The following is a 72,089-nucleotide window of genomic DNA, read 5'->3' as shown; positions in this document are numbered from 1 at the left end:
ATGTCCATCAGCTCCACTGGCAATGACATGCAAGCCTAATTTTTAGTATCATGTTTTAGAGGAACCATTAAGCAACGAGGTTCCTACTTCAGACTTGCAATAGTTTCAACGTAAATGTAGCACATTTTGCCTCGCATTCCTTTTCGGTAAATTTACCTAATTGAATTTCACGCCAGCCGCTGTGGCCGAGCTATTCTAGCCGCTTCAGTCCCGAACAGCGGTGCTGCTACGGTCGCAGGTTCTAATCCTATCTCGGGCTTGGATGTGTGTGATGTCCTTAAGTTAGTTAGGTTTAAATAGTTTTCAGTCTAGGGGACTGATGACCTCAGATGTTGTCCATAGTGCTGAGAGCCATTTGAACCATTTTTTTTTTTTTTTGAGAATTTCACGTAAACAACTCCGTCCTTCTGCCAAACACTCCGGTTTGAATTCCACAACCACCTCTGTTACTTCTGCGTATGCTCAGTCCTAGCACTCCTTCTGATTTTGCTCCATACCCGCTGTCATGCCGACTTGACCAGGTCTCCAGGTGCAGCAGCAGAAGTCTACATCTACATCTGTATGGATACTCTGCAAATCCCATTTAAGTGCCTGTCAGAGGGTTCATGGAACTACCTTCACAATTCTCTGTTACTTCAACCAAGTATAGCGCGTGGAAAAAAACAGCGCTTATATATTTCCGTGCGACCTCTGATTTCCCTTATTTTTTTATGGTGATCGTTTCTTCATATGTAGGTCGGCGTACACTGCTTGAACATACACATTCAGGTTCAGTTTCTTCCTGTCGTTCAATATCAGCATAGCTATACATTGAAACGTCGTGTATTTCTGTATCATCTGCATTAAATTCGTGAATTGTAACGTTATAAATGATGACTAACTGACAACCTCAGCTGCTGACAGGTGTTGTTGTTATACCTCGATGTGGACAGCTGAAAATGTGTGCCCCGACCGGGACTCGAACCCGGGATCTCCTGCTTACATGGCAGACGCTCTATCCATCTGAGCCACCGAGGACACAGATGAATAGCGCGACTGCAGGGACTTATCCCTTGCACGCCTCCCGTGAGACTCACATTCCCAACTGTCCACAATTCTACATATGTATTGTACCTTATAGACATTTGCCCACCCACTCATTACTCGCGCACGCGCTGGCGATTCCCGTAAGAGTTTGGGCAACCTGTGCGCATTCGCACAGACAAAGGTCAATGGCTAGGTAGCCTTTAACTATATATACAAAGACAGTAACTTGTTCTCGAAAGAACAGTTATTGTTGATGACCGTGCAGCTTTTCCCTGAAATAAATGATGACTAACTGACAACCTCAGTCGCGCTATTCATCTGTGTCCTCGGTGGCTCAGATGGATAGAGCGTCTGCCATGTAAGCAGGAGATCCCGGGTTCGAGTCCCGGTCGGGGCACACATTTTCAGCTGTCCACATCGAGGTATAACAACAACACCTGTCAGCAGCTGAGGTTGTCAGTCATCATTTATTTCAGGGAAAAGCTGCACGGTCATCAACAATAACTGTTCTTTCGAGAACAAGTTACTGTCTTTGTATATGTAACGTTATACACTGAAGAACCAAAGAGACTGGTACACAGGCCTAATATCGTGTAGTGTCCCCGTGAGCTCGCAGAAGTGCCGCAAAACGACTAATGTCTGAAAGAGTTCTGGGGGAAATAACACAATGAATCGTCCAGTGCTGTCCATAAATCCGTAATAGTACGAGGGGCTGGCGATCTCTTCTGAACAACACGTTGAAAGGCATACCAGATATGCTCAATAATGTTCATGTCTGGGAGTTTGGGGGCGAGTGGAAGTGTTTAAACTCAGAAGAGTGTTCCTAGAGCCACTCTGTAGCAATTGTGGACGTGTGGGGTGTCGCATTGTCCTGCTGGAATTTCCCAAGTTCGTCAGAATGCACAATGGACATGAATGGATGCAGGTGACCAGACAGGATGCTTACATACATGTCACCTCTCAGAGTCGTATCTCGACGTATCAGAGGTCCCATATCACTCCAACTGCACATGCCGCACACCATTACAGAGCATCCATCATCTTGAGCAGTCCCCTGCTGATATGCAGAGTCCATGGATTCATGAGGTTGTGTCCGTCCATCCACTCGATACAACTCTTACTTTTCATTTTCGTTGGTTGATAATATTAAGTTTATGACACTAGATAAGTCATTAGGAGCGAGTACTGCTAAATCAACGTTGTCCCGAAATAACGGAAGTTTTTAGCAACATACTGGCTGAAACAAAATATCTGTACAACGAAAAACCAGCCACTGTGGGATATTTCACTTTTTTATTCACTTGATAGCTAGTTTCAGGCCAGGACCCATTTTCTTCCTTTTACAAGTTACCACCCGCTCAAGGAAGATGCGTTGCTTATAGCGATTACGAGGCAATAGAGCGACTGCTGTCAGGTACGTAGGTTGTTCTTGAACATTAGCCAGATTCTCTGAAAAACAATTTGAACCAGAGGCTCTGTCTTGCAATTCTGATCGGCACACATGAGAGGAGTCAGGCATCACATCTGGATAAAGAGAGAGGACATCCTGGCCACCAGTCGGCTTAATGGGAGTAACAGGAGAAAGTCGGTAAGAGGTCGTAGGAAAGGGTGACTTAAACGGAACAGACTAATTTAGAGGCGTCTCAGTTTTTCTGTTCTTTAAGCATTGCAACACCAGAAATCCCAATGACTTCTCCACACCTGTATGTTTCTGGAAGATGCTAGGACACACACCAGCTATCTCAGCTTCCTTTTTCGCACCATCGATCCCACCAGTAGAGTAGGGGTCAGCACTACAGTATATAACAACCAACAGACTCACTTCAGGGAGCGCTGTGCGAGGAGTAGATGTACCCAACTCCTCTCTGTCCTGTATACGGCATCTCTTGTGTTGCACTGCAGACACAGCCAGTCTGTTAATAACAGTTTCACGACCCTGCAACGAAGTTAAAACTGAAAAGTCAGGAGCGGGTAGATGCGCATTCATCTGTTACTCCATTGCACCTGGCCAAGACGTGGAAACAGTCTCGTGAGCAGTAGAAACGAGATCAGCTAACGCCAATTTCGACGCTGTTCCAAGGAGGACTTCAACACAAATATCCTCCACTAGCAATTAGATCAGAGGTGGCCACTTTAGCTGATGAGAAAGCACGTCGCTATTTCCTCATTATATGTTGTATGAATGCGGTTCACACAAAACTGTAGATGGGGAGGAGTGTTGTATTTTACTACTATCTCCACTGAACGGATCCTACTGTAACTCTGTGAAGGGTATTGAGTGGACTAGCGTTCACATCGTATACCCATCACATCACTCTAAGAGACCAAAGTAAACTCTTGTTAGCTTCTGGCCACGACGATGTGTTACACACGAAGCCACGAAAACACCGAGGGAAAGCTGTCCAGGTATGCGCGTAGTGTGTTGAGGCAGTAAACTGGCGACCCTCCCACCCGGCGCTCGATGCGGAACTACCCCTGGACCACGGATGCAGAAATATCATAGAAGAATCTATAACTTATGACGTCGTATTTGCAAATCAGAATTCTCTGGTCACTGTGTTGCATTGGAACTGTTCACGATTTCCTGAGAAATTCTTGTCTATAGAATGCGGGAGACGAATGCTTTGGCAACAAATTTCTGTGAACATTATTCGACAGATACTTACTTTGTGCGCATTTGTGTGCGTGTTCCACGTGATGTGTACAACTGGAGTGCCTGACATCCCCACGCTGTGGCCGCACAGGGAACGCCAACAGAAACCAAAAATGTATAGGAAAAGCCGTGGTACAGTCGGCGCCGTATTTACGAGAGGTGACGATCAAATCACGGTCCATCTTCCCAGATTTAGGTTTTTTGTGGTTTCGCCAAACCACTGCAGGAAACAGTGCGGCCTTCCCTTAAATACGGGTACTGTTGATTTCTGCCCTCATTCTTCTGTAGTGAGAGGCCATGTCGCTACTCGAATGGTCTCGACGTCAAGAGGAGTTGAAACTTTAAACATTCCTCCTTTTCTTCGAGAGCAGAACTCACCGCCTCCTTCGAAAACTTGCATGTTCAGTACGGTTTTGCTGAAAAAGCAACAGACAGTGATCTGTATATCAGTTAAGGCTCGTGCAGAGACTAAATTCACAAAACCCTAGGTTATGTATAAGCATATGCAGACACATGTAGGCTGATGCTAACGAAGATCTCATTTTCGTTAAAATGTATTGGTGTGCAACAACGTTCACCTCGGTCTTAATCGTTAATTTACGTCTGATGCATTCTATAGTAATTCGCTACTCGCCTGTTCTCTGTCAATATCACGAAAATGTAGTTGCAGTGGGTTGGAGCCTCGTCTTACAGCGCTAGGCAATCGACAGTAGTCATTCATTTGATGTCCACAGGGGGCGTCATAGAACATACCAGCGACACTCCAGGCTCTGGAAAATGAGACAATTCCCAGGTTTGAAGTTGTGGAGTACAGTAGAAGGATGCAATTCTCATGTTTGATCAGTAAGTAGATACAGAAGTATTCTTCTGCTGTTCACTTTCCTTGTAAGGTCTGGATGTGCAGCTTTCACGTTTGTGTACAGTCTAGAGTTAGTCTTGTGTATTTTAATAAGATAGCAAATTGGATAGGATGGTTTCTTAAGGCTGTAGTTACGAGTTTGAAAAGCGGTTGTTTGTTTTATACAATTGCGTGGGTCTTGGAATGGCTAGAGTCAAAGTGTGTCTGTTTGCGCATGATTGAGGTGGGATGGTCAACACATTGGAGGGAATGGACAGGATGTCTGAACCCGGCTGCATCTAATGTTTCCATAACCAGTACATCTTCTTGTCAATAAGAGTGGGGTTCACTTGGGACTTCTCCTTCATCGACTATGTTCTGCAACTTATCCACTACCTCAATAACAACAAATTTGTCATCTTTGCAGCTCTTAACCTTCTGACTATGTGTGTGTGTGAGTGTGTGTATGTACAGGTGGCCGAGCGGTTCTAGGCGCTACAGTCTGGAACCGCGCGATCGCTACGGTTCGCAGGTTCGAATCCTGCCTCGGGCATGGATGCGTGTGATGTCCTTAGGTTAGTTAGGTTTAAGTAGTTCTACGTTCTAGGGGAGTAATGACCTTAGAAGTTAAGTCCCATAGTGCTCAGAGCCATTTCATTTGGAGACATGTTAACTGACAGTCGCTTGCCCGGTGTCGGCGGATAAATGCGATGCTGAAGTGCCTGTGTTGTTCAGAAATACGATGCAATGTTTCTTCGGACATGCAAGCGTGCATATAACCATGCATGTCCGAAAGAACATTGCACTATACTTCTGAAGAACACAGGTAGAAGAGTAGGGGACTGACCGAAGAAAATCTCTGTCCCGAAACAAAACTTTGACCATAATTTTAGTAATACTCTTTGCACAGTCGTTCGTAATCTACACGAGTGGATATCATGAGCAATGTGTCTCAAATTGCCCTGCGAATCAGTATTAAACCTATGGATGCTAATATCTGTAAGTAATGTTTTCAATTGTAGCTAATGACGTAAAGAATTCCTGATACCTCCAACCATTCACTGCTTAGCTTCTTTGCTTTTTCTGTACTACCGCACACTTTGTTCCATTACCTGACTAACGATTCCTCGATACTTGAAGACGTTTGCTGTCAGTCGATTCCTTCTATATGTTTCATCCATTCGATTATGTAACTTTTCGTTAAGAACTGAATTTACCCATCATACCTTCAGCATTATTCTGTATAGGCTGCTGCCCCTCTACGGGAACCATATGTTGGTCTGGCTCCTGCATAGACGCCCCTTCCACGTTGTTGGATCTGCAGTGCGGCTGTGTGCATCACTGAGGCACGCACGCCACCCCACGGCGGCGAGGGTCTTTCCGCCAAACAGTGTAGGTGGAGGAGGGATTGGAGTAATTTAGTGTACATTGCCGAATATTTTACTTCGTACATAAACGACATGAGGGTACCACAGATTCTCTGTATCCTCTGTTGCACTGATAATCAACAGGTAAGATTTGCTACTCTGATATCTATATGTCTACTTAATCGATTTAATCTTCTCCTAATACTCTTATATAAAATTTATAAATTAGTTATTTATATCTTTAAAACTTAATGAAGCGGTTCCCAATGGGTGTAGCTATTCGGAACGGACGAAATTTATTTTTAATTCTTTGTAGGTATTTGGCATGAAGCCATGGTGAGGCTCGCATCATGTAAGAGACAAAGGGTGTCAGGCCATACATTTAGGTTCAAAATTGCTCTGAGCACTATGGGACTTAACATCTGAGGTCATCAGTCCCTTAGAACTACTTAAAGCTAACTAACCTAAGGACATCACACACATCCAAGCCCAAGGCAGGATTCGAACCTGCAACCGTAGCAGTCGCGCGGTTCCAGACTGAAGCGCCTAGAACCGGTCGGCCACACCGGCCGGCCATAGTTTAGGTCTAGATGGCAGAGAGCGCAGTGGCGGCATGGCAAGGACGACGGATTCAACGTTTTGGAAGGTGCCGATTCAAAGGTGTGCAGCACCTTCAAACTCACTGTTCCTGCTCAACGATGGAAATTCTGAATTTTATTTTTCGTTTTCTGTACTGCATATAGACCTACCGGCAAGAGTCACCTGCAGTAACGTGTCACCACTGCAGTGAGTTTGGGTTTGTCTATGCGCTGCACCCCCTACTGTGTGGACTCGGCCCGTGTCGCTCGCTGGCCTCCCTCGCCCTGTGTTGCTGTGACGCCCGCAGCCGGGCTGGCGGAAGCGCGAAGCGGCTCAGACCGCAAACGGGATGTTAGCTGCCGCTGACCGCTAACTGCATGCTGTCACAGCGAGGACGTGACGCACTTCCCACACACACACACACACACACACACACACACACGTAAAAGCGTGTATTCCTGGCGCACATCCGCAAAGCTGCACTTACGCAAATACGACTTGGAGGCGAGAAATCGCGATCCTGCGATAGTAGCTTCCCACTAATGGACAGATTTACACCAAACATGTTAGTGAGACGCGGCTGTATTCTCCCTTGGCACACAAAACAGCCGCTGTTGAAGAAGAAACGAGAGAAATGACTTAAAAAAAAAGCGCAGTATCACCAAGATCGGCGATGTTTTAGTGAAAGTCAAAATTTTGCCGGACTTCAATGCGGTATGCTTTTAACAGTTTCCACAACAAAAGTTTGTCTTCACATCTGGCATAAAACCCGCCAGTGTAAACATGTCGCCCACACATGTCGCGCGATCGCATTGACGGGGCTTGTAACCGGCAGGGTCAAAAACGTACTAATAGACGTCTACCATTTAACAGTAAATATAATGGAGCTGTGTTATAAGCAAAAAATGCTCAACACATTGTAGAACAACTTTTATTCTCAAAAGAACGAATAACTTGGAGCAGTGAAAGTTGTATTGTGTCAGAAATGATCAAATCAGTCATCCACACCGTACTCGTACATCCAGCAAACGTGTCTGTAACTGAATAGCTTACAAATACTGGCCTTGTCAAGAAATCACAGTGGGCACCTGCTATTCTTTGTTTCAACTGATACAGGGTCAGTGATTTAACAAGCAGCCGTGTTCACTATACTCCAGCATAGTCTGTGTAACGCGCTATGGTAGGTATTAGTTTCCATCAAAGAAAACTTCTAGCGAGCGTAGTACCGTATTACGTTCACCAGTAGGATCAGAGACACAAGTTTACGGAACAATCAGGTGAACAAATCGACAACGCGGATGTAGCATTTCGGCGTACACCGCCTGTGGCATTCGCGTCACTCCGGTTTGCACACGCGAATAACCCAACACTGACGCCAGTGTACAGAGCTCTAGAGGCCGCCGTTCGACGTGGGACTGCTCCGGCTACAGTGCTGAGGCAGGTGGGGGCGGCCGCAGCGCCTCACCAGCTGCAGCGCCGGCCTCTGCTGCCGCCGTGCGAGGGCGGAGCGACGGCCCGGCGCCGACCGCTCTGCCACTGGGAGACCGCAGCAGCTGGCACTGGGACACCTCAGCTCCTTCACTAATACAGTAGGGATATGAGGTGAAAGTAACACTGCATTCACCTATAAACCCACTATTGAGACTAAATATCTGAACAGCTATCACTTCTTTCCTTCTGGAAGATAGTATCAGTCATACTTAAATGCCGTTCCGCCGCGTCTTTTAAACTTTGCAATACTGTATCGACGCTGTTCACCTGATGAAAGTTACTGAACACCGAATTCAGTACCTATGAAAGACGGAAAAGTCAAACTAATGCTCTTCAAGAAATCAAAACCAATATTTTCATTACAATGTTCATACGACAAATCAGGGTCAGATATTTTCGTCATGGAGTCCAAATGTTTCCTCTAGAGTCAGCCATGAATCTAACTAGTCAGCTAGATAATTTCTGCCTGACTGTCTGTTGACAATCTCTTGCTTTTTACCAGACCAGGATGTTTCGTAATATCAACCAACCAAAAGTCTTATATTCTTTTCACAAAACTCAATTTATCCCTGATCATATTCGTAACCATTTCATATATTCGTACATCTGGAAGGGGTCAAATTGTCGTCCTTTTACAGAACTGCCGCATAAGCTGCACGTGCTGCGCCACTCTGTGCGGCTGTCAGTGGTCACGTGATCACTCTCGCACTCGCAGACGAGCTCCTGCACGTCCACGCAGCCCTGACGCCCGCCAGAATCGTCTTATTCCAGGGGCAGCGGCGACAGGGCGTACAGCTACCACAGCACAGGTAACACAGCTCGTGAGACCAGACACAAACTGTTGCGAACCACCTATTAGCAATGACACTATGGGCACCCACACTTCTAACTCCTCTCCACAGCATCGACTGGTGCCGCCAGGGCTTCCTTCACCTGGAAGAAGGAATGGCGCGCCCTGGTCTTCAGCGACGGCAGCAGATACTGCCTGCATCCAAATGACGGTCGTTTGTGCATACGACGGAGAACTGGCGAGTGCTACCTCAATGAGTGTACTCTTCCGAAACACACTGGCCTTACTGTGCCGTTCCTGGAGAGGACATGCAGAATGTTGTTAAACCTGCTCTTTTGCTTTTCTTGTAACAGGAAGATGGTGTGTTGTTCCAAGAGGATAATGCTCGCCCACGTACTGCTCATCGAGCTCAATGTGCCCTGCAAGACGTGTGGCAACTTCCCTGGCTGGCAAGATCTCTGTACTCCTCTGCAGTCCAGCAGGTGTGGGGTATGATGGGACGACAAGTGACAGGTGCGACGTGTCAAGCGAGGACTCTTACACAACGACGTGACGTCACGTATCCCAGGGCTGTATTCGCCACCCATACTATCGACTCGATGACAGAGTCAGCGCCTGTGTTGCCGCCCGTGGTGGCTACGCCACGTGCTAGTATGGATGTCTCAGGTTGGGTCGATGCCTGGTTCGTCGAACCGTGTGTGCTAATCGTCTGTATGTGTTACCACTTCATGTACTCCATATGCAGTGTTGCAACAATAAATCTTGAGTGACCTATTAACCTCCAAAAGCTCCAATTTTTTTTCTGGCAGTGTATTAGCAACCATGAGTCGCAACATTTGCAGACAATAATCCTATACTATGAGATCATCAGCGTCCATCTTCCACCTCTAGTCCACGCTCGCCATAGACATTAAATCACGAGTAACTTGTAGTTACAATAGATAACTTTACACAGAAATGTCCGTGGAAGCCCTGTAGGCTTGTTCTAGCTCTACTACCGATGTGGCGACAATGGCTTGCAACTCATACAGGGTGTGGGGTTACAAGCTCAGACGTCTAGTTTATAATTAATATGTATTAAGGAAGAATATTTAGAACATGGCAGTTCAAATTTGCCGAAACTAGTCATCACTGTACGATCAATTGTGATTTCCGCAAATAAAGTTTTCTAATCAGAACACTTCATCATTTAAAGCTACAAGACTCTCTCTGTGCCAGGTAATCCAATGGATGTGACTTTAATTATAATGAATGTAATCCAAATAGAGATGTACAGGGCGAATCAAAAAGGAATTTGCAACTTTAGAATGATATAGAAATGTATTGAGATAACTTATAGAATCGGTAGGTGTATGATTATGCAGCAAACAACCATCAGTACCCCATTCCACCACCAGGAACGCCAGCGTTTGCACAGTTAGGATGGCTGCTTTCACTGGTGTGGAGCGTGCCCGCTGTGTGTCCTGGTACCACGAAACTAACTCTGCGATAACTGTTCGGCGGTTCCATTAAAGACCGCGCGTATGTTCCTCCCGTAGCAAACAATTCGGCCGACCTGAAAAATTTAATCTACGCTGCCGTTGCTGAAGTTTCGCCCGATTTGCCGCAATGTGGGAAGGGGAAGTCGACTACCAGTGGGACGTGTCCCGCATCATAGATGGTAGTAACATCGAAACGAAATGACACTTTTATACGAAACTTCAGCTTCTTTGCTACAAAATAACACATCAACCGACTCTGTAAGACATTTCAATATATTTCTGTATCATTCCAAAGCTACAAAGTCCTTTTTGACACACTCTTTCTTTTTAGCAATTTTCTAGAATGCTACTGTTGACCAAAGATAAGCTCCGTCCAAACGGTAAATCCTTGAACAGCCTTAACCACACTCTTTGGTTTGTTTACACCCTGTGGAACAAGTGGGAGTTTTTGGCTGTGGAAAGTTTGTTTAGTGCTGTGTGATCAATTCAAATGGAAAACATGAACTACGTTCTCCAATGTTGCTTGTGAGCAATGGGTAAATTGGTGGATGGTAATTACCATCAAGCTGACCTTGCACAGTAAGTAATTCTGGATACCTCGCCACATTCTGTGCTTCTTTCTATCGTCTTTTCTATCTTCTCAGGACTACATTTAGACATTAGAACAGCTATGCCAGAGATGACTGGTCCCGTGACATTCGAGGCGTGAAATATCTCATGTGGTAAACTAATAATGGGAGGCGCCGCCCAGGGAGATCGGGCTCGAGGACACGATCTGAGACCGCGTTCCTCAGCAGCGTTGTTGAGGCCACAACTACCAATCATTCCCACTTTGCTTTTTTTTTCTTCTCAAAAGTTAAAAATTTTGTAATTTTCGATTTGGAAATTTCATGTATTGTAATTTCGAGAAGTGATTACAGCTGTATGTTACACAAAAAATTACAAGAGACCTCCAGGCGGCAGTGCACGGGCAGCGCTGCCCGTGACGTCAGCTGCGCAGCCAGACGCCGCGGTGAGGCGGGGGCCGAGTGCACCGAGTGGAGGGAGCACCGAGGTCCGCAGAAAGTTATCAGACGGCGGACCCTGGCTGTGCAAATGCAGGCTCGGAATAGAGAGAAAATGCAGCCTTTGCTGCAGTCACTGATAGCTCGGTTAACTCGCGCCGGTCTTCCAGGACGCTTAGCACGATGCCGCAGCCGTGGCGGCTACCTCGGCAGTGAGCGCTCAGCCCCCACTGCCTCAGAGGACAGCGCCGGCCGCCACCGTCAGCTGCCGTCAGCCTCCGAGGCACACACTCGGCCGCCCACTACGTGTTTTCGCGCGGCTGCACAGACAAGTTGTTGTACTGCATTTGCGGCACTCTTAGTGGCCTTCCCTGCACGGAAAGCGAGCTGCCAGTAGCTCGTACCGCTCAGAAGCCGGTGAGACGACTTCTGGCGCCAACCAGCTTTTCAAAGGCTTTTTACAGAACAGCCAGCAACCAACTAGATCTATCGGTCTTCCTTCATTATAACTACCTCAGCAATTTTCCATGGCCTATTTCTAGACACAGATTACAAACGAGACATTACCTCTGGCGCCAAAAGTTATGTAATTTCTTCTGATAATCCGTTAGGACATTGCGCTGTGCCTCAAACAAGACTATTTAAGGGTACGGAGACAACCTCATGAATACATGTCAGCAGGGGACCGACCGTTCGAGGGGCTGGAGGCTCGGGAATGGTGTGGAGCGTTTTCGGTTGCAGTGACATGGGACTCCTGGTATATCTATATACAATTCTGATAGCTGACACGTACATAAGCATCCTGTTTCATCATCTGCATCCATTCGTGTCCATTGTAAAGTCCGACTGATTCGGGCAATTCCAGCGCGGGGCAATGCGGCAACCCACATGTCCAGAATTATTACAGAGTGACTCCAGGAAGTTTCTTCTGAATTTAAAAACTTCTGCTAGCCACCAAACTCCCCAGACGTGAGCATTATTGAGCATATCTTGGACGCCTTGCAACGTGTTTTTCAGAAGAGATGTCCACCCTCTGGTTCTCTTACGGATTTACGGACAGTCCTGCCGGATTGAAGGTGTCAGCTCCCTCCAGCACTACTTCAGACATTAGTCAAGTCTGTGGCACATGAACCAATTTCTTTTACTCTTCAGTGCCTACATGTGTGCACGTGTATATGTACGGTTCTTTTTTCACCTACCCATATTATGTACAGGCAAAAACGAATTAGAAACGAAAAAGTGGTTGACTGGCAAAACAGAGTGCTTATTATTAGTTTTCAATTTGTACATGGAATTAAATGCAAATATGGCACATAATTAAACGGAAAAAGCAGATAGTTTATTAATTTAAAAATGTATATGGAATTAAATGTGAAATTATATATGTGATTAAATGGTATAAATGGTTCAAATCGCTCTGAGCACTATGGGACTTAACATCTGTGGTCATCAGTCCCCTAGAACTTAGAACTACCTAAACCTAACTAACCTAAGGACATCACACACATCCATGCCCGAGGCAGGACTCGAACCTGCGACCATAGCGGTCGCGCGGTTTCAGACTGAAGCGCCAGAACCGTTCGGCCACACCGGCTGGCTTAAATGGTATAGAAATTGAATATAGTAAAAAATACACATCGATCTTTTTTTTTACAAAAAAAGATTCTTAACAATATCATTGTTATTTCATAGAAAAGAACCTAACCACTACAAATGCCTAGCCAGAAGTAAATGATGAAAAAGAAGGATTTCCTTAAATGAATATTGTAAGATGTGGCTAGTTATTTACAGTGTGCTGCATTACACATGTCTTTTCTTCAAAAATAGACACCTTACATATCAGCACAAAGTAAACTTCAAGGTAAAACAATAGGAACTAAAAAAATTATGTACAGTCACAGCAGCTTCGCAAAACATTACCCCTGAGTTACAGTAGCTATATATAATTCAGTATTAACATTAAAGTGCTGACTGGTGCCGGCCACACGCTGTGGCGTGCCACCCCCCTGGCCGCCCTCACCAGCTGCGGCGCCAGCACTGCTGTGGAGGCCGTGGCTGGCTGGGTGGGGAGCTGGCTGCTGGCTGCGGCCCCGCCTCTGCAGGTCTCCTCTGGCGGCTCCCCATCCAGCCAGCCAGTGGCCACGTGGGGCCCGCGGCGGCAGCTGCCACAGCACTGCCCGGCCGACACGTGCGCCGCTGCGCCACAGAGGCGTCTCGCGCACACTGCTGGAGACCCGAGTAAGCACTGGCTCATGGCACGTTTATTTGCAGTACAATGGTACGGACTGGGATGCGGTGGGACAGAGAGAACAATTTATTTTGTATTTTCTCTATTTACATTTATACATTCTATACTCGTTGTGTTGAGCATTGTTTTCCGGGAAATTGCTTTATATTAGCGTTAAATTCAGCTTGTACAGTGTTCAGTCCAGAAAGTAGCACATATATGAGTAGATATACCATCCCTAAATTCTGCTTCAATGGACTTGATACTAATGGCCTCTCCTGGCACAGGGAGAATACATGAAGTTATAACCTGCTCCTCCCACATTCAGATACCAGCATGTTAGCCCGTCTGTAGCAGTCGCTAACACGTATTATAAAGCACCCAAATTCTCCACACCCAAATGTTTTATTTAAATTCGCATATCCCCTGAATTCAATCATAGCTTCCTATTATATATCCACTATTAAAACTCTCCTCCCATACATTTCAATGTCGGTTGGTGATTTAAATGCACCACACTCTGTTGTCATCTACTTCTTTGAATACTCCCTCATGCTACACAGATAGTCCTTTCGTGCCAAAAACACTTCGAAAGTTTTCTACTTCTACAGCTATCCCAAAGTCACTGCCGGGTTCTGGATCTACGTTCACGGGTTTAGATAGACTAACACTCAAATTATATGTGTTGGTGAAAAGCGATACACTTCTACAACTTAACCGAGACCTGGTGAGTTGAGGAAGCTCTGATATCTGAGTATAATAATAGAAAGACTGCCGGCCGCTGTGGCCGAGCGGTTCTAGCTAATAGTCTTAGGCATAGTATAGGAGATGTTAAAAACAAGATGCTTCCTAAATCAGGAATTTATAAATTGACTTGTAAAGACTGTAGCAAAATTTACATCGGGCAAACAGGGAGAAGTTTTAATACCACATTTAAAGAACATACTACTGGAACAGCACGTAATAAATCACTCTTTGGACAGCATTTAGATATGGAAAAACATGCAGAAATCAATATAAGGGATAATCTGAAGGTACTGCATGTAACTCGAAAAGGTCCTATGAAGGATATTCTAGAGAGCCTGGAAATTTTTATACATAATAAACGGAATCCGGCAGCGATGCTGAAAGAAAAAATAGAGCCACGATAGAAAAAATTTCGAGCTATTCGAGAATAGTATTTGTACACAATGATGCTACTTTTCCTTTTATTATTTCAATAATTTAATTCCTTTGATGGGTACTACAAACGTGCCATAAACTTTTACCCTATCTTTAGATTTTTTAGGTTATCCTTGATTGTCGATAGATATTTCCATAATCTCAAATAGGTGACAACTTCTCTGTGAATGAAGAGCCATGACATACCTCTACCACGGCAACGGACGCCGTGACCAGGGCGAAGATAACACCATATATGCACACCCGCTCCTACCATGACGACGGCGCCCTCGCTGCACAGATTAGAGGGCGCCTGATATACGCTTTGTAATCCATGGCAACGGCGTCCTCACCACAACGAGTAGAGGGCGTTGTAGTCCATCCGTATTGGCCGTTTTAGTAATTGACTCAAATGTTTTCTACGCACATCTACGAATAGATGTATTATAATACAAGACGACACCAGTTTTTGTGTGTCACAAATTGTTTTACTTTATATTATGGCACATAATGTAATATACTTTCACGAATTTTACGAGTTGACTACTAAACATATGTTATTATTTTATGATTAACAGTATAATTGTAACTCTTTTTAAATGGAATGGTTCGTTTTCTGTTATTTACTGTCACTTAAATTTATGTTAAACCGAGGTGATTAGTATTTACATATAATAAACTGTATTAAATGCAGTTGGTGCTACCATCTATTCACGTCATCTCAGCACGCTATTTAAGCCCATACGAAGGGTTAGTCTTGCATAGTTTCCTCAGTTATGTAGACAGGAGTGACACCACCAGCAGTCGACCAATGGGTAACATGTTTAAAATTTACGTAATTTCAGCTGTTGTATAATGGAGTCTTTCTGACGGACATCTATAATTTCACGGTGTAGACGCCCAGAGGATGACCCCTACGTCGGCTTGAAACCGGTTTGGCGTTATAATAATGATAAATGCGATTAAGACTGTTTTTGAATAATTGCTTCAGTCTGGTATCGCGCGACCGCTACGGTCGCAGGTTCGAATCCTGCCTCGGGCATGGATGTTTGTGATCTCCTTAGGTTAGTTAGGTTTCACTAATCTTAAGTTCTAGGGGACTGATGACTCAGATGTTAAGTCCCATAGTACCCAGAGCCATTTGAACCATTTTGAATAGAAAGACTGCAGGTCTCATAAATCTGGAAGGTAGTCTGTGGCCTGCTGACACATTTCAGCTGGAGTTTCTTACCCTGCTGAAGAAAGACATAGGTATAATCGAATATATTTGGTTTTTGGCCCATCCCTGATGATAGCTTTTCACTACTGTATACAGACCTGAAACGATCCTTAATGGGGCGAGAGCAGTGTGGCGTTGGGGAATGGAGGGGGATTGGGGTGGGGAGGGAAGGGTGAGCGCACGTCTGCTGTAATACGACACCGGAAGAAAACTACTGACAGATCCTGAGGCAGCGATTTGGCTCGCAGTCCACAGTGATTAAGTGCTATGGTGGCTCAGTACAGTCTGTTAACGAATGGACGAGCGTATACAATAGGTTTCTAGATATGTGAGTGGTAGAAAAATTTCTTAATAAGAGAACCTTATACATTGCACTCGAGACAGCTTGGCGTGCTGCAGAACATAATCTGACAGACAGGATGAACTGATGATGCTGTGGTGTACGGGGAGACGTAATTCTTGAGTGACTGTGGGACGGTACAAGTTGACTTACACAAAATTTCTAGATGGTGAGATGAATGGTAGTTGGATCTAAACGTAGAAATACTGGAATACAGCATTAGCAGTCACATCGATGAAATATCTCTGTGTAAGGGTGCAAAGCGATATGAAATGGAATGAGCATTTAAGAATGGAGCAGAGAAGGTGAATGCACGACTTCGAGTGGGAGAATTTTAGGAACGTAGGGTTAATCTGTAGAAGACAGAATATAGGACAATAGTACAACCCATTCTTGAGTGCTGTTTGAGTGTTTTGGATCCGCACCAGGTCCTATTAAAGAAAGACATCGAAGTAATTGAGAGGTGTGCAGCTAGATTTGTTACCTGTAGATTCGAACATGTTGTAGAGATGGTTTGTGAACCCAAATAGGGACCCCTGTAAGGAAGACAATGTTATTTTCGAGGAACATTGCAGAAAAAATTTAGAGAACCGATATTCGTAGCTGACTGCAGAATGATTTCACGGGCATCAACGTCCATTTGGCGCAAGAAGCACTAAAACAGAGAAATTAGGGTGTCCGTGTGGCAAATATACAGTCGTTTTTCCCTTGCCGTATTTAAGAGCGCAACAGGAGAGGAAATGGCTAGTAGTGGTGGAAGGCAGCTTCCGCCATGCACCATATTGTGACTTATTGCGAGTATAGGGAGATGTTCATGTATATCTACAACAATGCTCAGCATGCCAAAAAGCGGTGTGTGACGGAGCGTGCTTCTAGCACCCCTAGCTGACAGTCTCTTTAGTGGACTTGTTGCATATTCTAGGTGTCCTGCAAACAAAACACAGAGGCTCGTCTTCCACTCAAGATTTTCTGCTTGATCGTTCCTATTTAAGTTGGCCCTAATTCTAATCCCTTGGCATTATCTGAAATGGCTCCCTTTGAATTTGTGTGACTCATCGAGCAAAAGAAATATAACGGAGTCCTTCTAGTTCGTATGTGGGTGACACAAGACTTTTCATTGTTTAGAATCAGCTGCCACTGCCGCGCGGGGTTGCTGCACGGTCTGTGGCATCTTGTCACGGTTCGCGCGGCTCCCCCTGTCGGACGTTCGAGTCCTCCCTCGGGCATTGGTGTGTGTGTTGTCCTTATCATAAGTTGGTTTAAGTTGGGTTAAGTAGTTTGTAAACTTAGGGACCGATGACGTCAGCAGTTTGATCGCACAAGCTCTTACCACAAATTTAATTTAAAAAAATTAATGTTCAACTGCCTCTTTGCGTACCTCACCGATAAATTCTCTAAATCATTTTGCTATTGCTTTAATCTTCTGATGACTTTACTAGATGGTAAAAGAGAGCATCATCTGCAAACAATGGCTGCTCAGATTGCCTCCTAAATCGTTTTTATAGATTAGGAACAGCAGAATTCCTTCAACACTTCTTTTGGGAAGGGCAGATACCACTTTTGTTTTACTCGACGACTTTTGCGAACTCTCACCAGGCAAACAGGAACACGGCGGTCATCCGGATGAGAGGCGTCACGCCACGCTTCCCGTGCTTTGGCCGTCCTGCGGCAGACTTCCGCTGCGCCCGCCCTCATATGGAGCGCGCGCTCCCTGCGACGCGCACTGCTTCTGTTTGCTCCCCAGTGTCGACAGCGGACAATGCAGCCGGCGGCCGTAATTGCCACAATGGCAGCTCTGCTTGTAGCAAACGGGACCTACTCGGTGCTGGATAGCCTCTGCTGGCACCTCAACAACGTTACTGAGTCTGGGAGAATCGATAAATTCAGGCGCGTTGAAGATTTGGTGCGATGGAACTACTGTGTTGATGAAGGTAAGTGCTTTTTCGTGCAGTACAGACTGACAAGACGTTATGCACAGTGCAGTTTTCACTCACGCACAGGCGCCTTGGCTTTCATATGCTCTTATCAAAGGTTATACGTTTTCTCCCTGACAGTGAAGGACCGCCTTGGGGACAAATTGCACTTCATTTTCACCCTTTTCGGTCAATGTACTTTGCAATAACCTTTTGCATGTGAAAAATATCGTAAAGTACGATTTGGAAAGACGGTAAATTAAGCATCTATATTTGCGAATTGAGCCCAAAACGTTTTTAATATGTGTGAGAATAGATAGAAGTAAGATGTTGCGAAATACAACGAGTAGATTCTTTAAAACCAAAGCACCTTCTTGCATAATTTCTGCTGTACCTCGTCATAATAGCACCCTTTACGTATTTTCCATAGTTCTGTATTCTACATAATCGTGGACATTGATATTACAATAAAAAAACAATTCACAATGAATATAGTGATGTCAAACGGATCTTAACTACTTAACGTACAGCGATACATCGATAAGAAAGAAAATGAAATACAAACTAAGTACAAAATTTCGATCGTTGCTAAGCACAATGAGGAGTGGAAAGTTCCGAGTGATAAGAGAAAACGGTGGGCTGCATTCTGCGCTTCAGAAATTAACATTCGCCGTTGTGTCATCGCGGTGCAGAGGACGTATCCTTAGCGGTACAGCACAGACATCGGTGGCTGATGCCTCAAGTGGCTGCGACGGAGTTCACTTCCTTCACTGTACTGTTTAATTTCCTAAATTAAGTAAAATATTTTTGTAATTCTAAAATTACCTTACAATGAGCCTGACAACGTTCGTAGGGTTGAATCGCCTGTAGACGTATAGAAAAAGACCATCCTCCTTTCCTTTTTCGTGATGGATCTATGACTCTGTCGTTGAAATTTGGAAACCTGTGAATCGTTTTCTTTGCAATAGATAGCATGGCAAGATGAGACAGCCTGTCTCCATCTCTGGTACTTCTAAGAAACTGTTTGATCCGCGACAACGTGCGGAAACACGTCTCTGCTTCACAGCTTCTCATGGGACAGCAGCCGCTGATTTCAGCAGATTCCTGACGTCGCCAAAAGGTTCTTGCAGATTATTTTCAATGACAAACTTTATAAGGGCTCCTGCGTTTTTTTTTTTCTTGAAACCTATTTCGAGAATAGATGGTCTGTAGCTCTGTTTTTAACTCAGCTTTACTTAAAAAATTGATAGGACTGCGTAACAGCAGATGGCACATTTTCAGGCCACTAATTTTTCAATGAAAGAAAGAAGCGCTGTTTGAGTAAATTAGAGGGCAACAAGTGGCTGCAGAATTCAAACCTCTGTTTCTTCTGTGATATCATTAACATTGTCTCTAATTTTAAAAATTTCGTTTCGGAATGATGCTGCTGCTTGCTTTATTGAGACGCGACCAGTGGGATATTTTTGAAATTGGCTGTACTACATGTTCACGTAGGGCATACATACATATTATAAAAATGGATATATGTATGTGTGTGTGTGTGTGTGTGTGTGTGTGTGTGTGTGTGTGTGTGTGTGTGTGTGTGGTTTGCACATGTACCACATCCCCTCCTGAACCGATTTCAACCACACTTCCTACACACATCTCTTACCGCCAAAAATGAATTGCTGTGGGGGTAATAACTACTCATCTGTCATAGTTCAGGGCACATAACGTCGTAAACAGTGAGATGTACGACAGATTGCCTCATAGTGCATGACGTCTAAATGACTGCTTCTTCCCTACCACCTCTGTTCGCAGCACATTCTGCACACAGTACCGTCATACACCAGCGAATGTACCTGAAAAGTCGTGTCATTGTATGACGCAAGGATCAGGAGATGTGGCGTCATGTATGAATTTTTAATACATTTATTCGTTAGAGCTGAGACACACATAGAGTCGAGTCCACTTAAGAGAAATCCTCGATACCTGGCAGAGCTTTCAACATCTTTCAGCTGCGAAGCGCAAACGGCTGTAGGCGAAAACATTAGCCACCTGTAGGGCTGTGAAGAGTCTGTGCAGACGTTTACAGAATCGCGGTCCAGACATGAAAATAAGCTGTGCTTACACTTCTGGAAATTATGCATATTTCGTTTCGTAATTTTAAGTGTTTTCATGAATACATATAAATGAATTTTTTTCGATATTACAGAAAAACGCAGTTCAATTTTTGTTTTCATTTCTCATGGAAAATTGCCAAATGAATAGCTGTACATTGCTGGGTTTGTCAGCTAGTTATTTATATAAGATATCCCTAACCGAAAGGAAATTTTTGTGTTATAGAGTTTTATCCTTAGACGACATGTTTGATTTACATTTGTTGTCTGGCTGCTGGTATCTTCAATGTGTTTAAGACATTCTGGAGTGTCCTCTCTATTCACATTAACTGTGAGCACTTTTCACGATTTAAAGTTCCATGTAATGGCTGATCCATGTGGGATTCTTTGTTTCACAACTGCATCTGGAACAGCCACTTTTCGAGGTGAATGACAGAAAAGTATTGCTACCTCCGCAGTAGTTCTGAAAAACGGTTTCATTTTTTTGTTTCGACTTGTCGCTTGGGCAAAAATTAAGTTCAGTGAGTGTTCATAACAATGTACGTAATACACGAAATTATGCCCTTATATTACAGTTGATTGGATTTCTGTATGACGGTCACGCATGACGCTGGCGCCATCACAAATTTGAGATATTAGGTTTTCTTTCGTTTCTTGGACAATATGGGCGAGTACATCTTTGATTGAATCAGCCAAGGAGGTAGCACTGACAAGCGATTGATTTGAAAACATGCAAAATCTTTCAACCGGCTCTTCAGCAGATAACAGAAAACGAAATACTACCAGTAACTGAAATTTAGAAGCTACATCAGATGTTTCATCTGCTAACAGAGACACAAAAACTGTCTTCGTCCAGACACACATGTAACGTACAGTCCAATAAATTCTTCTGCATACCACTGGGTGCACCTAAAAGACAGCAGACTTGTTCACGTGCTCTTTCACATCCGCAGCTGACGCGGAAGTGAGGTTTACCCGTTCCCTAAGTATTCTAGGACTGTTAGATTGTACTGTTTCATCATGTACACGTAGCGCAAGTTCAGACCCACTGCAGAACTTTATGTTGGAAAGAACATAGCGAGTTTGTCTTATATCGCCGTTCTGTCTTTCTGTATTTTGCCTGAAAGCTAAGATGTTGCATAATTTGTGTTTTTCCAACGACTGATAATGCTAAAAAAAGCATTCTTATGTCCAATAGATTCCCCACGCTTCTTAAACTTCTCTGTTAGATGACTTACAAGGAAACTGTTAAGTGCGACGTCGCAGGAACTGTCTTTAGTAAGGCTTACTCGAAAGTGAAAATCATGACCAGAAAAATATTAACTGGTGATGACGCACCATGTCCACAGAAAACGAGAGTCTGGGATGCGCAGAGATCAACCTTCTTTGGGGTGCATGTATTACACCTCACAAAATGGACATCGTCGACATCCAAGAAATGTTAGAAACAAACCATTAACTTGTACCATGAAAACCGAATAAAAATGGCGCGTCTCAATGATCACAAAGGTTCGCACCATCGAGATAAAAGACGAGCTCCTTGGCAGCTACGAAGCGTGCAAGGCATCCACTCTTGAAGAATGCATACAGAAATCACATTGGAGTAACAGGGTGACGAGAACTAATGGAAAGTGATGGCGTGCAAACGAATGCGAAACAGCCTGTCGTGGAGCTTATCGTGAAACTGGCTATCCTTTAAGGCGTTGCTGCAGATAGTACAATAATATGTTTTATACGCACAGAAAAGACAAACATGTGGAGGTTGAATTCATCTGGTGGTTCCAGGTGGTATGAACTGCAATGTCACACACTTTCCAGGAGCGATAGTTTGTTCTTTAGCAGTATGACTTTTATACGTAGACTACGAATGAAACAAAAGCAACTTATTTTGACGAGCTATTAGCCAAATGCAGTGTTCATACCATAGTTGCAGTTATCTAACGCCCGTCCTCAGACTCTTGCTTGCTATGATGTAAATATCCCCTACTGCCCTTGCCAAAATCACTCACATGAGAAAGAATCAAGGGGCGCAAAGCACCTCTTAGTTCCTGCAGAGCAATGAATAGCGTTCCAGCATATTTACCATCCGGTTAAAGAGTCAGTTAATTGTATACGAATTGATATTCCATGATCTTGATAGAATTCTCTTGATACCTTTAATTTCCAGGGTCCCTTTCATATGTTTCCTCATCAAATGCAGATTGGTTGCAGTTGAAAACAAATTCCTTACTCAACGATGGGATAAGTTTGAATACCGCCCCTACAAATTTCTGGGCCGATTCCGTAGTATGCTGTGCATCGTCAAGCTTCGTTTGAAATTTCATTGTCCTACAGTTCTGTAGCACAGTTTGACGTTAAGCAAGCATCCACTGCTTCTCTTGAAATCACTATATGTATGTCGCGCGCAGTTTGATGTGGATAACGTAGTAGGTCACCAGCATCTACATCCCGTAAATTGTATCGAGCATCCTTGAAACGCGAAAACATCAGTTTTTGTGACAAGTGCGTCTTGTCTGTTCAATAACCGTAGTTTTTCTTATGCACTAACGGTCATATTTCTGCGAACTTCTTCAAAATACACTACTGGCCATTAAAATTGCTACGCCGCGAAGATGGCGTGCTACAGACGCGAAATTTAACCGACAGGAAGAAGATGCTGTGAAATGCAAATGATTAACTTTTCACAGCATTCACACAAGGTTGACGCCGGTGCCGACACCTACAACGTGCTGACATTAGGAAAGATTCCAACCGATTTCCCATACACCAACAGCAGTTGACCGGCGTTGCCTGGTGAAATGTTGTTGTGATGCCTCGTGTAAGAAGGAGAAATGCCTACCATAACGCTTCCAACTTGGATAAAGGTCGGATTGTAGCCTATCGCGATTGCGGTTTATCGTATCGCGACATTGCTGCTCGCGTTGGTAGAAGTCCAATGACTGTTAGCAGAATATGGAATCGGTGGGTTCCGGAGGGTTATACGGAACGTCGTGCTGGATCCCAACGGCCTCGTATCACTAGCAGTCGAGATGACAGGCATGGCTGTAACGGATCGTGCAGCCACGTCTCGATCCCTGAGTCAACAGGTGGGGACGTTTCCAATACAACAACCATCTGGACGAACAGATCGACGACGTTTGCAGCAGCATGGACTATCAGCTAGGAGACCATGGCTGCGGTTACCCTTGACGCTGCATCACAGATAGGAGCGCCTGCGATGGTGTACTCGACGACGAACTTGCGTGCACGAATGGCAAAACGTCATTTTTTCAGATGAATCCAGGTTCGGTTACAGCATCATGATTGTCGCATCCGTGTTTGGCGACATTGCGGTGAACGCACACTGGAAGCGTGTATTCGTCATCGCCTTACTGGCGTATCACCCGGCGTGATGGTATGGGGTGCCATTGGTTACAGGTCTCGGTCACCTCTGGTTCGCATTGAAGGCACTTCGAATAGTGGACGTTACATTTCAGGTGTCTTACGACCCGCTGCTCTACCCTTCATTCGATCCCTGTGAAACCATACATTTCAGCAGGATAATGCACGTCCGTATGTTGGTGGTCCCATATGGGCCTTTCTGGATACAGAAAATGTTCGACTGCTGCACTGGCCAGCACATTCTCCAGATCTCTCACCAATTCGAAACGTCTGGTCAATGGTAGCCGAGCAACTGGCTCGTCACAATCCGCCAGTCACTACTCTTGATGAACTGTGGTATCGTGTTGAACTGCATGGGCAGCTGTACCTGTACACGCCATCCACGCTCTGTTTGACTCAATGCCCAGGCGTATCAAGGCCGTTATTACGGCCAGAGGTGGTTGTTCTGGGTACTGATTTCTCAGGATCTATGCACAGAAATTCCGTGAAAATGTAATCACTGTCATTTCTAGTATAATCTATTTGGCCGGCCGAAGTGGCCGTGCGGTTAAAGGCGCTGCAGTCTGGAACCGCAAGTCCGCTACGGTCGCAGGTTCGAATCCTTCTCGGGCATGGATGTTTGTGATGTCCTTAGGTTAGTTAGGTTTAACTAGTTCTAAGTTCTAGGGGACTAATGACCTCAGCAGTTGAGTCCCATAGTGCTCAGAGCCATTTGAACCATTTTAATCTATTTGTCCAATGAATACCCGTTTATCATCTGCATTTCTTCTTGGTGTAGCAATTTTAATGGCCAGTAGTGTATATTCGTAATTGTTGTTTTCCTATGCCACGGATGATTTTCCAAATACAAAATTACGTTTGGTACCAACTCCTAGGACAGCGACTGTCCTTGAGTACGTTTCACTGGAAACGGGAACTGGGGCTCCCTGTCCGACAGCGTCGATGAACTACACCACACCTGTTTCAGTAACACTTTCTTTCTATTGCCGTGCACGTGTCACCACCACTATACGCCTTTTGTACATTGTTCGCACGACACCACAAATTCCACTGACTCATTTGCAGAAAGGCAAATCCTTCATCCGCCACTTCTTTCTCACTCAGCGAAATTTCTTGGGATTCTTTCTGACGGAATCTCAACTTCGGCTACTGTTACTGAAGATATAACGCAATGTTTACTTTGTTTATCGTTGCCATTGCTCTGCTTTGTATCAACACCATTAGCACTGTAGCACTACCGTGAGTTACTCGTCAACTAAGCAGTTCAGCTACGCTCCGTAGCCTCGTGCTGTCGACAGCATTTGATAGCTCCAGTCCCTCCCTCTGTTGGCATCTGCAGCCAGTGTTGTGTTAGCACGGTAGGCAAAATGTGGGTCGTCGAATGGCGTTAGATCTGACATGCCAACGCATGTACAGCTTGTGCCTTTACCCTTAGCTAACAGCAAACACGGAAAACAAAATGGGCTATTTTTAGAAGTGAAGCAGGAAATGCAAATGTTGCTTTTACGTCCATTTACATTAACACACCTGGAGGATGCCTTACCTCGACTTGTTTACGCTTGCCTTAACTCGAGCTGAGGCGGCGGCCTCTGAATTTCATAGTTCCCTTCGAAGCTTTAAGGTGTTTCATCTAGAGAGATACTTTTTGTGTGTCCAGAGACCATGCCGCAAACTTTCTGGCAGGTGAGAACAGATCAGCGCTTTTTAGTGCAAAGCCACGCTCTGCCACTCAGTGCCTTCATTGCTGCTTTATTGACGGCGAGGAACCGTATGTCAACCGCACTTGCATATCGGTCGACAATTTCAGTTCGATTATTTCTAAAATGATCTCAACATTTGATGAGTACTTAGCTATTACATTTGTTTTCTCCCTGCTGCGTAAGCGCTGAACGTTCCCACACAAGTACAAAGGGACAGAAGTGCAACTATTGCCTCGGAAGTGTACAGAACAACGAATGGCAGCGCCTCTGCTGCTTACCTAACGAGATACCCTGGGTAAACAGTGCTACAGCTAAGAGGAAAATAAAGCTCAGAGACGGATCCCAGAGATTAAAGCGAGAGTGGTATGCCGATTACATCATTGGGAATTCCAGCTTTTCTGGCTGCAGTTATTTGACTGTGACGCAGTACTTGGCAGGTAGACTGTGATGAGACAGGCTAAGTATGCGGCGCTCCAGGAGAGGAGAGCACAGAATGCCCGGGGTCGTGATTCACGGCCCAGCCTGGACTGGAGATCTGAAGTCACCAGGAAAGGCTCCCACCGGCTGCCGCTCCAGTCTGGAGCGCCCTGCCGCCTGCAGCCCAGCTGCCTGTCGGCCAGCCTGGAGTCTCCTCTCCAGCCCCGCACTGCCAGCTCTGACACCAACGTGAGACTGTATCTGCTCTGGCGTTCTGCAAAGGTTTATGAGCACGGGTCCATATGTCTCATTCCCAATCCCGCCAATCAAACGAGTTAACGATAAGTGTGATTTTCACTTAAATATTACTGTCTGCGCCTAGCCAGGTACATCGCACGTTCCTGTGGTAGCGGTGCTTACTCTGTCAAGCTGTGGCAGAACAGCATGGCTGACATGCGACATTCAATTATTTTGTTGAAAGGATGTCGAAAATATCGCAAGCGAGCTGTCTCAAGGACTCAGAAATGTAACAGCTGCGATCAGTGTAACCAATTACGTATTGTATACCGAGTGGCTCCCCGTGAGATGGGCGAGAATGCAACGTGGCATTCTCCGCTCTGCTCAGGGCCTCGATGCACGGACCGTCCACACCGATGCTGCAGTCAGAACTTCGGCTCATACGGAATGACGGCACAGTGTCCAGTGTTGTACTGTCGGCGCAGCTCTTCCCGCTCCCTCGTCAAGGGGAGCCGCAGCAGTGGCCGCCGTGCTGTCAGCTGACTTGTTGACCTTTTGCTTGTAAAAGTGTGCAGCACACCTCACGCCGTGTCCATTATCGTTGGCTGCAGCTCTCTTAGTGTTTCACTTTCAGTAGCTGCTAGTACTGATGTGCATATGAGTAGCCCGTGGAAGCTCGTGAGTCAGAGTGCAGACCTCGAGGTGACTGAAGAACGTTTTGCAGTTTGGCCAGCGAAGATGAGAACGTGCGACAGCTCGGACCAGCCGCTCCTCGCGTGGTCAGCTGCGCAGCGCCTGACAGACCACATCTGGGACTCCGGACTGTCGCCGCCGCCAGCAGGTGGAGCGGAGGAGGGAGGGGGGTGCGCCGCCGCCCTGGCGCAGCTCCGCCGCCTCACGTATAACGAAGCCTGGGAACTCGTCCAGAAGCTCGACTGCCAGATCGCTGACGACTGTATCGACTCCCGCCGTGTACCGAGGTATGTAGACCACTCGATGCCATTACTACTAACTGTACAACTAATTCTTTCCTTAAATTTATTCTCAATGCTGTCACCTACTTTTCCTATTTTGCGATACTAACTGTCAATAAGGGCACATTTGTGAGACCCAAAGAGGAAGCGCGCTAATACCTTCTGCCGCCGCCTCTTCTGTTGACACTTTCCACCGAGCAGTCAATGGAATGTGCCTCGTGGCATACGTCTCTCTCCGCTCGCTGTCTCCGCATATCGCTACAGCAGACAGTAAATGATCTGATGATGACAGTCAAAGACTGAAAGCGGTAACTAACAATAAAAGCTTTTCATCGAGACTGCTTGCCTTACTAAAATTGAATTTATATTCCTATTTCCCAACCGTATTATGAAAAATCAATAAAAGTACAGCGTCGTTTGAGATGACAACAGCTGTAGCTCGATATCGTTGTTAGTTGTAAATTAGTTCAAAAGTGAACAATAAACACTGCAAGTGGCTAAATTAATTACTTTTCGAAAGAAGCAATTATAGAGCCAACACCCTGCACCACCAGATTACAGTAATACTCTACAACATTTGCTGTATATACGTAATTAAAATTTCTAACAAGGCAGCAGTCAGCAACAGTAAAATTATGGAAGCCATAGGAATCGAACAGCCAACCAGTGGCACGTCAGATGTTTATTCACACTTTTACCTTGCTTCACTGTTCATTAAGCCATGTGGCTATACCTTAGCATTTATATGGGTCATTTTAGTGTTGACTGAGCTTTATGACCTGTTTTCTCTTTTCACACAATAAGTTTACACACGTTACTACTTCTTCCAAGGAAGAAAGGTTTATATCTGTTTAAACCTAGGTAAGGATTCGAATAAACTTGTGAAGTACAACTAGCTGGTGCATGATTCCCATTCTTTCCATACATCATTAACTTATAGTAAGACAGTCACATTCAAGCCAACTATTGCTTCAAGGATCATGAAATGGCATCACAGTATTACCGCCTCTAGCCTCGAAGACTTCAACTCGGCGGGGAAGAGAGTTCCGAAAGTTTCTTCAGATACGCAGCATCTGCCCGAGGCCTCCCACTGCTGCATCAGATCCCGCAGAGCTACCAGTGTGTGGGGATGTCGGCTCCCACGTCTCAGCTGCTGTTCCAGACAGTACCGTACAACGTCTGCGGCTCTGAGACCGGGTTGTCTAGTGTTCGCCTCGATGTGCTGTAGGGCGCCTGAGTGTTCGTGAAACCGGGAGTGTATCCACGCAGCCCTGGGAACACGACTGTGTGTGTCATCTTCTACAACGCAAGTGTCCAGAGAATAGGGCAACACTTCGTCACCGAGAATGTTGAAATAAACGAGCTGGTTCAGGTTCACATTAACCTTAGTGACTGAATCCAAGTCACGGTGACAGAAACACCCCTATGACAGCATAGAACCACCAGTGGCTTGAACTGCATCCTCTATAGGCCGTCGGTCCCATCGCCACCTCCATAATTTCAGAAGAGGCGAAATCGCGCGACTCGTGTGACGCACCTCCACCCAGCCACTGTCCGTCTCTGTGTGGTTTGGCGCATTCAAGACCCGCCGCTGTGTGTGTCTGTGTGAGCGGCGGCCGCTGACTCCAAATGTCGAGTCTGAGCAGCCGCCTTCCGAACGATTGCTAATCAGCTGGTTCAGATGGAACTGCTTTGCCAGGCAAGATGGCGTAATGTTTTGGATTATGAATGAAGTGCGAAACTTACGTTTTTCTGTGTGTAAAATTAGCTGAAAGCCTTGCCGCGAACGTAAGTACACGCGAAACTATGTAACAACCGAGTACACATCAAAACTGTATCCACAACACTACGGCAATCCCAACTGTATAACGCTGACATACTGCTGAAGGATAGGTGTTTAGATGGTTTAATTAATGAGAAGATACTGAATCGAATTAGAGACAGTAAAAAATATGCCACAACTTGACTGAAAGAAGGGATCAGTTGACAGAACACCTCCTGGGACGTCAGCGAATCGTCCGTTTCGTAATGGAGAAGTAGTGTGGAGAGAAAAACCTGTAGGGGGACACCGAGTGGTGAGTACAGCAAACAGGTTCAGATGAATGCAGGCTGCAGTAGTGGAGGGGCTCGCACAGGATAGTGTAGCATGGAGGGCAGCATCAAATCGGTCTTCGAACTAACAATGACAGCGACAAATAACTACGACAATTGTAATGATAACAGAAATAACGTTATTTCTCACTAATCTGAAATCTGAATCTTGCTGACAGATGGAGACTGTGTGTCAGGCCGGCACTCAAACCCAGTCCTCCTCCTTTTGCGGACACCTCTCACACCAACTGTAGTACCGAGATATGAACAACAATGTGGGCATTGTCGGTCCGCCTTGATGCAAAATATTTTTGTTGTTCATTTATTTATTTATTCATTGCCCATGTTAGTTTCAGAGACAAATATCGCCATCAATGTAAAAGATGCAGAAAATAGCACAGTTATAAAACGGTGTAAAACGTTATTACATGTTTACTGTTTGTTTTTTAAATATTGTGTTCTGTGGGTACTTTCATAATAGCTTATTTATCATACATTACAGCGTGGTTTTAAGATCCTTGTTGGTGTTTGGGGCATATTTTCTGTGTTTTTCTGTTGCCGTTTTTCTCAACATAAATCATGTCATTTGCTACTGTGTGAGCGACTATTAGTAAACAAATACGAAAACGTGAACTTACGTACGTCAGCGTTATGCAGTTGGGATTACGGTAGTGTTGTGGATACAGTTTTGGTATGTACTAGGTTGTTACATGGTTTCTCGTGTACTCATGTTCGCTGAACGGCTTGCAGCTAGTTCTATACACAGAAAAACATAACCGTCGCTCTTCTTTCATAATGCATAACGTTACGCCAACTTGCCGCTGCCGCTGGCGTGTCTCGTGAGAAATGTATCACACGTTGCAAGAAGGTTATGAAAATTTAAGCGCGAGTTCTGACGACTTCCGTTCCTCATTTATGTGTGTCTGTCTGATCGGCGAGTGGTTCTTTTGCAAGTGTGTGCTTTCTGTTGTGTGTCGTGCGTCAGTTCTCTCAGAGCAGTGAAGATTGTGTCGTTGAAAGGTGTTGTTTCTCCGTTTATTACGTTTTTCCCTTCCACTATTGCTTTTTGTATGTGATAATTTTCTTCTGTTGTTGTTGGTATAAACAGAAAAACTTCTGGGATAGAATAAAATGACCAACCTAAGTGATTATCCAACACAAAGATATCAAAGGAACCCAGAGACATTAATAGAAAGCATCACACGCATCCTCACACAGAACCAGACAAAAAGAATGATACAAAGGAGTCCTAAAGCTCCACTCTTAACAGGCCTCCCAAAGGTCCACAAACTTCTCACTCTAGTCAGGCCAGCGGTGGACTTCAGAGAGACACATGTACACATGGAACGACTTAAAACTTGCTACCGTTTAATTTTTTGACAAAAAAAGGAATGCAGGAACGAAAATTAAAACATGTGCAATCTAGTGCAGATTTCACATTTTAACTGGACTTGACTGCACACTGCCCACAGTAATGCACTGCAAGGTAACTTTTTCCTCATTTGATGTGGATGGATTTAAAAAGAAAGTCGCGTTTCTGGAACGGACACATTCTGACAAAGACAGTGAAGTTCCCTAAGATCACTGGTGTTAAAGGAAATACGGAGTTTGAAGAATACGTTGTGGCCTAGAAAGAATTACAAGGGTAGTTTTATAAAGTTTTTGAGATTTTTAAAAGTTTGCTTGCATTAGCGCTTCATTGCGTATTAATACAGGTTACGTAACATCAGTGCTCTTGTGCCAAGTTATCCTCTTCCTTTGTGTAAACTTTTCTGTCAAAACATGTCTAGCAAATGTGATGTTTGCTGTAGAAATCTTAAGGCGGGGGTGTGAAGACTGTGTAGGTTATGGTTTATTGGGGCGAATGTAGCGGCGAGGAAACTGGGTAGATAAAGACGCTCCTTCATGGCAACGTGTGTTATGTAGAAAGGACAGAAAAGTTGCTGAAGATGAGGCAAAAATTTGTGCCTTAAGGCTGAATTAGAAAATGAGGACTTGGAATTATGTAGGCTAAGGGAAGAAACAGGGACGGGAAAGGTAGGAGCAAAAAGAGAAACTGTTGAAAAAACTTTGAAATTCAGCTAGTAAATCAGTTTGGCTTGCTATCTGAATTAGTCAGGAAGGGCCTCATCCAGATGTAGTTGAATGTATTTTGAAGCAGAATATTAGCTTCAAGAAAAAAAGACATGTAGGGATCAAATCAGAATAGTAAAAGAAGAATATAGCTTCTAGTTAACAGTCAAGGCCAGGAGCTTCAGGAGGAATTAGGTGCAGCGTACCAGCTCACAAGTTTTGTGAAAACAAATGCTAGGGAGATGAGGTAATTACAGTTGGAGCAGCAGGAAACAGCCTGTGGTATGAATCCAAGGTGTACTATTGCGAGAGACTTGGATGAAATAGGAACATGAACTGGCCACAGAAATGTGGTGTCTGTGGAGGTCTTTCAGCGCCATGTTCGGTCCTGCATAAACACTGCTGTAAGGCGTGATAACACTCTGGCTTGCTATCTGAAGTAGTGGAGGAACGGAATGTTCCAGATACCCCCAAAACCACACATATGCGATGTTCCTGTTGACATTACTGGTAGGTGAGGACACACTACGCATGGCCTGCACCTAAATAGGAAGGGGGAAGATAAGTCAGCTTCTCTATTAGCCTCAGTCACACGAAGGTGGCCCCTGTGGTTAATGGGACATGTTAGATAGGTTTTTTGTGTTAAGGTCAAAGTCCAAACAGGCAACAGTAAAAAAAATAAAAATAAAAGATGCTCCATGTACAGTAAATAGGGATGAGCTAAGGGTAGTATCAACTTACTTCATCAGAATATCAGGGGAATAAAAAATAAAGTAGATGATCTGTTAGTATGTGTAGATGACCTCACAAATAACAATGAGATTGATATACTTTGTCTGAACACCATGTAACTGTGGTGATGGATAGTGTCAGTATAAATTAGTATAATTTAGCCTCTTACACTTCCAGATATAGCATGGATAAAGGAGTGGTTGCCGTTTACAAAAACAAGGATATAAATACAAAACTGGAGAAGTAAGCAAATTCTGCATGGATCAGCACTTTGAAGTTTGTGCATATAAACTACAGCTAGATAATGTATTGTTGATGCTAGCAACAGTGTACAGGTCCCCATTAGGAGATTGGGAGCTACTCATAAAAAAGTTTACGCTGTCTATCAGCCAAAAACAGGAAGTTGTTAATCTGTGATGATTTCTATGTTAACTTTCTAACCAGTTCAGATGGGAAAAGTATAAGTGTTATTAATTACATATAGAATCAGCTATCAATTTCCCTACACATATAGCTCAAGACAGTAGCGCTCTAATAGATTATGTATTTGTACAGCAAGAGGGTGCAAAACTAACATACGCTTTTCCATTGATAAATGGATTATCAGCCCATGATGTACAATTGATTAAATTAGAAAACACAGCAAGGTGTACAGTTCAGAAACCATGAAATAAAACTGTACGGTTGCTCAACCCAGTGTTTATTGAGCACTTCAGAGAAAATTTAAGAAATGTTAATTGGGGAGATGTATATAATGAGCCAAATGCACTTGTGCCCGGGCATGGCCCATGAGCTGATGTCTTGGCCACCCCTTCTCTAAAGATTTCTCCCCTTTCTACACTCCTCATTTCTTTCGTGATTCCTACAAACACTAACACATGTGCTCGTACTGATAAATAATTAAAATACAACCTACTGGTCAATTTTGATTAATGGGTACTAGGCCACGTTCCATAGCGTATTTCTGTGCCAAAGGCTTCGTCCCCTAAATCTGGAGGCACTACCAGAGACACTACCAGAGGCAATAAGCACTGAGACATCAGTGCCTTAACGAAACGTGAAAAGAAACATGTCAGAGATTTCAATTTTTATGTATTCTAGAGCTTCCAGCAGATAAGGGCAATGCTACAATGCTAATGACATAACGAACCTACTGCAGTATAACTGGCGTTGTATAACAACCAGGAAGGTACAGGGAGTTCAAAAGCACTCCAACAGCAATACTTTGAGAAATGCATCAGCTAGTGAAAGCCTCCTCGAATTCTCCCACAGACAATAAATGTCTTTTTAAATCAGATCTGGTCCCACCAAGATTGTGTGGTGTGCCAAAAATTCACCCATCATTCCATTAAGACCAGTTGTTAGCGCTATGGACTGTTCGACAAGCATGGCTGCCAAGCACTTAGCAAGTCTTCTACAGTTCTCTGTAGCAAAAAAAGACATATAAAAGGTTTAGTTCATTTATGCAAAAAATAGAATCCTTCATGCTGAGCCCATCACATATTAGCCTATTTAGACATTCTATCACTGCTTACTAGAAGAAGGAATCGGTTGGCAGGACATATTCTGAGGCATCAAGGGATCACCAGTTTAGCATTGAAGGGCAGCGAGGAGGGTAAAAATAGTAGAGGGAGCACGATGTCACATATAGAAATTACACTCATAGGCAAAAAAAGGAACTATCTGAAAGGTCCAGAAACAAGTGGATGACTTATTCGAGAGAGAAGCTTCACAGATTAAGCAAGTCAATAATGCGTCCTTATGTAAGCAATGCATCCTGATGTAAGCAATTTCTCAGCTTCGCATTGATTGACAGAGTTGTTGGATGTCTCCCTGAGGAACATCATGCCATATTTTGTCCATATGGTGCGTTAGATCCTCAGAATATCGACCTGGTTGGAGGTCCCTGCCTATTTGCTCCAATTATTCTCAATTGGGAAGAGGTCTGGCAAATTTATTGGCCAAGGTAGGGTTTGGCAAGTCCAAAGACAAATAGTAGAAACTCTCTCTATGTGTGAGTGGGCGTTATCTTGGAAAAAAGTTAGCCAATGATGGCTAACCTAGAAGGGCAGCAGAACGCCATAGGCGAACTGGTGTGCTGTAAGGGTGCCACAGATGACAACCAAAGAGGTCCTGCTGTGAAAACAAATGACACCCCTGAGCATCAATCCAGGTGGTCAGACCATATAGCGGACGACAGTAAGATTGGTATCCCACGACCATCTGGGGCATCTCTAGACGCGACTTCGGCCAGGAATCTCATTGACTGTAACAATGATGAGCCTCACTTCTAATTGAGCCCCAATGTCCAGCAAAGATGTGTCTGGAGGTGCCTTGGAGACTGGGGGGTATCAACCTGAGTGTCGCCCACCATAAGTCCCAACAACCGGGAGTGATGGTCTGGGGTGCCGTTCACTTTCATAGCAGGACCACTTTAGTAGTCACCCACACAGCAGAGCGGTACGTCGATGATATTCCACATCCAGTTTTGTTGCCCGTCATGGCAAGCCATACTGGCCTTACATATCAGCAAGGTAATGCCCGCCCACACTCAGAGCGAGAGTTTCTATTGCTCGCCAAACATACCTTGACTAGGAAGGGCGCCAAACCTCTCCCCAACTGACAACGTTTGGGGCATACTGGGTAGGGCCCTCCAACTATCTCGGGGTTTTCATGACTTAACCTGCCAGCTGGACATGACTTCGAACCATGTCCCTCAGGAGGACATTCAACAGCTCTGCCAATAAATGCGAAGCCAAATAACTGCTTGCAGAAGGACCAGAGGCGGACCAAAGCGTTATTAACTTCGCTCAGTTTGTGAGGCTCTCGAATAAATCATCCAGTTTTCTGAAACTGTATTCATTACAACAGTACAGGGAACACACTCAGCACAGTTACAGCGGAGTTCTATATGTAAAACTGGAAGGAACAGCTCATCAGCCCAGCAAGAAAAATCCCTATCGTTGGTTTTGTTATATTGATGACACTCATACTTCGTTATATAGCCTCATGGACAAAAAGAATTCAGAATTTCTAAACTTTCCGAATGATATTAGTTATAATATAAAATCCAGTATAGAGAAAGAGAAAGAAGTTGAAATATTTTAAAATGTAGAGCTACTTAGAAAATCCACAGATGTTAGGCACAGAAGGTCTGCAAAAACCTCACTCACACATGTGCATACATTCACAAAAATTCCAGTCATTGTCACAAACTGAAAAGAGCAGTAATAAGAACATAGGTCGGCTTGGCTTAAATAATGTGTCACCAGAGTAGTTGGAGGAACGCTCCGACCATTTAAACACTACTTTCAGAATAAATTATTAATCTGAGAAAGAGATAAATAGAGCAGTAAGTCTATAAAGGTACGGAGCTTCTCATGAAGAAGAAACAAAGATTTACTCCCATTCGTAAAAGCAGTCATGGTTCCCATGATCAGAGTACGAGGAGTACATAGTATTGATGCAGTGTTTATACCAATTACGAAGGAGCGTGAATGTTTCGAACACTGTAAAGAATGTACGGCCAGCACTTGCCACAGGAGGAATATATAAATTGTCTTGCACACACAGTGAAGCACACATGTGTAGTACAAACAGAAGTACTCATTTCTTGCTTAAGGAACAGAAGAGCAGTTGTCATCTGCGAAATAGCAATAAATCGGCAGTCGCAGAACATCCACTCGGACCAGGGAAACTAAAAATTCGTCTCTGCATTACAGAACCAATATTACGTGCTTGAATTTACAGAGAGGGCATTCAAATTCCAAAGCACGAAAGCAACTTTAACGGAAAGAAGAATGAGTGAAATTAGACTAGTTGCTGGCCTCAGTGCTGAATACAGAAAACAGCGCCAAGTGTTCCCCGGCAGAAGCTCGACAACACACGCACTCGTGACTCTGCGCTCTTAAGCAGCCGTCTGATGACATCACAGCCCGACTGTGGCAGGGATCCGAACAAACAGTTCACCTTGTAGAGTTTATAGAAGTTTCAAACTGCTGCCTGAGCCTTTATAGCCTCTGAAGATGTCTCCAGCATTTGGAGACGAAACGTTAGAGACCTTTCCATTTTTTTTTTTTGAGTCATCTGTCTTCTCATTCGTTTGATGTGGTCCACTACAAATTCCTCTCCTATGCCAACCTGTTCACCTCAGAGCAGCACTTGCGACCTACGTCCTCAATTATTTGCTGGATGTATTCTCCAATTTCGTACCATGGAAGTCATTCCGTGATGTCTTAGCAGATGTCCTATCATCGTGTCCCTTCCACATATTCCTTTCCTCTTCCATTCTGCACAGAACGTCCTCATTCCTTACTTTGTAAGTTGACCCAATTTTCAGCATTCGTCTGTAGTACATCATCTCAAATGCTTTGATTGTCTCCTTTTCCGGTTTTCCCACAGTCCATGTTTCACTACCATTCAAAGTTCTGCTCCAAACGTACATTCTCAGAAAATTCTTCCTAAAATTAAGGCCTATCTTTGATACTAATAGATTTCTCTTGGTCAGGAATGCCTTTTTCGCCGGTGCTAATCTGCTTTCGATGTCCTCCTTGCTCCATCTGTCATTGGTTATTTTGCTGCCTAGGTAGTAGAATTCCTTAATTTGATATACTTCGTGACAATTAATCCTGATGTTATGTTTATCTCTGTTCTCATTTCTGCTACTTCCAATTCCTTTCGTCTTTCTTCGATTTACTCTCAACCCATATTTTGTACTCATTAGACTGTCCATTCCATTCAGCCCATCATGTAATTCTTCTTCACTTTCACTTTCAGGATAACAATGTCATCAGCGAATCGTATCATTCATGCCCTTTCAACTTGAATTTTAATCCCACTCCTGAACCTTTCTTGTATTTCCATCATTGCTTCATCGATGTACATACTGAAAATACGGGCGAGACACTACATCCCTGCCTACATCTTTTAATCCGAGCATTCCATTCTTGGTGATCCACTCTTATTATTCCCTCTTGGCTTTTGTACATATTGTGTATTACCTGTCTCTCTCTACAGCTTACCCCTGTTTGTCTCAGAATTTCTAACACTTTGCGCCATTTTACATTGCTCAACATCTTTTTCAGGTCGACAAATCCTATAAACGTAACTTTATTATTCTTTAGTCTTGCTTCTATCACGGACAGCAACGTCGGAATTGCCTCTCTGTTCTATTTACCTTTCCTAAGGCCAAATTGATAGTCATCTAACTCATCCTCAATTTTCTTTTCCATTCTCCAATATATTATTCTTGTCAGCAATTTGGATGCATGAGCTGTTAAGCACACTGTTCGATAATTGTCGCACTTGTCAGCTCTTGCAGTCTTAGGGATTGTGTGGATGATATTTTTCCGAAAGCTAGATGGTATGTCGGCGGACTCATACATTTTATACACCAACATGAATAGTCGCTTTGTCGCCAGTTCCCCCCAATGATTTTAGACATCCTGATGGCAGGTTATCTACCGCTTCTGCCTTATTTGATCTTAAGTCCTCCAAAGCTCTTTTAAATTCTGATTTTATTACTGGATCTCCTCTCTCTTCTAAATCGACTCTTCTTTCTTCTTCTATCACATCAGACAAATCTTCCTTCCTCACGGAGGCCATCAATGTACTCATTCCATATATCCACTTCCTCCTCCTTTTTTGACGGTGAAATTCCCACTGCACTCTTAATATTACCACCCTTTGCTAACAATTTCACTCAAGGTTGCTTTGACTTTCTTATGCGCTGACTCAGTCCTTCCAACAATCATTTCTTTTTCGATTTCTTCACATTTTTCAGGCAGCCATTTCGTCTTAGCTTTCCTACACATCCTGTCTATTTCATCCCTCAGTGACTGGCATTTCTGTATTCCTGAATTTCCCTGAACATCTTTGAACTTCCTTCTTTCATCATGGGTAATAAAAGAAATACTTCAGTTATTTATTTTAATTCTCATGGTTTCTTTGCAGTTACTTTCTTTGTACTTATGTTTTTCTTTCCAACTTTTATTATTGTCCTTTTCAGAGATATCCATTCCTCTTCAAGTGGACTGCCTACTGGGATATTCCTTGTTGCTGTATCCATAGCCTTGCAGATCTTCAAGAGTATCTCGTCATTCCTTAGTACTTCTGTATCTGACACATTTGCGTATCGATTCTTTCTGACGTATCTCTTAAACTTCAACGTACTGTCTATCATTACTACATTGTGATATGAGTCTATATCTGCTCCTGCGTATGCCTTACAATCCACTATATCATCTCGGAATCTCTGTCGGACCATGATGTAATCTAACTGTAGTTCCCCATATCACCCAGCCTTTTCTAACTATATCGACGCGCAGGTCGCCGAAGTGGCGTCAAATCGAAAGACCTGCACCAGGCGAACGGTCTACCCGACGGGAGGCCCTAGCCACACGACATTACCATTTTTTTCTAATTATACATCCTCCTCTTGTGATTAAGAGTATTCGCTATTACTAGCCGAAATTTATTACAGAACTGAGTCCGTCTTTCTTCTCTCTCATTCCCTATCCCAACCCCACATTCTCCAGTAACCATTTCTTCCACGTTTTCCCCTACAACTGCATTCCAGTCTCCCATGAGTATTGGAGTTTCATCTCCCTTTACGTACTGTATTACCCTTTCAGTACCTTCATATACTTTTTCTGTCATCTTAAGCTTCCGACGTCGGCATGTAGTATCTGAACTATCGTTGTCGGTGTTGGTTTGCTGTCGATTGTGATAAGCGTAACTGTATCACTGAACTGTTCACTGTAACACACTCTCTGCTCTACCTTCCTAAAGAATCCTACTCCCGTTATACTGTTTTCTGCTACTGTTGATATTACCATAATAGCAGGCCAAAATACGACAGTCCCGCCCCACAGCAGAACCCATGGATAGAGACCTGCACCGGTGCCTGGTCACCTACACAGCCTTGTACGACGAGTCCCAGTCGACAATCAAAACCTGTACTCGCCGGTGAACACAAGCCCACTCCACTGATCCAGGTTCCGTTTCACGTGTCCCCTTAGGCAATTTCTTCGCACTCTAAGGTCCCAGGTAGTTGTTTATTGTTGTGGTCGCCTAGTGACCAAATTCATCTAGTGGAACTGGCTACTTACTGACTGTGTCGATGAGCCTCCAAGTTGACAGCAAACTGAGGGAGTACTTTTACAGATAGAGGCTCCAGCAAAACACAAGCGGAACTGAGCCCACAGAGTTCTACCTCCATGATACAGAGGCACACAGGCAGTCATATGTGCCCCTGGATAGGACCAAAATTTCCTGCAGCTACTTCCTTAATTACCTTGGTGCCTCCCTCTTCCTGTCACTGTCATTTATGCAGCACTGCGCGGACCTGTGAAAGTCGTTTGGTTCTATTCTAAATCAACTGCACTACATTCCTGCAAAAAACTGTGGAGGAAATGTAGACAAACAAAACAACGCTGCAATTTCTGTTGGTTATTGAGCTGTCGCATATTGTGCTAAAGCGTGGGAGAATGGCACTCATACAGTTAAGACGTAAGGAGCCATGTCGACTATTAATGACATTGCTACAACAGCTCCCACTTAGGGGTTGCATGTTCTGTCAAATTTTGTCCCTGCTAATCTCACAATCAAGGATGCCAAGGTGCTAATTCCTAAAACAGAGTGCTATAAGAATTCAGTCCAACTGAGTAAGGTAGCGCAGTATGGTCTTTCTTGTCACGAAAGACCAAGATTCAACCTCATCCAAATGGCACAGGAGAGACATGGCAACGTCTTGAAAACGTGGTATTATAGTGGAAGTGCTGCTCGTGACTATGACGCCAAGGAGCAGACGGTGAGCCATGTTGTGGGGGAGCGCCCACTCCATGCCTTTGAAGGCAGTTTGCTGTGCTTCTCCAATCATAGTTCTGGCTGCATGTTTGTATGTGAATTCTTGTATTTCATCAGAAATGATCAGTTCGCCAGAATATGTTAGCAGACTCGCATACCAGCCGTAATTTACGCCAGAATTCCTGTCTGACACCTCGATTTGTCTCTATGGGGCTGGCGACCTCTATCAATGGGAAACGTAAAAGCTGGAGAAAGGCAAGTTGAGTTTAGTTTTCACTATTCTATTCTACAAAATACAGTCAAGTTTCAGAATATCATCTGTGACATAAGCTGACTCCATTTTATTTTGAAAGGTTGAACAACATGGAATGGAACATGACAACGCTGCAAACGGCTGATCTGAGGCATCATATCCTGTCCCAGTCAGCGCATGCTGTTCGGCGCATCACAAGAGCCACATTAAGCAGGGTGAGATGTGAGGCGCGGCGTCTTCTTCAGTTTAAGTGGAGGAATAAATCTGGTGAGTATATTATTTGGAAGTTCGTTATTGTTAAATAAAGTGTAATGTGCTCATTTAGGTATTCTGTAAAAACTCTCGTCGAGGCTTATGAACACATGATGATGGAGTTGCACCACATTTGAAAATTCAGTCCTAATAACAGTGCATAGAAATAAAAACATGAGAAGTAAATAATAATCACACTGGAGAAAAGAAACAGTTATCTAATCACACGCGATTGCATCTAACAAGAGAAGATCACCAACCTTGTCTCATATATGAGACGCAAACTTGCAAGGTGTGAGCCCCAGCTGTCTATGTCGCGCGGAGATTTGGACCGTGATTATGAGTGTACGCAGTTAAGACCTTCTGAACACACAGCTTTTTAACGCCCGTGTTCCACATGTTTCTGGCACGCTCCGCTGCGTTCGCCCATTGCCGGAGCTCGAACTACTGTGCGGTACGGTGAGTGAGTGGTTCGTGTTTATAGTGCCGGTGAACCGACAAGCTGTAGTGTGGCACGTCCAGGAGCAGTATACAGTGACGGTCAGATTGCCACGTTTAAACGTCAAAGCTCGCGACAGTTGTGACCGGTAAGCGTCGTTATAAGTGGCTATTCGACTAACTCTTACACGAGGCAAAAGAAACTCTATGAGCGTTTCTTTGTGCTACTATTTGTACCTTGCGATTTAGTTGCGGCAGTCATACAGAAGACCCGTTAAATGGAGAGAAGAATAGTTGATTGACGTTAGACTATTCTTTATGAGTGGATGGTGGTGACAATGATGACGATACCCTTTCACCACGATCATTTTCGTCAAACAACTTCATTGGCACAATGCGACGGAGACGTAAAATCACGAACTGACTGTTTAGGAAGCTTGCTTTGAAGAGGTAATATTGTCAGATTTTACCTGGCCTCTGTCCGTAACAGAGATCTGTGTGTGTGTGTGTGTGTGTGTGTGTATGTGTGTGTGTGTGTGTGTGTGTGTGCGTGTGTTTTATAAAAAACTGTTGCAGAATATGTCCTAAAATATTGCTAAACAGTGTTGACCATATATGCGCATGGCATTGAAATACTATCTGTTCATATTGCTTACCCTTTTTTCATGTTAAATAACATGTGTTCTACTTGAAGAACAAAGTTTCGAAACACATGGGGCAGACGTGACCGGCTCCACACACGTCTTCCCACACTTGCGACATGAAGCGGCTCTGAGGGCTCTGGACGTCACCCCGCTGCACAGTACTCTGCACTCGTGCATCAGGCAGCTGCAGTGGGGCGGAGCCAGTGGCAGGCAACCTGCACCTACAGAACTTTAAAAACTCTGCATTCAAGACGTCTAAAATGAGTATTATCTTAAGTATGGCCATTTATTTTAAGAGAGGACGGGTGTTTGGTATCTAGGGTTGAGATCTCGGAAGTGTACGTTTTTCTCCTTACAAAAGAAGGTCGAGTTAGTTATGTTTATGTGGAAGGTTACAAGTAATTAACATGAAGGTTGAGGACAGATTTCATTCGATGTCAGATAAAAGATCATGCTGACACAGGAGTAGAGTCTCTCCAGTTGTGTCGTGTTCAGCTGACGTCACTCAACAGGTCCCGTAGAGCCGCCAGATCGCAGGGACGTTGAGACCGCCGCTGTCCACACGCTGGTGCCAGACATTTGCTGTGAGGCTGAGACGGGATGGCTTAGCGGGCATGTCGGGATGCGGCAGGACGGCTGAGTGTTCGGCAGTCCAGCCAGGAGCGTGTCCACTCGGTCTGTGAACACGGCTGCTGTCTTGGGAGCGTCCCCAGGGCACTCAGCATGAAGGTAGCGCACAGGTCCGGATTAAAAAATCACTATGCGATGTGATGTGATCTAGACTGCTCGCTCACTAAACTTCAGCACAGATCTCTGACACGTGACGTTTTAAGACTCACATTCATTGTCGTTGCGATAAAAGTGACAATGCAGGAAGGTATCGTAACTTTTACGAAATTTTTAGACCTTTAATGCCATACGCTACAGAGCGTACGGGGATCCACTACACGATGCCAACCCCAGCAGAACAGACACTAAGAGTCGCAAGAAACGACAGAGCCCGTGTCCTTAGAAATAGTGTAATGTGCGTTATAAAAAGTAGCGGTATTTGGCACATTGTGTACATTTATTTACTTCTTTATGCGTTTATTCCACCTGATAAAATTAAGACATTCATGCACACTCTTACATATAACCTGACATCTCAATGAGTCAACATTACGACATGCGAAGTACACGGGCAGCACGCGGTAGTGATAAATATACTACTTCTGCTAACAACAACAATGGAGACACATAAGAACACACGTTTCTCTTGATGGGACATGTACAACTGTTGATACACATCCCAGTGATAAAATCAACTGCTGATGTATAATTTTGCAAGTGTAGCAGGTATTGTCACTGATGACAGAAATTAATGTATGGGGTTTCATAAATTCTACATGTTATGCTTTATATCAGAATACACATACTACAAAATTGTAGATCTGCATCTTTAAGTTGACTTACATGTAAAACAGTGTAACTGTTTCAAACTGTGGATGCATTACTTTTACATGTTTGTTCGCCTTTCTTTTAACAAATTACATAATGATAAAAATATCAAAACTTTACGTACTGCAATTACATAACATTATTGCTTCAGTACAAACAGTCATGATTGCACACGACGTTTTGCCTCGGAGCGGAGTGGAAGAGAGGGGAGTCCCTTTCTCTCTCCCTCTGTCGCTCTTTGTTTTAACTCTAAACCGTCGGTAGCTATAGAAAGATCTCGCTTCCCCACGGGAGGTATGCTTCGAAAATGATCGAGGCACAGGAAATTTCCATCTGAGGTTACGTCCTGGTAAGGCTCTTGTTAATACTCATACTTCTGTATTTATGGGAAGAATTGTCCGATTATCTATGTCTAGAAGTCGAAATCTATCGTTTTCTAAATCCTGCTCTTCTATTGTGTGGCACACCTAGGGCCAGATATAAGCTCAGATGTCAACTGAATTGCGATGAAGAGTGGATTGAAGTTTAAGAGAATGGTCTGGAAGAACAAAATGCGGAAAGGAGTGGGACACTAAAGTGCAAAGCAATCGCGAAATTCATTTGAATTTCTCTTGGTCTGTAGATATTACGTTGATGAATACCACACAGGCAGTTCATTTGAACAGAAATGGACACCTATGAAAAGGGCATCGTAGAAATAGGACAAACAAAGATAGACATAAGGAGCTAACGGTAAAGAACCTTGGGAAACAGAAAAAAACACAGCAATTGATCAGAAAATCATTGGCGAAAGTGTCAACCAAGAATGATTGAAGTTGGCGTCTAGAATATACGAGAACGGTGGTATACCATTAGACACCACCATGAAGATAAGAGCAGAAACTTGCAGGCCTATCGCACAACTAGCATAACACCTCATGTATGGGATTTGTCGACAGGACTAATATATACAGAGGAATGGAAAAGATAATAGAAAATATGATAGATGACGATCATTTTGACTGTCAGAAGGCTAATAGCATGAGAGGGCGGTACGTCTGATATTGTGACTGATGACAGAAACAAAACTTGGAAAATAAAATGGCCACATTCATAGACCCTATAGACCTAGAAAAAGCATCCGGAAATGTAAACTTCTGCAAGATGTTCGAAATATTGAGAAAAATGGGAGTAAGTTGCAAAGAAATACGGGTGATACGTACAAGAACCAAGAGGAAACAAGAAGGTTGCATGACCAAGGACAAAATACTGTCCCATCTTCCTACCAAAGCGTTTGGTATGTTCCATTCTTCACCGAATCTGCTGAGAACCTCATCATTTTTTCTTTTATCAGTCCATCTAATTTTCGGCATTCTTCTCTAGCACCACATCTCAAACGCTTCGATTCTCTTCCGTCCCGGTTTTCCCACTGTCCATGTTTCACTTTCACAGAATAATGTGCTCAAAACTTAAGGGGTAGATTTTGGGAAAGTCACCCAGAACTGTGGGTCAGGGGAAACTTACTGTACGAGATGAGAAGGGAAGACTAGTTGTTGAGGACTGCATCGGACGAGATTTGAAAACCTAAGAGCTTAAGACGAGGTGATTTGCACGACAGAGATTACTGCTAAAACATTGATCACAAGTTATTAAGAGTGAGAAGGTAAGCACATTGTACATAACAGAGGTGGGATGGGGCGGTGAAAAATAGATGGGAATGACAATGAAAGATGCAGGAAACTGAAACGGAGTGAAGCAAAGAGTAGTTACAGTGATAGAAAGCTGGATGGCGAGAACCAAGGACACGTTGTAAAGTTAGTTCTCACCTACGGAGTCCTGAGATACTGGTGTCTGGGGGAGGAATCCAGGTGGTGAAACAGGCGCTGGTGTCACGAATGTCACGTTGTAGACCATGCTCTGCAACAGGATATTGTGAGTTACCAGTATATACCCTCAGCCTATGCCCATTCATACTAATTGATAATGTGATGGTAGTCATGCCTATGTAGAAGGCTAAACAGTGTTTACGTAGTAGCTGGAATATGACTTGTATCTTTTCACAGCTGGCTCTCCCTTTGATAGAATATGTTTTGCCAGTTACAGGGCTATTATAGGAGGATACACTCTTGTTAACTCGGGGTCAATGTTTTAGCAGTAATCTCTGTCTTGTATATTACCCTATCTTCCACCTTTAAGCTCCCTGAATGCGGTCCCCAACATTCCTTCTCACCTTGTACGGTAAGTCTCCTCTGACCCGCAGTTCTGGGTGACTTTCCCAAAATCTACCCCTTTTCCCCCTTTTCCTAGACCTGTCCAGTCCTTTTCCTTAACCCTTCTTCCTTCTGTTTCAACCCTTTTACCTGCAGAAGGAGCCACTGGCTCCAAAAGCTTGCCAATCACAACAGTTTCTATGTGTGTTCTCTGCCGCTGCTTCGTGAGTCGATTCTTTTATCTATCCTATTAAATAATTTTATCAATGATTGTTTGATTTCGTTGTTACAAAACTGACAGTTGATGTTAGTTGACTTCGTTTGGCCATGAACATCTTCTTTGAATGTTCTTCTCTACTCTTTATGTTCTCTTTCATTTTTCCATTATGAGTTAGTTTGTCCTTGGTTAAAATGGCTCTGAGCACTATGGGACTCAACATCTGTAGTCATTAGTCCCCTAGAACTTAGAACTAGTTAAACCTAACTAACCTAAGGACATCACACACATCCATGCCCGAGGCAGGATTCGAACCTGCGACCGTAGCAGTCTCGCGGTTCCAGACTGCAGCGCCTAGAACCGCACGGCCACTTCAGCTGGCTACTTTGTCCTCAAGGTAGCAGAATTTTTTCAGTTCGTCTTGATCCTCGTCTATAATTCTGACATTAAGTTGATCACTGATCTGATTTCTGCTAGACCTCATTAATTTAATCTTTCTTTCATTTAGTCTTAATTCGTAGAGTCTACCCATTAGATTGTTCATTCTACTCAACATCTCCTACTGTTACCTCTGACTTCCATTGAGAACGGCAATGACATCAGCTATTCCTGTCACTGATAACCTTTCAAGATGAATTTTAATTCCATTTCTGAACCCCATTTTTAATTCCGTCATTGCTTCTTCGATGTACAGATTGAATCGTAGGGGCGATTAGATGTATGTCTTTTATCTCTCCTAACCTAATCTGTTTGTTATTGGTCTTCCTACTTTATCCTCTTGTTTGATGTACAAATTGCACGTAACCCTTCTTTCCCTAGAGGTTACACCCATTTTCCTTAGAGTTTCGGAAATCCTGCAACATTTTAAATTATCGTACGATTTTTATCTAATTACAAATCCTACGGACATGCCTAGATTTTCCTTAAGTCTCGCTTTAACCATCAATCGCCCACTGAGAAGTCCTTCGCTGATGCCTTTATCTTTCCTAAAACCAAATTGATCGTCATCTAGCACTTCCTCAATCTACTTTTTCCTCTTATATACATATTCTTGTCAGCAACTTGAGTGTGAGAGCTCTTTAGGTAATTGTGCGGATGTCCTCGCACTTATGTGTCCTTGAACATACAGAACTATGTGAATGATATTTTCAAGAGATACTGATTGTTTATCTGAAGAACCAGTTTGAATAATAATTTGGCTTCCAAATTTCTGAAAAATTTTCTAAATTCCTAAGAACTCTTACACATGCCTTCCACATGATTTGATCGCGAGTCTTCCTGACCCCTGTTTGTTTCTGTGGGCTGCAGAGGTAGGCATCTCGACGACCGCTGCTTCCCGTGACGTCTCACGAGGCCACCTGAGGACAGAGCAGCGTCGACCTGACCGCCACAGGCAAAAGCGACTCCCGCCGCTGAACACCACAGAACGCCCTACACTATGCTGCTTGTGGTGTGGTGTCAGTGGTAGCCACAGATCTCAACCCAGGTTACACCGGTCTGTCTGTGATGGCTGGTGAACTTCTCCCAACCCGTTGCTATACATTCTGCAGACGTTGCCCTACAGCCAGATACCAGTGTAATGTGTACGATGCTCTCAAGTCCCTCATGCCGATGATTCGTTTTTTTTACAAAGTCATTAAGATGCACGTTCTTTGGACTTTCTCTTTTGCGATTTGCGCTGAGTAATTCCAATAGCATTAGGAACAGAACAAACATCGTGTACACACATCATTCTCCATCTGTAGCAATGTCTTTTTTGTACTGAAAGTGGGCTCGCATAAGAACGAAATGCCAAAAATCTGGCACAGGCATAAAAATAATGCAGTATTTTTCTTAAAGACGTTCTGTCTGCCATTAACTGTAACATTATTTGTTTTCACGACTACATTTTCGATCCTATGCCCTTTATACAGGTATACAGCAATAACTGAAAAGTGAAGTGCAGATGGCATGTATAGAACGCCACTATCCTCCCATACATGAGGCAGTTATATTACAAAAAATGCTAAAAACAGCACATCACTTGCATCGGGCCACTGGAGGTGTCAGAATTTACAAATCTTCTGACGTGTATATATATATACACTCCTGGAAATGGAAAAAAGAACACATTGACACCGGTGTGTCAGACCCACCACACTTGCTCCGGACACTGCGAGAGGGCTGTACAAGCAATGATCACACGCACGGCACAGCGGACACACCAGGAACCGCGGTGTTGGCCGTCGAATGGCGCTAGCTGCGCAGCATTTGTGCACCGCCGCCGTCAGTGTCAGCCAGTTTGCCGTGGCATACGGAGCTTCATCGCAGTCTTTAACACTGGTAGCATGCCGCGACAGCGTGGACGTGAACCGTATGTGCAGTTGACGGACTTTGAGCGAGGGCGTATAGTGGGCATGCGGGAGGCCGGGTGGACGTACCGCCGAATTGCTCAACACGTGGGGCGTGAGGTCTCCACAGTACATCGATGTTGTCGCCAGTGGTCGGCGGAAGGTGCACGTGCCCGTCGACCTAGGACCGGACCGCAGCGACGCACGGATGCACGCCAAGACCGTAGGATCCTACGCAGTGCCGTAGGGGACCGCACCGCCACTTCCCAGCAAATTAGGGACACTGTTGCTCCTGGGGTATCGGCGAGGACCATTCGCAACCGTCTCCATGAAGCTGGGCTACGGTCCCGCACACCGTTAGGCCGTCTTCCGCTCACGCCCCAACATCGTGCAGCCCGCCTCCAGTGGTGTCGCGACAGGCGTGAATGGAGGGACGAATGGAGACGTGTCGTCTTCAGCGATGAGAGTCGCTTCTGCCTCGGTGCCAATGATGGTCGTATGCGTGTTTGGCGCCGTGCAGGTGAGCGCCACAATCAGAACTGCATACGACCGAGGCACACAGGGCCAACACCCGGCATCATGGTGTGGGGAGCGATCTCCTACACTGGCCGTACACCACTGGTGATCGTCGAGAGGACACTGAATAGTGCACGGTACATCCAAACCGTCATCGAACCCATCGTTCTACCATTCCTAGACCGGCAAGGGAACTTGCTGTTCCAACAGGACAATGCACGTCCGCATGTATCCCGTGCCACCCAACGTGCTCTAGAGGGTGTAAGTCAACTACCCTGGCCAGCAATATCTCCGGATCTGTCCCCCATTGAGCATGTTTGTGACTGGATGAAGCGTCGTCTCACGCAGTCTGCACGTCCAGCACGAACGCTGGTCCAACTGAGGCGCCAGGTGGAAATGGCATGGCAAGCCGTTCCACAGGACTACATCCAGCATCTCTACGATCGTCTCCATGGGAGAATAGCAGCCTGCATTGCTGCGAAAGGTGGATATACACTGTACTAGTGCCGACATTGTGCATGCTCTGTTGCCTGTGTCTATGTGCCTGTGGTTCTGTCAGTGTGATCATGTGATGTATCTGACCCCAGGAATGTGTCAATAAAGTTTCCCCTTCCTGGGACAATGAATTCACGGTGTTCTTATTTCAATTTCCAGGAGTATATATATATATATATATATATATATATATATATATATATATATATAATTTTACATGTGTATTCTTTGTACCACATTAAAAACAAAGTTATAAATCGCATTCACAACAACTTTCGTACATGAATTGATCCGGTGGACAAATAAAAAGAAATAGGAGTACAAAAAAAGAGATAAAAACATGTGATGGGATACATGTCACACATTACAGAACATTATGTCTATCATCATATAATTGTAAAATGTACTGTTAATATGTAAGGTACTGTACCAGTACAAATGTAGTCATACATTTCCATGGTCCTTAGAAAGTTTAGGCCGAGAATGACTTTTTCAGCTACACTTGCAAAACACCTTATTCAATTTTTTACTGAATTACTAAAATATGTTACTTATGTTAAAATAAATACATCCTAAATATAAAAACGTTTATGAGTGGACATAATTCTTCCTCATTTCCATACATATCATACAACTCACGGGAAACGTTGCAAAGACTACTCATATTATAAAACCAGCATAGACACAATTCTGTGCAAATCGTTACGTCCTATGCTTGTCAGTAAGTCAAAGTCAAATAGCTAAACTATACAGTCTCATTTATGTTACTTTCTATTAATAGCACGTAAAACTGACTGGAATTTATCTCGAGGTCTCTTATTTCTTAAATCTGTCTTATTGTTGGGCAAGCTGTGTGGGTGATTTTGAAATAGTTGTATATTTCCACTTCTTCAGGTATTTTGATACTTCTACCATTAGGTTAATTTTTATTACTGGATCTACGTTAGGTGATGGTGCTCCTCTCTCTTTGCTTGATGTGCTCTTCAAATCTGTCGTTGGAATATGAGCTTTGCGTCCGGTCAAGGTGTCCATGCTGTAACTCATACGATTACTGACATTGTATATTGATCTAGTTTCGAAAGGTAAATGCTACCTGCATACACTTTGTGGGGGCAGAAAGTGAAAGCTGTGCTTCCTACAGAAGTCTGATCCACTGGCTTGTTCACCAGTCCGTCGTCTCCCGTCTTGTGCAGATCTGCAGGTCCAGGCGGCTGTTTTCCGGAAAGGACTCTCCAGCTACTGGCGGGACTTGGCGCCGCTGCTCTCACTCGATGCGACGCACGCCCCACAGCTGTTGGTTCCCCTCGCATTCGAACGTATGGTAAGTGGAGTTTTTTCCTCCTCTTATAAACTGTATTAAACGTACAGGGGGTGAGAAAATGACACACACCACCTGGTCAGTTCTTGGAGAGTGTTTCCCAGTTTACCTTCTTCACACTCTAGCTATCTTTGGCTCTCCAGTTCTAATACTAACCATATGGAAGAATTCTGAACCAACCTCTACTTCTGTGAGCCTTTTGGGGCTATGATACAGGGAGGCTAAGCTCGGAATGGTTAGAGATCGAAGAAAATCGTCTGTATCTTTCTTTTCTCGTATTTGCTAGCTACTTCTTTAACAGATTCAGATAACTTTGCATCCAATCCTGCTTCACAAGCTGAAGCATGTTAGCTTCATATTTAGTGGAGAGTGGTCTAGAGTCTCAGTGTGGCATTTCAAGTCTCCATCAGAATCTTCTCTTCCTAAGAATCTCTACTCCATATGGAAGGAAGGCCTATAAAATTACTTCTCTCAACATGGAGGTTCGGCAACTTCAAATCTCGTAATGAACCTGTATACATACCACATAATTCATACATTTCGACACAACTGTTCAACGTCTTCCCACCTTAACATTCACGTGACCATTTCCCAGGACTCCATGGCCAGACGATAGCGCAGCTGACACTTGTGGCTCGACGCCATTGGCGGCCCCCTGTGCTCACCACTGCCAGCCAGCACGGCAATGCCCCAGCCGCCGCAGCCACAGAGGACGCGCGTCAATAACGAAAACCTGCAGTTGGGGTCCACCAGTTAGCGCGTGTTGCGTCTGCGAGTGGCTTTGTTAAAGGCACTGTGCTACTACAGTCACAAGCGGAATATCTGGTGAATGCGTCAAGGCCAATGAAAATCTGTGCCAGACTAACGTGAAACCGGATGCTGCTTTCTGAGAGCATTCATCTCAGTCGTTAGCCTTTCTGCACGTGTCTCCTGGCCTAACTCGAACCATTATCGAGTCTGAATTCTCTGTCTATGATTTATGAACACTACCACCAGTGATGTTCCCACTACCGAGAATAACAGTTATGTGGTCTTAACACATACACTGGACTCGCATTCGGGAGGACGACGGTTCAATCCCGTCTCCTGCCATTCTGATTTAGGGCATGGCCGACTTCCTTCCCCGTCCTTCCCTAATCAGATGAGACCGATGACCTCGCTGTCTGGTCTCCTTCCCCAAACAACCCAACCTTAACACATAGAATGGCCACTGTGCATTATGACTGTTTGGATTCTGACAGTAGTATACATGGAAAGTAAAAGGACGCAGTATGATCTGTGTCTTTGTGTAACTTTTTGTGGCGTATGTAGCAACGTGCCAGTCCCTAAAGTATCGTGTGAGCCTCATTTTGGATCCTTTGAGAAGAGAATTAGGCGATACCTGTTTTAGTGACCTGAGAAGGTTCTGGGTAGATTAAATCTTATTCCTATAAATATTACCGATGTTTGCGGGATGGTAATTTCAACGATTGATAGTAGCGGGTTCCGTATTTAAGAATGGTTTCTGCCGACATCGTATCGTGTCCTGTCATTGCATCTTGTTTTCGTTACCATAATCCAAGCATTTCACTGCAGCAAAGACAATTTACCTGATACGTATCCAATATTTTGTAGAGTTAGTACCTCACAGCTTGCGAGAATGTTTGAAGGACGACTTCTTTATTACATTTGCTGTGCAGATACGCTTCGTTGGTCATACACTGCACCTGCTTAGGAAAAGTGTAATTGCGAAAAGTTATTCCGTGAAACCAATGTTGTACAGATAGTTTCGATTTAAAGACACACTTTGCTTTCTGAATGAAACTTGAGTCTTCAGACAGCTGCAGCAGTCTTGAGGTATTCGTATTCGAGATAATTCCTCTCGTGGTTCTTCACTACAGCCCTACAGAGTAGTACGGCAAAGCGTGCTGTGGCCCAGGTAACGACGCAGCTTACGATTTTGACCCTGTGCCCCTGGTAACTGGGCTCTCACATCATACTGTGTGCAAATATGTATGTATGTATGTTCAGAATAGTTCAAATGGCTCTGAGCACTACGGGACTTAACTTATCAGGTCATCAGTCCCTAGAACTTAGAACTACTTAAACCTAACTAAACTAAGGACATCACACACATCCATGCCAGAGGCAGGATTCGAACCAGCGACAGTAGCAGTCGCGCGGTTCCAGACTGAAGCGCTTAGGACCGCTCGGCCACACCGGCCGGCATAGATTAGGTCTAGACGGCAGAAAGCGCAGTGGCGCCATGGCAAGGACGACGGATTCAACGTATTGGAGGGTGCAGATATAAAAGTGTGCACCACCTTCCAATTCACTGCTCCTGCACAACGAGGGAAATTCTGAATTTTATTTTTCGTTTTCTATACTGCTTGTCGACGTACTGGTAAGAGTCGACTGCAGCCACGTGTCACCACTGCAGTGAGTTTGGGTTTGTCTGTGCGCTGCACCCCCTACTGTGTGGACTCGGCCCGTGTCGCTCGCTGGCCCCCCTCGCCCTGTGTTGTCGTGACGCCCACAGCCGGGCTGTCGGAAGCGCGAAGCGGCTCAGACCACAAACGGGATGTTAGCTGCCCGCTGACCGCTAACCGCACGCTGTCACTGCGAGGACGTGACGCACGTCCCACACACACACACACACACACACACACACACACACGTAAACGCGTGCAGTATTCCTGGCGCACATCCGCAAAGCTCTACTTACGCAAATACGAATTGGAGGCGATAAATCGCGATCCCGTCTAGAACCGGTCGGCCATGTATGTATGTATGTAAATTTAAAAAATATTGTATTCTAAAATGATTTCTTTTTTCTCTGGCTCCTGCCATCAATATAAAACTGATAAAGGAGGTATTTCATTCAAAAAATATGAAAAAGAAGAACAACTGTATTGTGAAAACAACTGAAAGCTTTTTAATTTCCATTTTTTCTCGTATTTGTTATATACGTAACAGTTTTGTTATTTCGTAATTGATTCATTACAATATACACATTCTTTTGTGAATAAGGTAATTTTTTAATTTCCAATGTATTAAACACTTATTAGTAACTCAGAGAGAGAGAGAGAGAGAGAGAGAGAGAAGTTTTCAGTGTGTACATACTTAGAACAGCAAAAGCAATGGCAACTCAAAAACAATACACACACACACACACACACGCACGCACCATAAACATATAAAATACTTTCTTTACACGGATGCATATTGTACATGTTCCACACGAAATATATACTCTGTCTCTCTCCCTTTCTCTCTCTCTCTCTCTCTCTCTCTCTCTCTCTCTCACACACACACACACACACACACACACACGCACACATGGACGCACGCAGTGTGCAATGAAACATTCATAATCTCGAACATGCAGTCAGAACTGTGACAAACAGTTCATCAAACTATTCCACACACACCCAGTCAAGTGGAACACCTTTTTATCTTTTTACTAACAAATAAACCCACCCAGACACATCAGTAAATAGTCTGGGTGCAGCAGATTTCCACACCTATGCCCCCCGATGAACCACCTGTGATCGTGGTAGGACACCCCTGCTTCCAGCTGGAATTGCAGTATATACCTCAGTATATAACCTCAATCGAAAGGTCTCCTGATAACCATTTGTGGTGCAGCGCCAATGCCCTTGAGGAGGCACCTGTTGAAGTCCCTGAACGTGAAAGTCTTTCAGGCTGTGCAAATCACCGTGTCTGTCATGCAGACTTGTGGGATAGTCCAGCTCTAACTCTAGGACATATCCCTCAACAGCATCAGCAGCCACATATTTGATCTCTTTCCTCAGTCTGCTGATTTCCCCTTTGGACATCCATCAGAACCCTCCAAATGGTAGACGTTGTTGCATGGTTTGCCTTTAGAGACAGTTTACATCCAGGTAAAGGATTAAACTGAAATCGTCAGACAACCTGTACTCCCCCTCGATTATTTGCAAGTTATTTGCCTTGGAATACCTGCGCACACATTGGCAAAGTCACTCGTGGACCGCATGTTCCAGGAAGACATGCATCTCAACGTTGGTCAAGACTTCGCTGCTGGCTTGTGTCTTTCTTAACATGGCATCCCACGTAATCTCAGCCATATGCTGCAGAACTTCTCGAAGATGTTGGCGGTCAGATGTCCATTGGTGTTCATCATTTTACATGTTCTGATAAATCCGAGATGCCGTCCTGCCATTCATTCACCAAGTGCCTGTTTACTGCATTCATTATGGAAATGCCTCTTACTTTACTAGAGAGTCCAGATATTCGTGTAGAAAGACCTCTTCTCCATCACAAGCTGAAACCCTACACCATCGAGATAAGTGGCTACCTTTGCTACGAATATCTTCAGGACGCGTTGGTTAAGAAAAATTTCTAAAGAGACGTGAGCATGAAGCGTTGTGAATCCAGGAAGTGGTGTGATCCTCTTTGAAGCGGCATATATTTGTCAACGGTGTCAGCAATGACACTGATCTTTTCATCCTACTATCCAGACTCGTCAAAGTGCTGAACTAGAAAGTGGGCATCATGCTCACTGAAATTGTGGAAAAGATGGCTGTGTGCTGTGGCAGTTGGTACTTACAGTTACATGGGTTGTCAGCTGCACTCTGGGACTTCCCCGTTACGTGGCAACAGTCTCTACAGGGAGCTTCCTCACTTCTGTCCAGTCACAGTCCCCAGGTATAACGATCAGCTGCCTGCTTGTACAGTGCATCATTCTCCTTCACGTTGGTCATGAGTACGTTTTCACTATAAATGTTATAAACATCCCGTACAAGAAGCTCAGTGAGCAGCCATCTCGCCCTATTCCCTTGGCATAAGATTTTAATTTTAGTGCACAGATCTTGATGGGTAGCCACATATCGTATGCATCATTTTGTGACAGTGATACGGGAGGCAGAGGCACCACGTTCACACTGTACCACAGGAGCTAGGAGGCGCTCTAAATCGACGTAAACGACGAACGGACAGAGGTGTTGGTGACAGGCATTCTTAAACTTCAAGAACCGTTTATCCTTGATAATCATTTCCACACCTATTGTTTCCTGGCTCTAGCAGTCAATCAGGTGTCTTTCAAGATACATGTTCTTGGTAAACGTCTTGAGACATGTACAGCAAAAATATCTTGCACCTTTTTTGTTTTCATTTCAGAGGGACGTAGGTGGGACATGCATTTTATCCAAACGTTGTGTTGCCTATCGTCTTCAGAGATTAGCAGCAGGTCTACACTTTTTGGATGTTTCTCGGCTAATATGGACAAGAAGAGGGGACCACCTAATTTACGCTCGACTTCTTTGTCGATGTGCCACACAGCGTGTTAATGTTTGTCTTCTTCTTATGGATTTCCTACATTCGGCCATAAACGAGAAATTAGAACGTCACTGGACATCTGGTGTTTGTTGTCTATCTGTATGCCCTGTATTTTTTGGTTAATTTCTATCACTAGTGAGAAGCAAACATGGAAATCAATTTAAACTCCTCTCGTCATGATTCTGGGCATTAGGACATGCTTTTTGTTAGCAGTATATACTTTTGAAGAGAGATGTTGCTGGACCCCACAATAATTTGATCAAAATCTTATGAACATAAATCAAGGCAGAGCATACAGCTGAGTGTCTTACACGACCCCCTTTCCTGCACCTCAGAAAAGTGACTCAGTATGACCACTCTGGTACCGACTCACCCCATGACGTCACGACAGCTCTCCCCCTAACTTGGACAATGCTCTTCCCCTCAACAACACGTCGAACTCCTAATGGCTCTGCACACGAGAAGGAGAAATTCTGAGTACTTACAAGTAAAACTGTTGTTGTCTTCATTACTGGAATACACTTCCAGCAACTCATCATCAGTGGGCATGTTTGTCATTAAGGGCATATCCAGCATGGGAACTAGAGGAGGTGTATGACGTCGGCAGGGGAATGTGTCTGAAAGAATATGGACAAACCCAAACGAAAACACAGGTGCAAAAGAACTAGTAGCTGGTGGTCGCGTCAAAACAGCGATAATCGCATTCAGTACAAACTAGAGCATCTCAAAAATAACAAACAAAAAATTTAATACTGTAGAATAAGCGATATCTGCCTCTGAACAATCGAAGTCGTTCCCCAGAGATCATCATCATCGTCATCATCATTATCAGCTGCTGGGTTCAGATCCCACAGCGAGTAACGCCTGCTCACAGCTAGAAAAGAAGAAGTAGAACCCATAAGAATCATTTACACTACTAGCCATTAAAATTGCTACACCAAAAAGAAATCCAGATGATAAACGGGTATTCATTGGACAAATATATTAGTCTAGAACTGACAGTGATTACATTTTCATGGAATTTCGGTGCGTAGATCCTGAGAAATCAGCACCCAGAACAACCACCTCTGGCCGTAATAACGGCCTTGATACGTCTGGGCATTGAATCAAACAGAGCTTTGATGGCGTGTACAGGTACAGCTGCCCATGCAGCCTCAACACGATACCACACTTCATCAAGAGTAGTGACTGACGTATTGTGACGAGCCAGTTGCTCGGCCACCATTGACCAGACGTTTTCAATTGGTGAGAGATCTGGAGAATGTGCTGGCCAGGGCAGCAGTCGAACATTTTCTGTATCCAGAAAGGCCCATACAGGACCTGCAACATGCGGTCAGGAATTGTCCTGCTGAAATGTAGGATTTCGCAGGGATCGAATGAAGGTAGAGCCACGGGTCGTAAAACATCTGCAATGTAACGTCCACTCTTCAAAGTGCCGTCATTGCGAACAAGAGGTGACCGAGACGTGTAACCAATGGCACCCCATACCATCACGCCGGGTGATACGCCAGTATGGCGATGACGAATACACGCTTCCAATGTGCGTTCAAAAAAATGGTTCAAATGGCTCTGAGCACTATGGGACTTAACATCTATGGTCATCAGTCCCCTAGAACTTAGAACTACTTAAACCTAACTAACCTAAGGACAGCACACAACACCCAGCCATCACGAGGCAGAGAAAATCCCTGACCCCGCCGGGAATCGAACCCGGGAACCCGGGCGTGGGAAGCGAGAACGCTACCGCACGACCACGAGATGCGGGCAATGTGCGTTCACCGCGACGTCGCCAAACATGGATGCGACCATCATGATGCCGTAAACAGAACCTGGATTCATCCGAAAAAATTACGTTTTGCCATTCGTGCACCCGGGTTCGTCGTTGACTACACCATAGCAGGCGCTCCTGTCTGTGATGCAGCGTCAAGGGTAACCGCAGCCACAGTCTCCAAGCTGATAGTCCATACTGCTGCAAGCGTCGTCGAACTGTTCGTGCAGATGATTGTTGTCTTGCAAACGTCCCCATCTGGACATGGCTGCACGATCCATTACAGCCATGCGGATAAGGTGCCGGTCATCTCGACTGCTAGTGATACGAGGCCGTTGGGATACAGCACGGCGTTCCGTATTACCTTCCTGAACCCACCGATTCCATACTCTGCTAACAGTCATTGGATCTCGACCAAAGCGAGCAGCAATGTCGCGATACGATAAACCGCAATCGCGATAGGCTACAATCGGACCTTTATCAAAGTCGGAAACGTGATGGTGCGCATTTCTCCTCCTTACACGAGGCATCATAACAACGTTTCACCAGGCAACGCCGGTCAACTGCTGTTTGGGTTTGAGAAATCGGTTGGAAACTTTCCTCATGTCAGCACGTTGTAGGTGTCGCCACTGGCGCCTGTTTACAAAACCGTTCAGCCACGCAGCGTGCGCTGATCAGCAACTCAAGTCGCAGTTCATCACGCTTCTTCTCTCCCCACTAACATTACTTACACATAGAGCATTGTGACAGTGCCCAGCGTGTTGGTACACATTTGAACATGCCTCTCTCAACTTGCTACTACTCTCATTACTTACCAAGCGTGGACGCAAGGCAGCACAAACGGGTTTATTTCTCGTAAGAAGAAGAATTTCCACATATTAAACGAGTGGGATTGTGCTGTGACAGAAACGCACGAAATGGAATATGCTGGCTGCAAGTAGCTGCTGATCGGCTACGTTTTGAGCGACACATTGCAGAAACTTGGGAAATCATCTCGACAGTTCTCCAAAAAGAGTGTAGATGTCGCCTGGTAAATAAAGACAGCTGACAAAAGAACTGTAAAAAATGAGCTCTGGAGTATCTAAACAAGTACAAAAATTTTATTAAGAAAGTAATATTTGCACATATCTGCAACACAAGTAAATCCGTTTTTCTCTCCAGCACCGTACACTTGCTTAAGGTGTCGGACTGACATACAGTTGATGATTCCAAATTCAGGATGGCAGTGTTCTTGGAAATATCCCACATTCACACCACCACCTCACGACCTTTGACTGCATGACGCTCTCTCTGTGATCACAGTTTCGGAGTGATGTCAGCATATCCTCACAGGTCATTCCTGTATCGTGGCGGCTACTGCGATAGTGGAATCGAGTCAGTCACGCTACTGTCTTCCAAGACATGTCACACTGCATTGTTCTGAGCAGCTGGGCGGAAGTGACAACTCTGTAGAAACTTGTCGAGACACAGACTGAGTCGACGCGTGTGACAACAGCTACATCTTTAATCATCTTTAAACATGAAGCGGCCGCACTCGTCGCGGAGGCCTCGCCCGTGAGCAACAATGTTGTACCAGGAGGCAGGCAGCTTGCACCCTGGCAAGCAGGTGTTCAGCGGTATCTACAGGTGTTTCGTACACCTACATCTTGGCATAACCTCAGAGAATGAAGTCGAGGGTTGTAAGATCCAGCGATCGCAATGGTCATCAGAGAGGACCCCCCCCCCCCCTTTCCAGTCCTACAATGAGGTGAGTATTCTTCAGGTGCTTGCAAACATTAACATCAAAGTGGAATGATCTTGGATAATGCCCTAAAATACCTTGACTGAGAATCTTTGCTGTTGGCCTCCGATATGGCTAGCGTGGGTGTTGTCCTCATTCTAGATCTGCCTGTTTGGTTTTTGAAAACAACATCACGTATGAATGAGGCCTCATCCACAAACAATAAAAACTGTATGAAGTTGGACACTACAGCGCTGTGAACGATACTGGATTGACACAAGCAGACATAGGGCTCAAAATCCGTTCGTCCCAGTGCTTGCACATTTCATCTTTGATTCCTCATTGTGCACTGTACACAGCAACACACCTCACCATGAACACGACACAAGCTATCTGATGCAATGGACAGCTGACATCAGGGTCAGTGGTGTGCTTGCGGCACAGGTTAATGCGCCACTGCGATGCTTGAGTGCTACGAGCCTAGTTATGTACAGTAGGTCCGTTTGGTGGTCAGGTGTGTACACTGTTTATCAGATGCTACTGTTCTGTGCACAACGGACACCCGAGATCTTTTGCAAGGGTGTGGAGAACTGCAGGCATCATTGCAATACATGCATTCATTCAGACTGACAGTCGTTGCTATGAGCTACATTGTTGTTAGGTGGTGTATGCTGTGCATGTCCTTAACACAATAAATATGCACTCTCGAGTGTTGGTTCCCTATCTCAATATAATCTATTGTGGAACCACTGTCACCTGCTTCAGTGTGACCCAAAAGGATTGGGGACCCCACATACAGAGAACAAGAGCAGTTCCGTCCCACTTCCCTCAGACTCCCCCGACGGCACCCATGTCTGTGGTGAGCACTCACCTTCCAGAACAACACACTGGGTGAAGCTAGGGTAGATAGAAAAAAGGAAAACAGAATGGGCAAGTGCGAGAGGGACTCACGCACTAAGGGTTCTGTACAGACTCCCCATCCTGGGAATCGAGATTCCTAATGATTTTTACCGGTTATCGAAACTCTGTAACTTTACTGGCAAGATACTGCTCCCAGCAATACTAAGATCGGTCCAGAAATTCTACGTTATTTCCTCAGCCCAGCCCAAACAAACAAGAACAAGCAAGCAGAGGACTTTAGTTTATGTATGTAGGGAGAGAAGATTTAAAAACATATTTCTGTTTACGTACTAAATCATGAATACAACATACATTTTATGTTTGGATGCAGTAATGTTCGTATGTTATACTTTCAACAGGTGGTGAATACAATGTATGTCCAAATAGAAAACGACATTTTTATGTGATATAATTAAAAGTTAACAAGTTTCAGATTTTTGCTTTTCTTGTACCGGAAAACTTAGTTGTTGCCAAATCGCATGATTACAAGTCGATGAGTGAGTTTTCGATTATCAAAACACGAGACATAAACGGCCGTATCTGTTGACTGGAGTGAGTTATAAGCTTACAATTTTTACGCCGCCAAGGGTCCGTATACCTTTGTATGTGACATAATTTGAACATGATACCCAGAACGTATCCAGAGAAAAAGATTCTTAACAGATGGACAGACAAATAGATAGACTGATAAAAAATAATACGAAAAGTATTTTCTAGAGTTATATAGTTACCAATTATGGATTTTAAGATTTTTTTTCCTTTATTTGCACTCTGAAATCTGGCTTCTTCCTAAATGTCATGATTCTAAATCAACAGGGAGCACCTTATAGATTTTTGTGAGTGATTTTTCAAGTATGAAATTATGTAATTTAAATGGCCATATATTACAGTGACTTAGAAGCCTACAATTTGTACAACGTCAAAGGAGCATAGACCTTAATACGTGACACAAATGTGAACTTCGCACTCGAAAATGGTCCAGAAAAAATGATCTTAACACTCGGACAGTCAATACATTCCTTCAAATCTGCAATATTCGAGACGTGTTCAGATACAGACGACATTGTGTTAGATGACGAGCAACAAACGCAAATTTTCGGCAAAAGCGATCAGCCAGGCAACAGACAAACACTACAACATTTTGAGTCAAACTGACATTTCGTGTGTGCGCAATTAACTCAGATAATGTTTCAGATATGGAGCGGCTGATGTCTATCGTTGCGTTTGTAGAAGGTCATAACATGTGTTCAGGTTTCTCACAGCGTTGGTAACGAGTAGGATTTTGACGGATTTGTCAACAGTCTGGCCATTCTATTTTCGAAAATCGTTCAAAAGTTTGAATAGAATCTCGTCAGAGTTCCAGCCAGGCCATGTGGCTTTACACGTAGGAACTCGACGCTGCTGGCAGCTCCAGAACATTTCAGTTGGATACATCGTCACGGGAGTATACATTCATACATTCAGACGTCTGTAATGTCAACTACCAAGAAATATCTGCACCTCTCTAATCGGATGTCACGGTTTGAGAAATGTATTTATTTAATAAAACCCCACTAGGCATCTGCTGTGCATTAATGTTTTTATGCCTGTACAAAACTGAATGTACTACACTCATGCGCTGGCAGTAATTTCAGTGTCATGTAATAGTGCTACATGTAACTGTATATTAAGACAGGCTGCTGCTTGTGGATGTTATGAGAGTAATTTGAACTATTTTCTGTGTGTCTCAGGGTAACCACACGAGTGATGAGCAACTCCACGGTTGGATTAAGGACATGGAACGTGTGAAAGACATGCTGCGCACGAAATCAACCGGATGGTTACAGGACTTGCAATTCGCCAACAAACAGGTGGAGCACTACGAGGTGGAAGAAGACAAGGACAGGCCAGGGCACTTGATACTCAGGTATAAGCCAGTGTACACTCAAATGTCTGTCGTACTCACTATGGTTTATTGGAGTTTATCTCACTTTTATGCATGGAAGTATTCATTACAGTTATAGAAAACACAGGGATCATTTAATTCAGAATGGAGTAAAGAACTAGCACTAAGAGACAGTAGTGAAGGACATGGTTACAGAAACTCGTGAGTTACAAAGTTTTTTGACTCCGTTTAGCCTTCGATATTTTGATTCGTATTGTGTCTTAAAATGTGCCACGTATTACGTAACAGACCAGCGGAGAAAACTGACACAATAAACTATGTTACTGCATATACTAGAGAAAGTATTGATCGTTACAGACACTTCCGAAGTTTTCATAATTTGTGGAAACAATAATGTGGAACCTGACACGAAAAGTGAGCGTGTCCTCGTGTTATGCGGGACAAAAAAAAAAAAAAAAAAAAAAAAAAAAAACACTTCGGGAGAAATTACGGTAATACCATGTAGTAGCGACTCTAGTCCAGATACTGGCATCCAGTCGGTGAGGAAAAGAGGCCACAAGTCATATTCATCTCAATAGATGGAGGAAAAATCCAAGCAGCGATGAGGGAAGATGGGAAGACGTCAGCAGAGGGCAGGAAGCGGATAGCCATCGTTCTTATATTTTGTCCGGTGGTTGGTGTGTTTAAATCAGTCCGTAGCATAGAGCGTAAATACTGTAGGTTGTGAGCGGGAGGAAAGCGGAATAGTCTCTCGAGTGGTTGACATATGGGGCCGTGGAATGGAGTAGTGTAGGAGATATGTTGGCACTATGGAGGGTGACCAGGTGGCTTCCTATGTGGGAATGGGTAAGCTCCCAGCAGGCACCCCAGGTCTTGTGGCGGTGTTGTTGGACTCTTTCAGGTGGCTTATTGTGGGGTAGATATGGAGGTGGAAGACGTGGATTACGATGTGATTACTATCAATAGGATGAAAGACTTCTGCAGTTATATCTGAAGAGGTCGATAGGGGAGTCACTTTGGGATGAGTGTGTCTGGGAAATGGGCTAGGTGTTTTGAAATGAAGGTGATCAACCGACATCCACAGTTAAGTTCATCATGGGAACTGATGTGGATATAAAGCTGTGGTCAGTGTGTGGAACGAAATTATGTGCTATAGGATGGCTCGGACAGAGACAGGCAGTAGCACAGATCACGGTCAGGGTGGTAAAATACACACTCAGGATAAAGTATTATGCAGGATGATTGAACATGATTTGTAGCCAACTGGAGCTGTTTTTGAGGAACGGTATTGTTACTCCACAATGTTTATTGTGTGGGGATTTTTGGTTTGCTACTCCACATCTGTCATCAGAACTGTGAGTGGGTTACTGGTTCACTGTGTATAGACACATGCAGATAGTGTGACGGGATAAAACTATCGATATTGTGTCAGGCAGTGGGAATGAAGGGAACAGTGATTTCAAGACAGGGGTGCGATACACAAAGGAAGCAGCTAATCGGATAGCAGAGTACTTGTGGAGAGTACATGGGGGGTTTCAGGGTAGCCAGTAGTTTGAGGTACTCTCATGAAGACTCGCCAGTTGGTACACATTTAGGGAAATCAGATAGCTTTCAGAGTAAAGTCAGTTCGACTCTGAAACTTTTATCAGTCAACTGTGGAAGTATTTATAACATAGTTCCCAAATTTACTCTCCTCCATGAACGTTCTCAGCCTCAAATTATTCTTGAATTGACAGCTGGCTAATACACAAAGTGAAAAAACTCTGAGATATTTGGCGAGTCTTGGAATGTTTATCGGAAAGACATATTCGATGCCGTAGGAGGCGAAGTGTTTATTGCAATTGACAAAAAATATTCTCTTTACTGAGGTTGAATTTGAGTGCTATAGTGAAGTTACGTCGTCGCACATAACAGGACAAGGTGAAACCATATCAGTTGTTGGATGATTTTACCACCCACCCGACTCCGCTGGGACAGATGTGGAGCCATTCAAAGAAGGTAAATAGTCAGCATTGCATAAATATCCAGATCACGCGACACTAGCTGGCGGTGACCTTAACCTACCGAGTATAGACTGGGACATCTATGGATTCACTGCAGCTCGTGCAGACAGACAGTCTTGTGAAGGACTTTTGAACACGTTTTCCGAAAACTGTGTCGAGCAGCTAGTTCGTCAGCCAGCACAAACAGGCAGGACGTTATCGATGGCGTCAGCATAGAGATGGGAATTAGTGATCATGATGTCATCATAGCGACTATGGTTACGAAAGTTAGTAAATCAGTCGAGAACGCTAGGAGAGTTGATATGCAGTTGTCAGCGTCTCACTTAGACAATAAAATACAATCATTTAATTCCAAAATTATGGCCATAGAAAAATTATGGCTAAAGTTTAAAGAGACTGTAAATCGTGATCCGGAAAAGTATGCGCCTACTAAGTGGATAAAGGGCGGAAAAGACTCATCGTGCTTTAATAACAAAATTCGGAAAATGCTGAGGAACGAAAGGCTGTTACATTCTCGGTTCAAAAGAGAACGCGCAAATGAGGACAGCAAGGTTTGTAGAGATTCGTGCGTCTGTGAAAAGATCTGTGCGCGAAGCATACAACAGCTACCACCGGAGAACCGGAAAAAGTTTTGGTCCTCTGCAAAATCGTTAAGCGGATATAACGCTTCCATTACAGTCACACGTTGACCAGTCTGCTTTGGCGCTAGAATATTCCAAAAGGAAGGCGGAAGTTAAAAATTCCTCGTTTAAGAAATCGTTCACGCAGGAGAATGGCACAAACGTGCCGTCGTTTGACCATCGCACAGAGTCCCGTATGGAAATCATAGTAATGAGTACCGCTGGCGTAGAGAAACGGCTGAAACAGCTGAAAATAAATAAGTGGCAATGCCTAGGTGGAATGCCAGTTTGGTTTTACAAAGAGTAGTGTGCGGCACTGGCCCCTTACTTAGCTTGCATTTACCGCGAATACCGCGAATCTTGCGATCAGCGCTAAGAACCAAGCGAATGGAAGAAAGTGCAAGTGACTCTGGTGTATAAGAAAGGTAAAAGAACGGACCCACAAAATTACAGACCAATATCCCTAACACCTGTTTCCTGCAGAATCCTTAAACATATTCTCAGTTCGAAACCACTTACCACTTACCGTGCTTACCACGGTCACTTCGTTTAAATATCTGGCCGTAATCTTGCGAAGCGAGATGAAATGGAATAAACATGTGAGGATTCTGGTAGGGAAGGCCAACGGTCGGCTTCGGTTTATTGGGAGAGTTTTGTGAAAGTGTGGTTCCTGTGTGAGGGAGACCCCACTTAGGACACTAGAGCGACTTCTTGTACAGCATTGCTCGAGTGTTTGGGATCTGCACCAGGTCGGATTGAAAGAAGGCATCGAAACAATTCAGGCGGAGCAGGTAGATTTCTTACCGGAGTTTCGATCAGCATGCAAGTGTTACGTATATGCTTCGGGAGCTCAGCAGGGAATTGTTGGAGGGAAGAAGACTCTCATTTCGAAGAAAACAACTGAGGAAGTGCAGAGAACCGGCACTTGAAGCTGGCTGCAGAACGATCCTAATGACGCCAGCATACATTTCTGGTAGGGGCCACGAAGACAAGATACGAGGAATTACGGCTCCTAAGGAGGCATATACACTGGCGTCTGTCCCTCGCTCTGTCAGCCGGCGGAACAGGAAAGGAAACGACTAGTTGTGGAACAGGGTACCCTCCGCCACGCACCGCACGGTGGCTTGCGGATCATGTATGTAGATGTAGATACAAAAGACGATAGTTGAGAGGAATTATTGGTTTCATGTCCGTAAATTTAGTGAAATCATTTTTGGCTTGGTTTCATTTGGAATCGTGAGGTTTTATCTATTCTATTTCATTTGTTTGGTCTTATGACTGCATGCATGAGGGTTGTGGTGTAATAGGTGGCCCCAGTTGTGTGTAGATAAGGACACTGACAGGAGTTTATGACGGCGGTGACGAAGCTGCAGTGGTGGTGGATGTGGTTGGAACTTCTGGTTCCGGCAGTGGTGGGGGCGATGGGGCGGGCCGCGGTTTGGGGCTGGCGACGGTGTTGGCGACAGAGCCAGCGACGCTGCTGGCGAGGGAGTCGACGGTGGCGCAGGTGGCGGCGACGGTGGTGGAGCATTTGACGGAGGCAGTGGCGAAGGAGCTGCCAGACTACGGCTCTCTGTGAGTGGTGAAGCAATGAAGACGACGGCGAAGGGTGGGAGATGATCGGCGAAGAACCACTGGGAGAGTCCAGGTGAGAGCTGAGGTGCTGGCGAAGTATAGTGGGGCGTGTCAGTAAAACGGAGGATATACTTCGTTCTGGAAATTTTGGGAGGACATTTTGAGGTTAACATGAGTAAAACGAGTCAGAGAATATACTCCACCCGAGAACGTGCTCAACGTGAGTAAAAAGGTGAGGGATGTTGCTTAAGACAAAGAATGTTCTCCGATTACGTATGAATAAAACTAGAGGAGCTTCTCACAATCGGAAAACATTGAAACGAGCTCTTTAGCATTCTTTGAGCTGAGTAAGTTCTGTTCAGGTTAAGTTTTACATACTTTTTGACAGTAATGACAGAATTCATGCTGCTTCGAAGGCAATGAAAGATATATGTAGCCCAACAAAATGCTGAACAGAGATACTGTAGAAGTTTATATGGGTTTCACAATAAGAGCATTACTTGCCTGGTGAACTTCCCTCCAGAAAATCACCAAAGAAGAGGGGACGACCTTTCAAAAGAAGTTAAAATTAAAACATTCTTGCTGCTTTCTACTAGACCTAAGTTTTCAGACTAACGTACGAGAAAACTTCGGTGTAGGCCTACACCAAACATCGGTGTCACTGACAATTCCCGATGTTCACCATGGTAACCAAAATTATCTCGTGTTAGAGAACTCTGACACAGTTCCGGCTTGGAGTAGATAAAAAGTCATGTAATTTTAAGATTTCGTTCGCATAACGTTCGCCTAACTTCTATAACTGAAACGTTTTCCGCATGTTGTAAATTCGGTAACATCTCAAGAAAATGCATTTTCGTAACCTGTATACGTAATTGTCTTAATAATTTGTTGCCGCACATAAAATAAACAAAATGAAACGTAGTGCAACTCTGCCTGAACACACTGGTGCCGGTTCCAGACATGTCGCCCGTTTGAGCGAGCTGAATGACACGTGACACTGCGCGTGCTTTCTGTGCCGGACACGGCAGACCACACACACCGAGAACTCAGCAGGGAGCAGAGGTAGTGAGAAAAAGGAACCCTCTCGTCACAGATTATGGCTTCGAATGTTTTGCTCGTAAGAGCTTTCTCAGTGGATGTCCTTTTGCTCCGAGAATCTTCTCCAGAGAACGTCGTCTTGTTTATTCATACGACCCAGCGTGTTTACCTTCTGTTGGATGTCAGTACAAAGTCGAAAACCGGAGATGCAAGAGGGGAGGGGGTCACAGAGCTCCAGCGGCAGTGGTGGAACTTCGGTACCGCCCTCGTAGTCCACGCAGCGCACCATTTCGTGTCTTTCTGTAGTTCACGTATCGCCCTTTACAGTCGGTCATTTCTAAATTCCGCCAATCCACTTCATTACTGGACTCGCATGATACCTTCAGTAATGGCTCCAGCACTACAGGCCAAAGCCGCCTATAGCACACAGACCCCTGCCTCTGTACGCAGATTGTCGACGATTGCCTTCCGTGGCAGCGGTCTGCCCCGCTTGTCGACACTCCAGCTCCATGTGGCGAGTATTTATTGCGTCCTCTGTTGATTTGCCACTTTGTGTTGCAACGCACTTGCTCCTAAACTGAATATGGTATCATTATAGCTGTGTAGTACATTCCCAACTGTCCAGAAGTTTCGAGATTTTCTTTAGAGCTTGTTTCAGTGGATATTGTTTGTTCACTTCCTTGCTGCATTTAAATCCGTTCTTTCGTTGCCTTATGGAATGAACGGCTCTATTACGTTAAAAACAGCCCTTTCCCGAAATTCTTCTCCAACCAAATCTCCGTATAATGTTTATTCAGATCATTGTCAGTGTGCACGTACATCCTTCATCTGGGGCGTAGAAATGATGATTTTCATCACGGCACGGGTTCTGAGTCCCAGCTTGTCAGTGGAGTAGGTCTGGTACTGTACCTCCAAGCAGAACAGCGTGCTGGTGTATGTAGCGTGGAAATGATTTGCGAGCCTTAGCACCATGGCACCACATGTCTTATGGGAGGGACAGCTTTCCGGTCAAACTGGAGACCCAGACATCACACGCAACTCATTATGATGCAGCTTCATGCTTTAATTGACAACGTCGTTGTCAAGTAACAGTGATAACCAAGGACCATACTACAAGGAGTACAGGGAGTACTGATTGTTCTGCGTTGTATCTGGCAGTATGGAAACTTTCCATCGTTGACGGGCTATAGGGAATGCGGTCGTAGATTAATCAGGAAAAAAATTGTCTCATACCCGATTCTGAGGGCTCCATTCTCATCACAACATGTACCTGACACATATGCATCGAATCGATGTACCGAACACTGACCTTAGGACAGAGTTTTACGGCCAATAATTTCTATATGATAATTTCCACTGCCACTCACGAAACGAGACCGAGCGAATGCTTCAGAGCCAATTAAACATTTGTATGCAATAGTGAAGCGTCATTTTGTCAAGTTTTTCGTCAGCAGACATGTACTTCTGGACGTCAAGCATACTAGTGTGAGATGGTGGGATGCACACTGTCGGATGTAAGCGGAAACATTATAAAAATGCCACAACTGGTAAGGGTATAATGAGTAAAGTAAAACACGTATTGTGAAATAAAAACACATGTTTGGTATTTGCAAAGACGGATTTCAAATAGCTTAAGTCATCGTATCGCGCTGTCAATAGCCGTCGGATTAGCTGAAAGGGACTGAATAAGTGGACCTGCCTGACGGTACATTCACGTTTGTCCATAGAGCTCTTCTTCCTGTGGGAGTTCTGCTTTCAGCTGTCATACAGTCTTTACGGAGAATTATCGCAGATGTCACATCACCTAAAGCAGACAGGAAACTCCCTGGCAGGTCAGAGCCGTGTGTCGGATCCCCGACGTTTCAAGTGGCTGCACTCTCCACTGCAGAGTGAGGATTCGTCCAGGAAGCAACTCCCGAGGCCTCTGGTCACTGCAGTGCCCATCCTTCCGGGAGCGCTGGTCCCGCCAGCCGTGCAGGGGAGCTTCTGTGACGGCCGGAAGGCAGCGGCTGAGCTACTGGCGGAAGTAAGGCTGTGACGGCGGCTCTCGGTTCGTGCCTGGCTAGCTCGATGTCTTTTTTTTAAGGACGTCATATTCGCCATTGATTATAAAAATTGTATTACAATTGCAGTTTCGGCGTTTTGAGCCATTTTCAAGTGGTAATGTGGAAGATTTTGCTTCAGCTCATGATAGACATGCCTACATGTCAGCGTCTAAAATCATCTATAATTCATTTGAACAAGTGATTCATATCCTTAACATAAATATCACATGTTCACTCTCTTACAATGCATACGAAATTCTTCTTTAAAGAAAAGAGGTATTCTGCGGCAAGCGCTGCAGCTCTGCTGTTTGCTGTGCCTGAAACCACTTAAAACGATATAGCAGCACAGAACGGAGTGGATGACCTGCAAGAAATAGTTATGATTGGTGTCTCACTCAAGTGCTCCGAAATCTAAAGATGAAATGTCGATGCGCTAAAATGCTAAAAAGACCAATGGGTTTGCGATTGTTTGCTGTGTTACAATGCATCCTTTAAAGAATGAAAAAGTTCCAGGTTTGTGTCCCAGTCTGGCACACAGTACTCATCTGCCAGGAGGTTTCTAATCCACTGCTGAGTGGAAATCCGCTCTGGATACTTTTAGCCGCGCGGGATTAGCCGAGCGGTCTGGGGCGCTTCAGTCATGGGGTGCGCGGATGGTCCCGGCGGAGGTTCGAGCCCTCCCTCGGGCATGTGTGTGTGTGTGTGTGTGTGTCCTTAGCATAATGTAGGTGAAGTAGTGTGTAAGCTTAGGGACTGATGACCTTAACAGTTAAGTCCCGTAAGATTTCACACACTTTTTGGATACTTGTACGCTCTTGCATAAACTATACATTATAGGTTTTTAACTTTTAACCTCGCACCTTGTGTGCTACAGGCGGCCGCTGTTGAGTGAACGCCTGCTGGGCTATCAGCCGTGGAACCTCTCCTCTGACGACGACTTCAGTGCGCTGTGCAAGGAGCGGCAGCCAGAGGCGTCGCAAATGTTCAGCCTCGCTGACGATCTGTACGCCTTCCATCGTCTCTACTGGGCCACTACAGCTGAGTACATCGATTCAGTCTACGTAGATAGCTTGAAGATTGTAGGTAAGTTTAACACTGGGACCCGGCCACTTCAGGGTTATGCGCTGACAACTGTTCAGTTGTTCGAGGAATGAGATTCAAATATCCTTCTGAATATATATTTTTAGCTCTTGCGTGATTTTGCACGCCACGCATGATCTCTGTTGCTCTTTCCAAAGTCAGTTTCTCGATTCCTCGGCAACTCTCCGTCTGGATCTAAAACAAGCTAACTATTTCATTTCGATGTATTATTGACTTCTTCATTATGCAGGGACTAAAAAAGACTACGTAGACAAAATTTTGGAGTGTTTAGAGAAGATTAAAAAGAACAAATTTTATGTGACACAAATGTGACAGGTGTGATGTTTTAGAGACGTTACTCAAGTGCCAGCTGGGTGCTAATGATTGTGTAACACACTCGCAACAAGTGGTGTGTCTCACAAATAATGTTTGCAGCCTCAGCCTAACAGGCGACCACCTCACCTGGGGTGTCTGCCACTGCCTGGTACACTGAACAACTCGTCTCCCTCCCGTAGGAGGCCCGCAACACCTCTAAAACAGTGCCCATCCCACAGCACTTTGAACAACGTCTCTGAACGCCAGTGCAGATAAGACCTTCATACATGTGCGACACGTGCCTCATATAAAAAAGTGTTCCTTCTTATCTTCTATAAACACTCTAAAATTCTGTACATGTAGTTTTTTTCAGACCTAGTCTAAGTCTTTTTAAAAATGGCGAATGGTCTCTGCAACATAACGGCTACAGACAAGCTAATTTTCTGTCAATACTGTAACTGGTGTAGTGATCTAAATTTCTCATGTGTGATCCTAGCACGATACTGTTCGTATTTACTAATTTTCTTTGACGAATAATATTTCGATTTGTAACTGAACAGTTAATTGTATCAGATACACTGTTAATATTATCCTTAGAAGTGTTAATACTATGAACTGTAGTAGGACTGAGGAAACACAGCTATCGCACCTGTCTGCTAAACAACTCTATTTGTTCGAATCACTATATTTTTTTAATTTATTATTTTATTCTCGTTGCTGGACTTTATCTCTTACTCGATCATCTATCTATCGTGCACCAGACATGAAACGAGTTGTAATCGTTCATTTCTCTCTTTGTACCTCCCTTATAGCTTCTTGTTCGGTAGGGGGTAACTCCATTTAAATGAGAGGAAAGTAGGACAGTGGGCTTGTGCTCTCTCAGCGGAAAAATTATTTATGCCAACCGTTGTCACTCTTGGCCGTTTCAGGCAATCGAACTTGCAGGGTTTTCATTGGTAGTAAGCCGACAAATTAAGAAACTAAGGTGGTCGAAAAGGGTCACAACAGATAAGGAAGTAAGTTATCATAAGAATATCCGTATATTAGAACCAGGAACTGTAATACTGAGAAAAAAGGCTTTTCCAAAATTTCGGCTGTCGCCGATAATTTACTGCAGACAACCATAAGAATAACACTGGCAGATTAAAGGAAATACGCATTGTTAGCAAGTTACCAAACAAGCAGACTCTTACCCCATCTGTTGCTAGACTGAGCTGCACTCTGCAGCATGTCTATAATCATGACTGAAACTGTTATGGACACCGAGAACAAACGTGTGAGCTGTAGTTGATGTTTCAATTCCTCACGAGTGGCGGCAAGATATTAACGAATGAGAAGGGACAAGACCTTACAGAGTTATGGACCACTAGCTGTTTGTCTGGAAGCTAACTTTAAGCCCGACATTGAAGATATCTTCAGGGGCCGGCCGGTGTGGCCGTACGGTTCTAGGCGCTTCAGTCTGGAACCGCGTGACCGCTACGGTCGCAGGTTCGAATCCTGCCTCGGGCATGGATGTGTGTGATGTCCTTAGGTTAGTTAGGTTTAAGTAGTTCTAACTTATACTTGGTATATCTGAACACTTCTTAAATAAGGAGATGATTCAGAGGCTTCCTTTACCAGGATACAGGTTGGCTGGCAGCTTTTCGAGGAGCTCTTTGCGGTGTGGGGGAGTAGCCATGTATGTGAAAAACGGCATTCCATTTGAGTCAATTGATGTTTCAAAGTACTGCACAGAAAAGGTGTTTGAATGTTGTGCAGGTGAGGTTAAATTTAACGGAGCTAAACTTCTAACTGTTGTTATTTATAGATCCCCAGACTCCGATTTCACAACATTTTTGCTAAAGCTAGAGGAGGTTCTTGGTACACTTTATAGGAAATACAAAAAGTTAATTATATGTGGTGACTTCAATATTAATTGTATAATTGATTGTGCAAGGAAGAGGATGCTGGTAGACCTCCTTAATTCATATAATCTTATGCAAACCGTATTCTTTCCAACGAGAGTGCAAGGGAACAGTAGAACAACCATAGACAACATTTTTGTTCATTCCTCATTACTAGAAGGGCATTCTGTTAGCAAAAAGGTGAATGGCCTTTCAGATCATGATGCACAAATTTTAACTCCAAAAGATTTTTGTGCTGCAACACGTGTTA

At 44.3% G+C, this 72,089-nt stretch overlaps 1 protein-coding gene across 1 annotated transcript; it reads left to right on the top strand.

The window, feature by feature from the left end:
• Window positions 1–17,929: 17,929 nt before the first annotated feature.
• Window positions 17,930–69,623, top strand: LOC126232134 (uncharacterized; the record flags this gene model as incomplete). The annotated part of the gene is made up of 6 exons (XM_049942442.1): window positions 17,930–18,107; window positions 26,648–26,903; window positions 39,953–40,119; window positions 49,564–49,691; window positions 61,105–61,280; window positions 69,415–69,623. Coding segments are annotated over exons 1-6 (1,108 nt in total), but the record flags the coding sequence as incomplete, so codon positions are not given.
• Window positions 69,624–72,089: the final 2,466 nt, after the last annotated feature.

Source organism: Schistocerca nitens, unplaced genomic scaffold (assembly GCF_023898315.1).
Source record: "Schistocerca nitens isolate TAMUIC-IGC-003100 unplaced genomic scaffold, iqSchNite1.1 HiC_scaffold_447, whole genome shotgun sequence".
Taxonomy (NCBI): Eukaryota; Metazoa; Arthropoda; class Insecta; order Orthoptera; family Acrididae; genus Schistocerca; species Schistocerca nitens.
Note: the sequence above shows the minus strand (reverse complement) of the source record. Positions and strands in the feature narration are given on the sequence as shown.